Here is a 72,089-nt window from a genome sequence, read left to right as displayed (position 1 = left end):
CACTTATGAGCGTCACAAATTGAATGATAATCAAATTGCTTTGGATCGGTTACGAATGTCAGTAATTGGGGATTAGACAATTCGAACAATTATGAATTTAACTCAAATCAAAATAACCACGGATAAACCCCTTAATTCAATAACGATTACCAGTAGCTAAGATTGCCCAACGAGAAGCGTTGACTAACCTCCAGGAAAGAAAGAGTTGTAAGCTTCTTTGGTTTTGTCGACCGCCTAGCAAAATGAAGATTGTTATTTCCATCACTGAAGCCAAGAATAGGTTTCTTGGTCTAGTGGCTTCGTATTTAGACTTAGTTTTCCAAAAAAATCCTCTTTCCATGTTTTATGTAATCAGTTTTATAACATCATGCCAACCATACAAGAATGTGATTTCTATTTGTGATTGTGTCAACAGAACAAGCAGGGATATGTCGGCTACCTCATGCGGCTAGAGGAAGAGAGAGTGGAAGAGAAAAGAAGGGAGAGTGGAGGAGAGAGAAAAGGAGAAAGGGAGTAAGAAGTGGGTTCTTGTCGGGTTTATTTCTCTTGGATTTTCTCAGGTTCCTCTCAGGTCTTCTTCTTGGGCTTTTTTTATTTCTAACTTTTCAATTAATTTGTGCATGATAGGCTCGGATTTGTTTGACGGATTTTCTCAACAAGTGGTATTAGAGTTGTGGTTGGAGCGGTTGTTGTGGTCAGGTGGAGTGATCGTAGGTGTTGTGGTCGGATCGCTGCTAGAGTGATATTTGGGAGTAGAAAGATTGTCCAAAAAAGATTCTCGCTTGAGGTCGAGTGCTACACTGAGAACTGCAGAGTAACATGAGATGGCGATAAAATCAACCTTCATCATCGCCAAGTTTGACGGAAAGGACAATTTCACCCTATGGTAGATGAGGGTGAAGGACATCCTAGTGCAACAGGGATTGGCAAAGGCATTGAAGGGAAAGGATGGGAAGACAGAGAAGATGACGGATGGCGAGTGGGAAGACATTGAGTCGAAGGCGGTCAGCATAATTCGATTATGTCTAGTTGGTAACATTATGTTTAATGTCATGGAAGAAGAGGATGAAGTGCCTACACTATGGGATAAGTTAGAAAAGCTTTACATGGCCAATTGGTTGTATTTGCAGCGTCACTTGTACGGGTTGAAGATGCTGAAAGGTGGGAATCTTTTGGAACACATTACGGTATTCAACGGGCTTGTGGATCAACTATACAAAGTTTTTGAAAAGTTGAAGGAAGAAGACAAGGACCTTTTGCTTCTTACTTCGCTTCCTGATTCCTTTGACAAACTAGTGACAACTTTATTATATATGACAAGGATACAATGAAGTTAGAGTAAGTCACGGCGTCACTCTTATTAAATGAGATGCGGAAGAAATATGTTCTTGATGGGACTCAAGAGCATGCATTGGTTGTTCATGGTGGAAATTAAAGAGGAAGGTCGTTTGACAAGGGATTAGGAAAAGATAGTTCAGGATTCATGGTAAGGGGAAAGGGCGTACAATGTTACCGTTCGAAGGAATACGACCACATCAACCAGGATTGTACAAAGGAAACTGACCAGGCGGACAATGGCACTATGAATACTTTGGTGGCGTTAACGAATGAGCAGAGCAAAGAGCTTGGAAATGTTCTCACATTCTCCAAAAGTAATCACACTTCTCATGATGAGTGGGTTCTAGATTTAGGGTGCTCTGTTTATATATGCTCCAGAGAAAAATATTTTTATACATTCCAAGAGATAAGGGTAGGTGTTTTGTCCATGGGTGAGGAGTCTACATGTGTGTAGACACCCCATTTTGACCTGACCCAAATTTCCCAAAAATTGAATAAATCCCGAAGTTTGAGTCCCGAGACCAAATTCAAAGTCCTTCAGAATCAAGTTTCAAGTTTGCGAATCAATTCCGAAACAAATTTCCGAGATCGAATGAAGTTCTAAAAATCAAGCTCCAATTGCGAAAGAGCCTGAAAAATTCAAAATTATTGGAAATTATTTCTCAAAATATTCCGAAAGCCCGAGTGATCTCCAAATCCCATTGATATCATCCGTTCCATTGCCCCGACCTTCCCTTTTATTTTTCCGGAATTTACAAAAATTGCAAAATACCTTGAGTCCTGGGTATTGGCACCCCTCTGCACGAACCTCCCAAGTGCAGATGATGCTGGCACAATCTCGCTTTGATATTTTAACTAACTTACCTTGTCTTTTAGTGTTTAAATCACGATCAAATGATCATTACATTTTCATGAGTTTAAATAAGAAAAGACGGGCGAGTTGGTGTCGTTATCAAAATACGAATGTGTCAATATCATTTCCCCAAGAAAGGATACAAGAAAAAGAAGTAATTCACTCTTCCCCTTTTCCTGCTTAACCCCCCCCCCCCCCTATAGCTAGAAAATATGCTAAAGAGGGCTGTCCGAGGAAGAAAGGGGAGGCATATATATTTTTCCCCTTTTTAGAAGAGGGGAGTGAAACAATCAAGTGGGGGTGCCCATTGATAGGAAGAAAAGGCAAGTAGGGGCTAATGGTAGGAGGTTGTAAAATCACCTTGTCCTAGGGGTATTTTGATAAAATGGGTGTTGCTTCCTTTGCAAGCAATAAACATGGGCTGTAGGATCTAAAAAGTGAAGTGTAGGGCTTGGATTAGATTAGAGCCTTCTAGATTTTAGGGTTGCTAAGATTGCATTAGGGCAAAGACAAGGATCAAGGGCTAGGGGTAATCAAGAAGAATAAGATACCAAATGGAGGGTGGGGATTAGATTAAAAAAAAAAAAATTGAATATAAAACCAAGAGGAGAGCTCGTGAACGAGAGGGTTTTTTTCATTTTCTAGAGGAGGCTCGACCATTTTTGCATAAAAGGAGGAAAAAATACAGAGGGGAGAAGGAGAAAGAGAGAGAGGCAGAGAAAAAAAAAAGGGGAAAAAGGGAGGACTTCCGGTCATCTTCCCCGTCGACTCCACCGGAGTTCCGTCCCCTTCCTGTAGCAATTATCACCCCCTTCTCCTTCTTCCCCCATCTCTATCTACGAAACCCTTCTTCCACCGCAACCCTCACCTCTGCAATTTTAGCCGCCACTACCATCATCCACAAACCCCACTCCATTACCGCCGACCATTAAACCCAAACCCAAACCCACTTCCCCAAATCCCCCATTGATTCCGGCGAGAACCTTGCCGGAATCCGACCACGCTCATCATCTTCTCAATCAAAACCCTTCTTAAAACCCACCTCCATCTCCACCTTCATCTCTGCGAATCCGACCCTAACCCATTTCATTTCCATCCACTTCAAAACCCCATTCTCAAACCCTCCATTAAATCCGGCGAATCCTCCACCCACCTACTCCATCTTCTTCTCCTTCCTGCCACCATTTGCTCCGGCCGACCACCACATCATCTCCTCCTTCAAAACCCCATCCTCCACCTCAAAACCCCATTCTCAAACACTCCATTAAATCCGGCGAACCCATTTTCCCCACCATCTTAACCTCCACGCTACGTCACCGCCCGCAACCATCGATTATGGTATTCCCCTCTGCAATTCCACCTCCTTCTCCAACCTCACAACCATTGCTCAAACCCACCTCATTTTCTACATTTTTTCTGAGAAAACCCATCTCTGTAAACCACTCCCACCTTCTTCGAGCACTCCCTCACCTCTGCAATTCCATCAAAACCCCTTTTCAACCACCTCATCAGACCTTATTCCATTATCATTGCAAATTCCAGTCACAACTCCGGTGGCCCCGCCGGAATTTGTTTCCTCTGCAAATCGCCGTGATCCTTCACACCAAGTACATTTCAATTGCTACCAGTAGCCGCACCTCAGCGTCGCCTTCATCTTTGAACTTCTCCGGTTCCGATTGCCATCCTTTGCGACTCCGGCAACCATCGCAAGCCAATTTTAAACCATTTCGAGCAGAAGTCCAGGTAGCCCTCTATACTTCCTTTGTTTTGTTTGTGTCTGTTAATTAGGGTTATATCCAGCTATTGTGGCAATGGTTTGGCATTTTCTTTGATTTTTCAAGATTGGTTCGAGGTGGCTCGAGTCAAATTATCGAAATTATGGCAATTAGAGGTTGGGAACTTGCTTACAGCCATTCATATCTCAGGATTGGGGAGTGGTCATGTGATAAGCAAAGAACTTGGATCATGTCTATGATCCAATTTCCTGAGTTTTGTCAATTAATGAAGTTCCCCTTAGGTACTCATCTTCGGAAATCGCATTAATATAACCAGGTTTGTTGTAGATTCGGTTATGAATTGTCCTCATTTATCCATTTGGTGTATGCAATGATATCAGCCCAGTTTTACTTTAAAATGGTATGAACTTAACTGTCCTTTCTATTGTCTTGTGAGAGTGGTTTCCTTGGAATTGTAATAGCATTTTTTTTTGTCAACTCTTCAAACACTAAAGGATAAGATAGATTGTAACAACTACACAAGGTTGGTTGTATCAGTGTTATCCCTGAAAGCTTATCATGAGAATTAGATATTCTCATTTCTTTGCTTCGAAGTTGACATTGGGTTACTGTTTTGGGATATTGGCGTACGCGTTTGAAAAGAAAAGAACACAATTGATCCTCCAAGCTCATTGCCCTTGTCAGTTTATTATGCTTGTTGGGTGTATATGGGATTCGGGTCTGTGGGGTCTTAAACCTAAGCTCACTTTAATATGACTCACAGCCCCCCCTGTATCCTCGGCTCATTACCAAAACTTCCTGATTGTACTAAATCACCCTGGGCCTTGTGATTCTTTCAATGAATGTGTTCAATCTCAATCGTTAGATTGTCTCAGATGAATGTTAATTGTTGGGAATTTTACTTTTGAGTAGATACTCATTTGTAAATCATTGTGAATCTGTATTATTCATGGCATGGCATTCTTAAGTGCCCATTTACCCTTGCCCATGAATCGCGTCTCCCTCTCCTTGCCCTTAATGATGTGCTCCTACAGCTCTATCCTGTAACCGGATTGTAAGCCATTATCTACCATGGCCAAAACAAGATATCAAGTCTAGATGGTCAGTCCAAAATACCTCCTATGATGTTGGTCTTAGGCAACCTTTCCCCTCTTGTCTCCTCTTCCATCTTAGGGTTTCGTACAAGGTTAGGGGTTTATTCCGTTTTTTTTTTGCAGTTTTGGGTCTATTCTCCACACGTTCATTGGGATATTCTTTGCATTTCGGGATCCCATCGATTCTGGGAACATTTGTTTGGGTTTAAGCGATGACGGAATGTTTCTTGAGCCAACCCCTTGCCCTTCCTATCATTTTCTCCGTCTTAGAGTCTTCACAGGGCTCGAGGGGTTTCCTTTCTTATCTTCTTTCGGGATTATTCTTCATGTTCCTTGGGATCCTAGTCGAGTTTCGGGGTTCCCTTGATCATAGGAACACATCGTCGGGTTTAGGCTATGACGGACGGAAACCCCTGAGCCAAAACCCCTTTTCATCAAATGGATAAACAAAAACACATAAAAAATCAAATAGTAAAAATCCAAAAACAACAAAAATCGTCAAAAGCATCAAAAGCATTTTTCGAAAAAGCTGTTTCGAACTACGTTGGCTTGATCCCTTTTCATAGGGTACGTAGGTAGCTTGGGTCCACCCAAGTCCAGTCAAACCTTTTTTTTAATAAATACTTTCAAACATTTCAAAACAAAAAACAAAAATGGGCAAGGATGATGATCGCCAGGTCACTCGGAGTCCCCTTTTCATTCCATTTCCGATTTCGATCGTGGTTTTACGGTTTTCATCGGTTTTCCGATGTTTTATCGGGTTTTGGGACGGGCGATGACGTAGAGTGGACCCTTCACAGGGATTGTCCTCGCTGAGCCCAACGATAGGTCATGACGATCGCGAGACTTGTCCGATCTTCAGCAGATTAGGATCGCTGGGCTTGATTCTTTTTTGAATCGCCCTCTGAGCTTATCGTGTGTTCCATCTTCTTTCCCTTGGCATTTTTGGTTCTCGCATGCCGTTGATTTTCTGATTTCTTTCTTTTCTTGCACCTTTTAGCTTGCTGTGCGTTTATCTTGGATTTCTCATGCACTCTAGTTTGTTTGTTCTTCTAGCGTGAGATTGATTGTTATTTTCTTAACCTTATCTCTCGCGTAGGTTCGCATGTTAGTGTGATTACTTTACTGCTTTGGTTGCTTAGCTATAGCGTTTATTCATTTGTCTTATCTTGATTATCTGTCTAGATATAGATCTTTACTGCTTTCCTTATCTCATTATATCTACCATTGTCTGTTTAGTTATAGCTCTGCATGTGGTTGTTTACGGCTTTATTAGATGCGATGAGTTAGGATTTGGATGTTCATTTTCTTTGCTCATCCCCGGTCATGCATGCTTAGATAGACGTTTTCTCGGGGATGATTGTTCCTATTTCACATGATTTTTGCCCAAGAGTCTTCAAAGTTAATTAAAAAATGGCATAAGAGACCAAGTGCTTGTACTTGGGCGAATTGGGGGTGCTCTTCAGATGTTCCTCATTCGTCACCAGGCACGGACCTTTGCATCTCTGGTTATCCGTTGCAACAGAGTATTTCATGGGGTTCCAGGGCCAGCTCCCCTGGATGGCGACTCTGAGTTATTTTTGGTGCGTCTTGGTTTCGAGGCTTTTTGCCTCCGGATCAAGAGGTATCTCATACACATGTATCGCCACCCATGCTGTGAGTGGCATCATTTTGAGAGTTCCTTGGCAGAGCTCTCCTTCACATTTATGGAGGTCTCAGAGGATTGAGAGGGGGATCTCGCGTCCCTCGCTCACTGTCCTCTCGAGATCGGGGTCCACAATGTGACGTCACGAGAGTTAGGACAGTGAAAATCAAGATGTTCAATGGAGTAGTTCATACTTTGAGTGGTGAGGTGTATGCCCTAAAGATATGGAAGAATCTAGTGTCTCTTGGTCGATTGGATCCCAGGTGTTGTGGGTATTCGGCTGCAGGTGAAGCCAATGAAATCACAAACGGTTGTATGGTTCTAATAAAAGAAGAGAAGTATGGAAGATTTTATTGTCTAGTCGGGGATGCGGTGACTAATGTTCCTAAGATCTCGATGGCTAGTTCAAACCAGGGTAATGGTGTGCGCACACATATAGTCTCTTTCGCAGTTGGTGCAGAGACAAGTTTTCAGCTTGCAGACAATGGTGAGAGGTTGTCAGTACTGTGTTGAGGAGGATGAATCGAGATCCCTCTCTAAGGTTGACTAGGTGAGTCAATGGGTTGGCAACTACACACATGCATTGGTTGAATTGGAATGAGTTAGAACTAAGATGATTAGAGGGTGTTTGCAATGACAACAGATCGGTGGCGACATTAGTCTAATTATAAAATCAAATTTTTATGTTGTTAACTAGTTTTGATTTATATGGGCATCAGCAACCGTGCCTGTCTCCCAGAGGGTGTGAGAGAGAGAAGGCGAGAGAGAATCTCAGTCCCATATGTGACTAGCCCGTCATGAAAGATGCATCATGTATTCAATGTGATTGCTAATTACTGAGATGTGCAATGGAGCTTCTTAAAAGCACTCCCTATCACGAAATCAACAGTGCATTAATGAACTTTTTTTTTACATAAACACCCCCGCACTGTTTAAGGAGTGCTGTTAGGAAAACAGAAGGGGTTCCATTTTGTAAATAAAGACAAACCTTGTCTTGTGACCATGGTTTCAAATTTCAGTTTCATAATGCGTTTCGGTCCTCACCGAAACTGACATTTCGGCCAAAATCCAACGAAATCAAATAAAAGAATATTGGGCAAATGATTAAAAAAATGCGAAGTTTATGCTAAATTGTGAATAAAAGGTAGATATTTAAATTTTGTAAAAAAAGGGCTGTCAGGTGAGAGAGAATGAGTTTTAGGACAAATATACCCCCACTTTCATTTTCCCACCATTTTTTATGCTCTAATCCCTATGTTCACGTTTTTCTTTCTTCTTCCTCACCCATCCAACGTGAAAAACACCCAGTGCAGCCATTGGCATCATTTGGAAGCTCCAATCCCATTGTATTTTGTTAAAAAAAATTTGAACTTCGGTGATAAACATAGCTCCAAGTAGGTCTATGCTCCTCTACTTGAATAGGGTTTAACAGTTTATGAAGGTTTTCATATTTTGTTGGGTTTTAACATTTTATGAAGGTTTTCTGTTTTGTTGGGTTTTAACATTTTATCAAGATTTTCATTATTTTGTGTTGAAAAAAATAGAGAAATTACCCAAGTTGTTCTATGTTTGTTGTATAATTGTCGCTCCGTACTAGTTCCGGCGTATAAAATGTGGTTCCCCAGTGGTTCCGAGGTATAAAATTTGGTTCCGTACTAGGTTCAAGGGTATAAAATGTGGTTCCCTAGTGGTTCTGGGGTATGAAATGTGGTTCCCTAGTGGTTCTGGCATATAAAATGTGGTTCCCAAGTGGTTCCGGGGTTGAAAATGTGGTTCCCTAGTGGTTCCAGGGTATAAAATGTGGTTCCCTAGTGGTTCCAGGGTATAAAATGTGGTTCCCTAGTGGTTACGAGGTATAAAATGTGGTTCCGCAATGGTTGCGGAGTATAAAATGTGGTTCCCTAGTCGTTCCAGGGTATAAAATGTGGTTCCCTAGTGGTTACGAGGTATAAAATGTGGTTCCGTAGTGGTTGCGGGGTATAAAATGTGGTTCCCTAGTGGTTCCGGGGTATAAAATGTGGTTCCCTAGTGGTTTCGAGGTATAAAATGTGGTTCCGTAGTGGTTCAAAGGTATAAAATATGGTTTCCTAGTGGTTCCGGGGTATGAAATGTGGTTCCCTAGTGGTTTCGGCGTATAAAATGTGGTTCCCAAGTGGTTCCGAAGTATAAAATGTTGTTCTATACTGGTTCAGGGGTATAAAATGTGGTTCCCTAGTGGTTCTAGGGTATGAAATGTGGTTCCCTAGTGGGTCCGGCGTATAAAATGTGGTTCCCATGTGGTTCCCAAGTGGTTCTGGGGTAGAAAATATTGTTCCCTAGTGGTTTCGGGGTATAAAATGTGGTTCCCTAGTGGTTACGAGGTATAAAATGTGGTTCCATAGTGGTTGTGAGGTATAAAATGTGGTTCCCTAGTGGTTCCGGGGTAGAAAATGTGGTTCCCTAGTGGTTCCGGAGTATAAAATGTGGTTCCCTAGTGGTTCCGGGGTATAAAATGTGGTTCCCTAATGGTTCCGGAGTAGAAAATGTGGTTCCCTAGTGGTTTCGAGGTATAAAATGTGGTTTCGTAGTGGTTCCGGGGTATAAAATGTGGTTCCCTAGTGGTTCCGGGGTAGAAAATGTGGTTCCCTAGTGTTTCCGGCGTATAAAATGTGGTTCTGTAATGGTTCCGGGGTATAAAATATGGTTCCCTAGTAGTTCTGGGGTATAAAATGTAGTTCCCTAGTGGTTCTAGGGTATAAAATGTGGTTCCGTAGTGGTTCCGGAGTATAAAATGTGGTTCCGTAGTGGTTCCGAGGTATAAAATGTGGTTCCCTAGTGGTTCCAAGGTAGAAAATGTGGTTCCCTAGTGGTCTTGGAGTAGAAAATGTGGTTCCCTAGTGGTTCCGGAGTAGAAAATGTGGTTCCTTAGTGGTTCCGAGGTATAAAATGTGTTTCCCTAGTGGTTCCGGGGTAGAAAATGTGGTTCCCTAATGGTTCCGAGGCATAAAATGTGGTTCCCTAGTGGTTCCGAGGTATAAAATGTGGTTCCATAGTGGTTCCGAGGTATAAAATATGGTTCCGTAATGGTTGTGGGGTATAAAATGTGGTTCCCTAGTGGTTCCGGCGTATAAAATGTGGTTCTCTAGTGGTCCCGGGATAGAAAATGTGGTTCCCTAGTGGTTCCGGGGTATAAAATGTGGTTTCCTAGTGGTTCCGAGGTATAAAATTTGGTTTCCTAGTGGTTCCGGGTTAGAAAATGTGGTTCTCACACCGGGCCCGTACGGGCCGGGTCGACCCGCGTGTCACCCGAATTTTTGCCGTATTTTTTAAGATGTTTTTGGGAAATGTTATCCGCACTACCGTATTTTGATGAGGACACTCCTCACTTTATTAAAAGTACGGTATGGCCCGCACCATAGGATGATCCAAACCGTCCATTAGATGGGCCACAGCCTAAATAGGTTGTGCCCCAAAAAGCATTTCCGTAGGTTTATCCTAATCCTATGATTAGAATGTTAGAGGGTTGGTCCTAACCCTCTATAGATCGGAGGGTTAGGATCAACCTATGAAAATTATTTTTGGGACACATCCAATTTAGGCTGTGGCCCATCTAATTGACGTTTTGGATCATCCTATGGGGGACCATACCGTACTTTTAATTAAATGAGGAGTGCCCTCATCAAAATACAGTAGTGTGGATAACATTTCCCTTTTTTGTATGGGAATTTGCTAGCCACCTTTGCTGAGGCAACTTCTTGGCTTGTGGCCCATCCTTTGATGCAAAGATTGGCAGAAGTAATATGGGTGCAAAGGTGGCTAGCAAAAGCATAATTGCAAAAAATAATGATCATTACGGATTTGTGGCTGAAGTGCTAAGTTTTAAATGAAAAATTATGAAAAAATGGAAGCAAAGTATTAAAATTACGAAAAAAATACCAATAGGATGCACTAACATATGACAATTACCGAACTACAAGTTTGATTGTCTTCCGTCGGAAGTCCGAACGTTTGTTCGAAAGTCCGAACAAACCTTCGGACTTCCGAATGGAACCAATATTTTGGTTATGTATACTGGCTTCCATTCGGAAGTCCGAAGTTTTGTTCGGACTTCCGGCGGAAGCCAGTAGAATAGGGATAGTTCCAAAGACTTTTATTTTCAAATTGAGTAAAAATTCGAAGGATAATAAGGATATACATTGTGATCTTAGTGTCATGCAGGCAACCATAAATTGAAGCTTGATTTTGATGTTTTAGAATTAAAAAATGCAAAGAAAATTGATTTATCTTGAAAATGGGGAAAACAACAAAATTCAGTTTTAAGCTCAAAATTCATTTTCTTTGCATTTTGTAACACTCGTTCGATCAGTTTGTCATGAATAAACCCTCATGATTATCAAACCCTGTTGTAAATGGCAACTTTTAAAACCCTTCCATGGAGTTTTCCACGTTAGAAAAGTCTTGAGAAAGAAGAAGGTGGAAGGTGAGAAGGTAATAAGTGCATAGGGATAAGTGCAAAAAGGTGGAGAGAAAAAAGAGGTAAGAGGGGTATATTTGTCCTAAAAGCCTTCTTCTCTCACTTGACAACACCTTTTTTATAAATTTCAAATCACTACCCTTTATTCACAATTTCGCATAAACTTTGCATTTTTTTAATGATTGCCGAAGAATATTCTATCTATCGCAAAATTTTGGCAGAAATTTAGGGAAATATTAAATAATTAATAAAAATCGAGATTTTTGGGTGAAATCCTTTAAATTTCAGACGAAATTTCCACCAAATTTTCTGTTGAAATATTGTACCGTTTCAGGTATATCCGATTTCAGTTTCGGTCTCGATCGAAATCCAAATTTTGGGACCGAAATTTGAAACCATGGTTGTGATACATGCACAAGAAGACAAGGAAGTAGCCCATTAAAAAAAAACAGACACGGCAGTGATCCCGAATCCGCACGAAATGCGAAAAGCACCGTGGAAATGATCAGATTGTTGTTGAGAAAATCCTCCGGCCATCTCTAATCCAATTGTGCACGGATAAACGAAAAGATAAAATAAACACAAGGCACAAGATGAAATGTGTTTTTAATTTTTGTTCTTCGTGTGATGCCTTCCAAGCGAAATGCAATGGGGCTGAAAAGGGGTGAAGAGGGGCCAGGAAGGGATAAAGGGGAAACGGGCCGGAAGGGAGAAGGAGAAAGGTGGAAATGAAATAAGGTTTCGTCGGGTAGGACTCAATTTTTTATTAGTATAAACTTTTGACCGACGGTCACTTTTAACCGCCGGCGTGTCGATTAATACCTGCGAACATATACTGGGTATTGCTAAAATATATTGTTTGATCCATTTGAATTTCCCCTCTCATTAACTACAGCAAACCCAACCCACTGAGTACATCAAGCATAGGAAAATCATATCGTGGCCGAGAGTATGAATTTCCCCTCATTAAGGGCTCCTTTCTGTTACTTGTGATGTTATGGCAAGAAAATATTTGTTTGATCCCCTGCTAGGTATGACTCTAGGTCTCACTAGCATTACTCTGTTTTATAAGACAAAGGTCTAAAAACAAATATATTAACTGTCTATTTTAAATACCCAGCTACACTAATTATACAAAAAGTTTGTATTCCACTTAGAGGGAATCAACGGCCCCCAAGGAGCAGTGACTCCCCAATCGACGACGAGTATCCACCTGACTTGTTCAAAGAAGAAGGAAATGACACGACGAAAGCATCAAAACCTTCATCATGCCCCATTTCTAGAAAACTAAGTCTGAAACTATTTGAACATAGATCAGGTAGAGGAACATCCCTATCTAGAAACTGCATGACTTGCCTCATGCTTGGCCTAGTAGCCGGAACAGGCTGCGAACAGAGCAATCCAAGTTTCAGCACCAACTCCATTTCCTCCACTACATAACAACTTCCCAAATTCGGATCACTAGTCTCTAAAATGGTGCCTCTCTTCCAACTTTCTAACACCCAGTCAACAAGTACCATATCTGCTCCAGACGCCCGTATGTCTATTGGTCTCCTCCCACAAGCAACCTCTAGAAGAAAAGCCCCAAAGGAAAACACATCGGTGCTTGTCGTTGCCTTGCCAGTTCTGCTCAATTCTGGTGCCATATAACCTAGAGTTCCGACGACATGAGTTGTACGAGGATCAGTTCCATGATCATATAATCTAGAAAGACCAAAATCGCCTAATCTTCCATTGAAGTCATCATCTAGTAAAACATTGCTCGCTTTGACGTCTCTGTGGATGACAATTTGTTCCCATTCTTCGTGCAAGTAATAGAGCCCTGAAGCTACTCCTTTGATGATTCGAAATCTTTGATCCCATGTTAGAACTGACAAGGGCTGATCAAATAGTAATTTTTCGAGACTTCCATTTGGCATGAAATCATAGACCAGGAGGAGCTCTCCTTTACGCCGGCAATAGCCAAGTAGCCGTACCAAGTTCCGATGCCGGAGCCTTCCAATGCTGATGATCTCTGCTACAAACTCCCTCATGCCTTGCCTTGATTCATGAGAGACTCTCTTCACTGCAATTTCAACTTTTGAGGAAGGTAACACACCTTTGTACACCCTACCGAAACCTCCGGTGCCCAAAAGCTCTGTGTCTCTGAAGCCCTTGGTTGCTATGAATAGATCCTTGTATAAGAATCTTTGAGGACCATACTCACGCTCCCAATCCTCGATTGTCTCTGCGAATTTAATCTTCCTTCTCACAAAAAGAAGAACAATTGTGACAGTCACCAATGTGGAAATTGAAGTAATTATGGGAAGCCCAACTGTCAATAGTTTTGATTTCTTCTTGGGACCTATACGAGGAAGCTTAGGAAGGCGTGAAAGATTGAGGGCTTGAGCTTTCCCATTCATCTGAAAGCTCCATCCGAGGACATAATTAGAAGTTACAACCGTTCCCGTCGATGACGAAAAACCCACGTACATATTTTCTAACAAAACCGATGAAAGACTAATTATCGAAGACAAGAGAGGGCGATTAGGCTTTGGTGTCTTAACTGGAGATATTGTGACATCAAGTTTCTCATCACTACCATTGTACTCTACCCAAACCTGCATTGGTTCTCCACTTAGAAGGCTTAAGTTCATAATCCCACCATTTTCATTAGTATAATGAGCTGCATGGGCCGAATTGGTAGAATTTAAGCTGTTGATATTGATTCCGACATGGTCATTGTCAATATCCCCAAATTGTAGGTCCTGAACGGTATCGAACTCAATGGCAAGAACATGATTAGAAGAATTTCCATTGTTGCTTGAATTGAAGAGACCTATATATGTGCTAGCTAGAGCTCCGGGGAGCCCTCTCGAGGGGGCCATGACGAAGGCCATCCCATTACCAAAATCAGTATATTGGGAGCGAATTGCGAAGACGAAAGTAGTAGAAAAGGAGTAAACAGTACCATTGGTAGAATCCTTAAATTGAAGAGGAATGGAGTGAAAGGCATGACCCTTGCGTTGTTTTGTACTGTTGGTTAGCTGCAAGATGCCATTGGGGGTGATTCCTGCTATGCCGTCGAAGCTTAGATCGGTGCTAAGGAATCCATTGTAGATGAAACCATCATTGTTAGAAGCTGAAACTTTGATGAAGATGAGAAACAGTAAGATCTTGGTAAACATGGCTGAAATCCTGCAAGTGATTCAAAAAGTCGTTCAAATATTTTTCACTTGTATTCAATAAGTGAATCAAAATATCTTCTTCTACAGCTATACGTCAGCATCAAAACGTGGGAAGAGTAAATATTTGCCATATTTTTATGATAACACTACTCTTCATTTTACACTATTTTAACCACGAATAAAAATGTTTTCGAACGTGCCTGATGAGCTAAGAACTTGTTGAATCTATAATTAGGAGCTCGTTTGCGAATTTGGATTTGCTGTAATAGAGGAAGGTCATTTTGTTTTTAGGAGGAACAAAAGAATTACCTTTTTTTTTTATTTGTGACTAATCAACACGACCAGCAAACACCCTTCAAATAAAAATTTCCATCTTAGGTCTAATAAGTTACCAGTCCAAATGAGCTACCAATAAGTGATAAGAACTAAAAAATTAAAATAAAGACTTAGCCAATATACCTTCACACTTCCAAATACGAATCCTTTGAAGGGCCTGTTGATTTAACTATCATTCTGTGGGTCTTCTAAAGGCCTGTTTATTTAACTATCATACTATGGGTCTTCTAAAGCTTCATTGGGAATGACTTCATGGAATCTTTCCACAGTGAAGAATGCTTTGAGATGTTTATATACACAAAAGGTGAGAAGTTTCTTCGAAAAAAGAATAGGAGAAGTCTTTTCCTTTTCAGGAAGAACATAAGAATGCTTCTTCTTCTTCTTTTTTTGACTACTCAACACCCTTTAAATAAAATTATGCGTCTCCTCTTGTGAGGTGCCGGTCCAAATGAGCTACCTTTTTTCTCTGTTTTGAATGACAAAGAATTAAATTAATAGGAAAAAAAGGATACGGGTGGACCCTCACGATGGAGATGTTCAATACAATATAAAGAAAAACAACAAATAAAAGCTCACACTCATTCACTCAAGGAGTCGTCGTCAAGTGGGAGAAAGTCCGAGGTTTCCCACAATTACTTCAACCTAATAGGAAAGATTCCAAAAAGCTTTAAATATGTCCATAGAAGATAGAAGTTTATGGAGACTGGTATCTCTTGGCTTTTTCAACCAATAGAAGAGAAGTCTCTATTGGAAATGAGAGACTTTAGGAGAAAATTCGTTTTCCTCCTACGCGTTTTTGTTAGCCAAAATTGGTTTCGAGATATTTGTAACGGGAAATGGTATCAGCACTACTGTATTTTGATGATGGCACTCCTCACTTTATTAAAAGTATGGTATGGCACCACGATAGGATGATCCAAACCGTCCATTAGATGGGCCACAGCCCAAATAGGATGTGCCCCAAAAATCATTTCCATAGGTTGATCCTAACCCTCCGATCTGAATGTTAGAGGGTTGATCATAACCCTTTATAGATCAGAGGGTTAGGATCAACCGATGGAAATGATTTTTGGGGCACATCCTATTTAAGCTGTGGCCCATCTAATGGACGGCTTGGATCATCCTATGGTGCGGGCCATACTGTATTTTTAATAAAGTGAGGAGTGCCATCATCAAAATACAGTAGTGCTGATAACATTTCCCTTAACAAATATCTCGAAACCAATTTTGGCTAACAAAAAGGGGTAGGAGGAAAACGAATTTTCTCCTAAAGTCTCTCATTTCCAATAGAGACTTCTCTTCTATTGGTTGAAGAAGCCAACAGATACCAGTCTCCATAAACTTCTCTCTTCTATGGAGATATTTAAAGCCTTTTGGAATCTTTCCTAAGACCTCTCCCACTAGTTAACACAAATGCACAATCTAGAAGACAAGGATATGAGCTCCTAAAAGCTCTCCCCCCATACTGTATTTTTAATAAAATGAGGAGTGTTATCATCAAAATACAGTGGTGCTGATAAATTTTCCTTAGTTAATTGTAAATTGCTTTTCCTTTTGGAGAAATTAACGGAATTAGGGAGAATTAATAGGTAAGGATATTACAGAGATTTTTGCTTCCCTTTGAAATTCGTTTAAAGAGAGACATTTTAGAGAGATTTTAGGGTTAGAACGATTTCTATAATAAAATCATAGCTAGAAATACTCCATATTTTGTCTATAGAGCGAGAAAGTAAGAGAGAAATAAAGAAAGAAAAAGAGAAAGAAAGAGAGAAGAGGAACAAGAGATGAAAATAAGGGAGTCAAGGGAGACTTGACCGTTAGACAGTTTTGGACACCGAAGAGTTTGATTTGAGGTTAGAAATATGTTTAGATAATAATTTTCGGACTAATCACCTAACATACTTCGAGTTTGTATGGATTAGGGATATTGAAAGGTGATTTTTCTTTTATTTCCATTCTCCATTAAGATTCCGGCAAGTTCGTTGGACTCTTTGGAAACCTCCGGTCTCGAGCTTTCCAATGAGTCCAACCTTGTGAAATTCCGACATGAATCGACGAACATAAAATCAATTGAAAAATCAAAAGAAAATTGCCTTGCGACAAAACTCATGATATCATGCTCGGTATATCACCAGGTCCATGGTCGACTGTGGCGATGGATAGGGTTTTTTTTAATAAAAAACTAGATATTTTGTGATCGGTCAACCGCCCAGGACTGGGTCGACCGCTGCGAGGTTTCTAGATTTTTCGGACATGAGTTTAGGGGCTCTATTGACTGTGGTAGGGTCGGTCGCTTCGTTCCAAAAATTTAATTAGCCATCTTGGGCATCTTTGGCAGATTTCTTCCAATTGATTACAATTTTAGGACTTATTGGGATACACATCTGAATCGTATTGTAGGCAATCGAGGTTTGAATTGTGAAAGACATCGGGATTCCCAATCAAGGTAAGTCATATTAGACTGCTTTAGTATTTTGACACCTATATTCTCTGTGAAATCCCTTGAACATATAGTATTGTTTGGTAACCCTGTTCTTTGAAATTTGAATTGCAATCCTAACTCTCTTTGATGAGCTCTAGGTCTAGCATTCTCCTGTGTTTTGGTAACTCTGCCCTTCAAGTTCATTGACTTGCTTCTATTGCTGCTCTATCAATGGTTATTTTGTCGACTAGCTGTTAGCCTAAAGGTTCCCCATGGGTTTAACTAATCACCTTATTTTGATGACTAACAAACCAAAATTGATTAGTCCTTTATGGATTGATGAGTTGCACTGAGTGGTTTCCTATAGACAGGTTTCGCACGCTGACAAATGCTAGCACACCACCATAGATGGCCTATACTTGAGAATGAACCATTCAACTGTCAAAGGAGTTGGAAGAAACTTGGATCATAATTCCTTGAAGGTACAATCAAGGTGGAGCTCAAATTCAAGCATCCCAAGCAAGTGAACATTCAAAGGAAAATTATTGAAGGCCAAAGCTTGAGGATCAACATGCACAAAGGTCAAACGAGCTTGAACACATTGGCGGCATTATCCTTAGAAGATGTCAAATCAAGAAGCTCGAGTTAAAGATCCCACAAGCAAGCCATGAATATAAAGGAAGATCAATGAAGGCTAGATGAAGAAGTGTTCAAGAGGGTGCATAGAATGGTAGATTGTACACTCCATCTCTTGTGATTTCTTCTAAGGTCATGGCACTCATAAAATGACCTACCCCAAAATATTTTCAAAAGTGACCCAAAACCAAGTGGCCCCAAAGCCCAAGTGAAGTTAAGTTTCAAAATGGAAAGACAAGAAATTAGCACTTGAAAAATGGAACCAACACATAAATCCTATCAAAACTGGTCCAAAACATTTTCAAATATTTTTAAAAATATTTTTAACAGAAATTTCTCATCGTTTCCATTCAAATTGAGTATAAGAACTTCGAAATCCAATAAGAAACGAATGAGATATGAATTTTACAAGTGAGAAGCTGAATTCTAGAATCCATGTCACGGAATTCCGTGAAACCCCACGGAGTTTCATGAAGCGCGCTGGAACTTAAAAAATATAGCCGTTAGAGCTCTAAAAGTTGCACAGAATTACCAGTTTGCCCTTGTAACGGCTAGTTTTGATTTTTCGTTATATATTTGGGTTTAAACTGGCATTTTAACTTAAGAAAAAAGTTTTCAAACATATCTAAGGCCTATACAAACACTTTCAAACCCTCTTTGCCTTGAATCTCTCTCTCCATCTCATTTGTGCATTGATCTTGATTAAACCCTTTTGAGAGTGGATTAAGCTTTACTTGTAATATTCTTTGAGAGAATTTTTGTGTGAGTTTCAACTTGTAATCAAGCCTTCATAGAGGCTATATATTTTTCTTATTTCTTCAAGACTGTAAAGAGGGTCTTCGATTCGGCTCGCTAAGAAAGGTGAATCAAGCTTGTAAGAGGGTTTTACACTTCAGCCATTCAGAAAGGAGAAGCTTGCTTGTAAGAGGGTCTTACGCTTCGGCCCAAAAAAGGTGAAGCTTGTTGATTGCAATTGGCTCATTGATCCGGTCATTTGAAGGAGGATCGAGATAGTGGATACCCTTGAGTACGACCTCAAGAAGAGTAGATATAGGCCTTGGGTTTGAAGGCCGAACCACTTTAAATCTTGTGTGAAATCTTCTTCTCCTTCTTGGTGCACTCTCTCTATCCCTACTCTTTTACTTGTGTTTTATTTCTATAGGATTAGCTCTTGCTTGATTGATGTGAATACCTTTGATTTGTGTTTAATGAAGATATCTCTTGGATTTGATCAATCCATTAACTAGTGCTTATTTGGGTAATCAAATTACATTGATTAAGTTAACACACTTAAAACTAGTGTTGAATGCTTATTGAGTGTTAAGTGTTGCTAATCAATCTTCCATTATTTAAGCTATTAAAACAACACTAGAAATCTAAATAGCAAAAGTTTTTTAAAGGTAAAATTTTATAAGACAGCCAATTCATCCTCCTCTTGGTTGCCTAACTGGGATTTCACTAGCCGTTATATTGATTTATGCATGCCTCCATACTTTGGTAGCTTTGTATCTCACATGTAACTCAGTTGTCTCACCATTGTTCTGCTTATGGATATGCTTTTGAATAATTTTCATATTGATTCATGTTATCTACAATATATGCTTTTGTTAAATCTGTGAATAAATACACCTTCATGTTTTATTGTGCTATTGCTTGAATGACACTTCTCATGAGGCTTAGGTTAAATTCAATGCCCCACCCACGGGGATTAATATGTTGGCAATTCTGTGTTCCGCCAATGGAGATTAATATGTTGGCAATTCTGTGTCCTTCCAATGGGGATTAATATGATGGCCCTATCAATAGGAATTTCTGTAGGAATGAGTTCCGAAGCCGTGGGCTGTCGGTGACAAAATAACGAGCTTTCTGTTTCTAGACTAAGCCTATGACTTTGAGGTGTTATTATTTCTGTTTCTATTATGTTTTGTTTCAATTTCAGTTTCAGCTGCAGATCCTGTTTTACTATATGATTTATGCATGACTTCTTTTGGATTATATCGAGTTTGGATTCTAATTATTTATACCCTTTTGTTGTTTAGTTATCTCCAATTTCCTTTTTATTCTATTTTGATCTTTGTTCCTTTGGCATGCTTAGACCCTACTAGAGTAGTTACATATCAGTTTAATGGGCGTTTGCTTATCTGTGCTTTATATTTTTTAGATCTTAAATCCTATTTCGGCGTGGGATTTAGGAGTGCATTCCCTAGTGTAGTTTTGAAGATATACTGCTCATTTATTTATTTGTGAGTATTATTCGTATGTTTATCTTGAAGGACTGTAATGGTTAAATGGTTTACTGCTCATTTATTTATAGTGTACGGTTGAGTTATTTATTTATGGCATGTTAATTGCTCCGATAAATGTCTACACTTATTGATATTGAATGCCTTGGAAACTTGTAAGGTTCACCTCGCAAGTGTGTAGCACTATTGCGTGCTGGGTTGGGGTCTCGGTTCGGGGCATGATATAAAAGTGGTAGCAAAGCTTGGGATTGAGATCCTAAGGATTAGTAATCTGAGAAGTGAGAACTAGGTGGAAATTGTGAGGACAATGCAAAGTTCCTTGTAGGCCTATGAGAGCACGATTTGTGATCTTGTGGAACTTAGAATGTAATCGATGACTTTGAAAACTAAGGTAATCTTAGGCATGATCTTGTGCACTGTGAGAACCTAAATTGATGATCTCATGAATTTTTTAGAAGGTTGAAGAAACTGGAACCGATGAAACACTAGACTCGATTATGCACGCCATGAGAGCTTAGGACTATGTAGACTATTGAAAGCTAATCTTTAGACTTGGAGATTTTGAAGAACCTATTTAATGACATTGAGTCCCTGGTTGCAATATCTTGGAGGGGAGCGGGAATAAGATGAAGAGGAATGCTATCCCCTTTACAAGAACGGTCATATTTGGATAGGTAATTGGATGCCGAATTGGCTTATCTCCATACATTATCCATCTTTTGAAAGAAAGAAGAGAGTTCATTATGTTGTTTAATGTACCAAGTTTCCACCACGGGCATTTGATCTCTCCTTACATGATTCCAACTGCCATAGAGGAGTCAGATTCTAACCATATGTGATGGCATTTTTTCTTGACAGCAAGATGGATGCCGCGATGTATGGCCTCAAGTTATAGATTTGAGATGACTTCTTCTTTGTATTCAGAGAATAACTTCCAATAATTGTGTTTCTTGAATCCCTTAAGATTCCTCCTATGCTGGCCTTGTCACCTTGAGCATCTGCGTTGATTTTAACGGTCTCCTCTTTTGGTTTTTCCTAAGTGCAATTTTTCTGATCTTTTGATATAAGGAATAGAGGGAAAGCTCAGGGATATGCTATTAGGCACTTTATTGGGGAGATTTCATCATTTAATTTCAAGTGTTTGAGGCGGTTTTGAACTACATGAATGATGGTATGGAGAACTGCTTTCTTGTGTTTTGTAGCTTTTTTGTTAACCCTTGAATTTCATTTCTCCTAGATATAGTAGATTGAAGCTGCTAAGGCAAGTTTAGAAGCTATTGTTATGTGAACTCTACTCTTGAATCTCTGCGAGATCCAAGCTTCCTCCTCTTTAATAAACTTCTTAGGTTTCCTTCGGATGTTGAAACTCCAAAGAATGGAATGCTGGATCCATGAAGTATATGGGCAGTTAAAATACAGATGGTCTATGGTTTCCCTACTGCTGTTGAATTATTTTTCTTTATAATTGGCAAGGGAGATGCAAACAATTTGTGTATCCTATCTCCTCATTACAAGAAACAAGCTCTTTAGTAGCGAAAATAGTCGTCACTAAATATCTTAAAGTCGCCACTAAATATTTTTAGTGACGACAAATTCGTTGCCACTATTTTTAACAAACATTGACAAGCATTTTAAACACCTTAACATGATTTTACAAAGGTCAGTGATAAATTCACCCCCTTCTATGATGAATTCACCCTGTATTTTCAAAATGGGCTGTACAGCCCGTACTATAGGATGATACGGTCTACAGAAGTTTCCATAAAGTGAGTCACTCTTTAGTCTTTAGATCGGAGGGTTAGAATCATCCTATGGTAATGATTTTTGGGGCACAACCTATTTACGTTGTGGCCCATCAAATGGAAGGTTTGGATCATCCTATGGTGTGGGCAAAAAGTCCAAACCAAGGTTTAAAATTTCGGTTTCGGACCCTGGAATTTCAAAATTTCGGTCGAAATCTGGTACATAACCCGAAACCAATATTTTATTTAATATTAAATTTTGGCCGAAATTACCGAAATTTCGGTAAAATATTAAATTAATATAAAAAAACAGTTTTTTTGGGTCAAATTTATGAAAAACTGAAATTTCGGCCGAAATAAATGACTGTTTCGGTTTTGGTTGATTTCGGTGTCGGTCTCCACTGAAATCCAAAATTTCGGTCAGAAATTTCGGATTTCGGTCGAAATTTAAAACCATGGTCCAAACAGCCCGTACGGGTGGGGTCCAGGTTCACCAAATTGTGACCCCTAAAATTCCGGGTCATTTTTTACCCGGACCCCGTACGGGTTGAGTGAAATTTGGCCTGGCCCACCTGTTTGCCAAGTCTATCTAAGATCTACTTAGTCTACTAATCTACAAATATACTCTAAGTTTGCAAATGAAGACTGGTCTCTCCTAATAAATCTTGTACCTTTGCTTTCTTTTTTTCTTTATAGGGTGTCCATTTGGAATGGAATCAAGACCATATGTGTCACCTAGCGAGGGACTACAAGACCAGCGTTCTTGTTTGTACATACGTGCCCTGGTCTGAGGCGTTAAAGTCAGTCATTCTCTTGTAATTGAACACACTATCCCAGTGACATTATGAAATGTAATCAATTGGTGATTCTTGTCTTAACCGTCCATTCATAGGCAATTTGATGATGGCTTGAATTTTACAACTTATGAGATTTTGGGATTGTGAGATACCCACGGTGGGGTCTATCATATTATTTAATCAAAATTGTGAGCCATTGCATAGGATTAGTGACGCTAATTAAATAAAGTGGCCACTAAATTATATCTTTAGTGGGTCAACTAAAACGTCTTGTCACTAAAATCTAATTATTAGTGGCGACTTATATTTCGTCATTGAAGAAAGACCATTATAGTGGCGACTTCTTTCGTCACTGAAGAAAGACCATTATAGTGTCACTAAAGTCGCCACTGATATTATTTCCACAAACATTTCCCGCGAAAAAATTTCCCCACCAACGCATAAAGTGACGAGATGTTTAGTGACAAGACAAATGGTGTTGCTATACTTAGGCAATTACGTTGGATTAGTGACTAGACATATAGTCACCACTAACTTATAAGCTTTTGTGGCAAAAACTTTTTAATTAGCGACAAGATATGAAGTCGCCACTAATGTTTTAATTTTAGTGGCGACTTTTATTTGTCATCACTAAAAACTTGTTATTAGTGGCGAAATGCAGGTCGCCACTAAAAATATCGCCACTAAGTGCCCAATTTCTTGTAGTGCCTCTCATTGCTAGTTTTGTATTCTTGTTCTAGTCCCGAATCCTCTCTAGCTCATATCCTCTCAAAGAGAGGGATATTGCCTGTCTTACTTTATAGTTGATATTGCTAAAGTCATATCTTACACAATTGCATTCATAAATGTTTTCCAATGCATTAACTATCTCGACGCCATCATTTTAAAAATGTTGACGATTTTCAATTTTCCATTTTAATCTCAATTTCAATTTTCAAGGATTCTTGTTGTGAGCATGATCCCACCTCACTTACTTAACCATCTCTCTCTCTCACACGCACACACACACACAAAACAAACAAATAGAGAGAAACACAAATGCATAGATATACATAAAACCCATCTATATCTTTTGAGTATGAATCAAATAGCTATATCGGTTACAAATTGATATCTTGAACTATAAATTAGATTGTATTGCTAAAACATCTGTTTTGATCCATTTGAATTTTGTTTCTCATTACAACAAGCCCACTACTGATGTGGGTTATGATTCAGATAAGATTTAGATCTATTAGAATAAGTTTTAGGATGAGTGGGAAACTAGATTTTGTTTTGGTTGGATAAGGAGGGAGAATGGTCTTTAAATAACGGTCGTAGGATGTATGTAATTTAGTTCTCTCATGAAAAAAAATCTAAGTTTTCTTTATCTTCCTAGTGAGATGGTGATCTTAGCTTTGCTCATTTCTACTACGCCAGTTAGTATCATAAGATGTGCATCGACAAAAGGTCCATCAACAAAATCACGGTGAAGTATTGATTTCCAATACCTAGACTAGATGACATGCTGGAGGGTTCACAAATATTCTCCAAAATTGACTTGAGAAGCGGGTACCACCAGCTTCATTTTAGGCCTGGAGATGAATAGAAGACTGCCTTCAAGACCAAATAGCGATTATACGAGTGGCTGGTAATGCCATTCGGGCTTTCCAATGCCCAAGTACTTTTACGCGGCTCAGGTATGCAATCCCTTTATTGGTCGATTTGTGGTAGTTTACTTTGATGGCATATTGATTTATAGCCATCATGATGAGGAGCACATGGAGCATCTAAAAGCTGTACTTACTATCCTACAGCAGAACAAGCTATATGTGAACCTGAAGAAGTGTCATTTTATGATGGACCGGCTCGTCTTCTTAGCATTTGTTTTTAGTTTGTATAGCATTCAAGTAAACTAAGAGAAGGTAAAAGCTATTACAAAGTGGCCAACACCAAAGACAGTTACCGAGGTATGAAGCTTTCATGGAGTTGCTACCTTTTATCAGAGATTTGTCAGGGACTTCAGTAGTATAGTCGGCCCAATTACTGAATGCATGAAGAAGAAATTTTTTTGTTGGATAGAAGAGGATGAGAGAATCTTTATTTTAATCAAGGATAAGTAGTCTCCTACCTGTATTCTAGACCTACCAAATTTTGAGAAACTATTCGAGGTAGAGTACGACGCCTCGTACATTGGCATTGAAGGTGTCCTTTCATAAGAGGGTACACCTGTTGCCTTCTTTTGTGAGATGCTAAAGGAAACAAGGAAGAATTGGTCAACCTATGAAATGGAGTTTTATGTAGTAGACTTCGAGCATTGCAGCACTGGAGATACTACCTTATTCTATACATTGATCATCATGCTCTGAAATATATTAACACAAGTAATGTTAGCAGGATGCATGTAAGATAGGTATCTGGAACTTACCAAGATCAGATGCCAAGTTTACTCCAGTGAAAAAGATGCCAAGTTTACTCCGGTGAAAAAGCTTCCGGTTTTCTCTGAGGGCCCAAGCCCTTCTCGTCCCGATTCTTTAGGGCCCAAGCCCTACTCGACCCGATTTTCAGGGCCAAAGCCCTTCTCCACCCCTTGTTTTGTGTCTGAGGGCCCTTCTTGCTCCTTGGATTATCGACCGGAAAAAGCCCTGGCCGGAGATCAGGTTTCTACTTGGGGACTGGAATTGCCCCAAATGTAACTACCATAACTTCAAAAGATGGGAATCATGCTGGAAATGCAACAAAGATCGGAAGGCGACCCAAATCTTGCAAAAGAGGTTACATGAAAATGGTGGCAAACGCCAAAGCCCATGGCCGGAGAACGGAAACGCGAATATTGTGGAAGATGGCGATGTTAAAATAGTGGAAGTTTCAGGAACGTAGGTTAAAATCCGAACCAGTCTTCTCAAAACTTTCCTCATTGGGCGTGTGATGAAGAGCTAGTGTCCAATGGGGATCAAGCAGAGCATCTAGAGGGCGATTACTTACATGAGCAGACTCAACCAAAACAGTTAAGGAGGTTTGAGAGGATTAAAGCCCATAACTGTAATTCTGGGCTACCTGGCAATTAAGGCAATCCCAAGGTGTTTGGGATAGTGAACTCTGCCATAAAATGTAAGTAGAATAGTATAGTAGGGCTATCTGTCATTTGACAAAAGAGAAGGCTAAATTCATAATTTTAGGTGCAGCTTGGTGGAATAAGAACGGAAGAGAAGGAAATGAAGGGGATTTTTTTTTCGAATGGGAGAAGAAAAGGGGATCGGAGATCTGGTTTTTGGGACGCTCCATCGATCAGCTGAGAAAAGGGAGCCTCCAACACAGGAATTGCAGAATAGGAAAGGGTATTCAGAGAAATCATTTCCTATCTGACCATTTTCTGTAGACCTTGTTGCAAGCAAGGGAAGAAGCCTAGAAAATTCAGTAAGCATCCATTTGTCCCCACGATTGGTTCTCCATTACTGATTTTCCTCTTATCTCAATAGCCTGTAATTAGAATCAGAGTTACATTCCTACGAAAATTTCAATTCCAGTTGAGTCATTACTTGTAGCTTGAATTTTTTTTTATATTTGCAGTTGCTATATAGAAACGAATTAAAGAAGATATTTTTATTGTAATCTCTACTACCTGAACTCATCATTCATGTGGGAATTGGAATGAGCATTGGTCAATTTGAATAGACCAGTTTTGGTGAGAAAATTAGAACAATGTTTCTACATTTGCCTCTCTGGCATAATTCGAATTGATCCAAGTCTGTGTCTTACGTTTGATGGTTTGCCAATGAACAATTCGATGGGGAAGCTTTAATTAGCTGATTGTTCTCTACATATCAAACTGGTTCTGAGATCATTTACTTAGAGCTTGTTAAATTCTTAATGTCTATGGAGTTGAAATTCAGCCTACATGTTGTTTGATTAAATGTCTCTACAAGGAGTCTTTATACTTAGTCTGTCAAAGAACGAATTTCAGTGATAATTGGGCAAACTCTCGCTTCCTCTTATCGTGCTCTACATCAGCGTGTGAAGAAGACGACTTGGGAATTGAAGGAGATTTGGGAGTGCGCGAAATGGTTTTGGGGAATCCCTGAGCTTCCAGATTCCAGAACCGTTTGTCGTAAGCAAGAATGAGATTCTCTTCGGATTTCAAGATGAAGACCGGGCCAATAGAATCTTCGCTAGAGGGGCCAATGCTTTTGGAGAATACCTATTATCCTTGTATCCATGTCATCCGGCCTTCAAAACGGGGGCTAAATCCATCTGGATCCGCTTTTTCGGTATACCAATGCATGCATGGGCAACCTCTACTGTCGAAGCCCTCATAAGTTTGTTTGGTACTGTGATGGAGGTGCGAATGGACACTGATAGCCCGCAATTCATACAATACGCAAAAGCTAAGGTATTCACCAATGAATGGGCGTCCTTGAGATCGATGGTCCGGCTGAAAGTTGAAGATAGATTTTACTCAGCTGGGGAGTTCAGAATTGATCTCAAGATTGCACCAAATGAAATGTTGGGCGACCATGATTCCTACCCTTTTGCTACTGAGGAAGGGGTGGGGGAAAAAGATGGCCGGAAAAGCGAGGAAAACCCGTCAAAACCCAAACGGAATACCCAGACGGATGCGAGGGAGAAGACGATGAACGATCGGTCTGAAAAGTGATTCTGAACGATTCAATATCCAACGATCAGCATTGGATCGCGGAAAGACTCAGAAATGGAGAAGCCCTGATGTGTGGTTCGATGGACTGTACGTATGAAGAAATCAGAACCTTTAATTCAAATTGGTTGGACGGGTGGGAAAACATCTCTGGCCGGAATTGAAGAATACCTGCGATCAAATCGGGGGTCCATGGATAATCGGGGGTGACTTCAAAACAATCCGATACCCTGAGGAGAAGAATCCGATCGGAAGAATCAACACAAGCATGCGCAAATTATCGGATTTTATCTTAGACAATGAGCTATTAGATCTCCCCCTGGAAGGAGCTAAATACACATGGACCAACAGTTAGGACCGTTTGGTACTTGGTAGACTTGATAGGATACTATTGTCTACGGAATGGGAGGAATTATTTCCCTGGATAAGCCAAAGGGTACTACCGATGCCGATTTCAGATCATAACCCCATAATGCTCGAATTATCGGACTTCTCTAGCGGTCCGAGACCTTTCAGAGTCGATAGGATCTGTGTGAATTGCCGGAGTTTGGGGGTCTTATTGAGGAGTGGTGGAATGAACCGAGTGTCACCGGATGGTGTGGTTTTGTATTTGGCATCAAACTAAAACATCTCAAACTCAGAATTCGGGAATGGGCAAAGGTTGCACGTGAATCTCAAGAGCGTGTCAAAGCCGAAACCCTGGCTGAACTGGGCGAATTGGAAAAATCTGAAGAATCTCAGACACTTGGGGATTGTGATCGCCAACGTCGGATGGAGTTGAAGAATCCTACGAAGAGATCATAAGGGGGGAAGGGATCAATTGGCGCCAAAAATCCTGCGTTACGTGGCTGAAGGAGGGAGACAACAATTAAAGATTCCTCCACAAAATGGCCAACTTCAGGAGGAGAATCTATCATATTAACTCTCTGATGATTAATAATGTCCTAATTGAGGAACCGGGAAGGATCAAGGAATCTGTGGTGAATTATTATCAGAATCTGTACTCTCAAAATAAAAATTGGCGACTGAAGGCGGATGGGCTTGCATTCAAAAGAATTTCGGAGGCAAGATGGTATGGCTTGAGAGAGAATTTTCTATGGAGGATCATAGAAGCCTCTCTGCACTCTATGATCAAGGATGATGTTTTAAAATGTATGATGGAGTTTCATCAGAGGGACATTATAAACTCGGGCGGGAATGCCACATTCATCACCCTCATTCCCAAGAAAAGAGGGGGGGGGGGGGGGGGGCACAGGGGAACTCAAAGGCTACAGACCAATCAGCCTTGTCAATAGCTTATACAAGATTCTGTCCAAAATCCTTGCCACCCGATTGTCTACTGTAATGGGGGACATGAACCGGATCTTTTTTACCCGAGCCGGAAGAGTTGGTTTTTCATTTTGAATGTTGGTTATCTACTCCGGCTTATTCCCGACCAGAAGTGCACTTCCGGTCTCACTGGGAATGGCCGAAGTGAACTAGATCATCTCAACCCGAGCTGAAAGACTTGGGTTTTCGTTTAGAATGTTGGTTTTCTACTCCGGCTTATTCCCGGCGAGAAGTGTACTTCCGGTCTCATTGGGAACGACCGAAGTGAACAAGATCATTTCAACCCGAGCTGGAAGACTTGGGTTTTCATTTAGAATGTTGGTTTTCTACTCCGGCTTATTCCTGGCCAGAATTGTACTTCTGGTCTCATTGGCAACAGCCGAAGTGAACCAGATCATTTCAACCTGAGCTGGAAGACTTGGGTTTTCATTTAGAATGTTGGTTTTTACAACGGCTTATTCTCGACCAGAAGTGTACTTCCGGTCTCATTGGGAAGTGCCGAAGTGAACCAGATCATTTCAACCCGAGCTGGAAGACTTGGGTTTTCGTTTGGAATGTTGGTTTTCTACTCCGGCTTATTCCCGGCCAGAAGTGTACTTCCGGTCTCATTGGGAACGACCACAGTGAACCATATCATTTCAACCTAAGCTGGAAGACTTGGTTTTTCATTTAGAATGTTGGTTTCTACAACGGCTTATTCTCGGCCAGAAGTGTACTTCTGGTCTCATTGGGAACGGCCGAAGCTAACCAGATCATCTAAACCCGACCTGGAAGACTTGGGTTTTCGTTTAGAATGTTGGTTTTCTACTCCGGCTTATTCCCGGCCAGAAGTGTACTTCTGGTCTCATTGGGAACGGCCGAAGTGAACCAGATCATTTCAACCCGAGCTGGAAGACGGTTTTCGTTTAGAATGTTGGTTTTCTACTCCGTCTTATTCCCGGCGAGAAGTGTACTTCCGGTCTCATTGGGAAAGGCTGAAGTGAACCAGATCACTTCAACCCGAGTTGGAAGACTTAGGTTTATTTGAACAGTGAGATTGAAAATCTTTGTGACCTTTCTTATTAGTCATGAAGCCTTGGGGGATTACACTGTTGCTAATTCTTCCTTCTTACTGTGGTTTCAGATACAACCCTTTTTTTATTTACAGAGTTTTGTAGAGGAGTAGCAGGCTACTGGTAGTATATCTTTAAATTCTTCGAATTCCACGCATGGGGGAGCTGGGGTTCGTCGATGGTCTCCAACTTGTAGCTGCCTGGTCGTATGATTTCTTTTACTCAGTATGGCCCTTCCCAAGTTGGAGAGAGTTTGCCTACCTTTCTTAATTGAGAAACAACCGCCTTCCTCAAGACCAGATCACCCACATGGTGTTCTCTTGGGCGGATCTTAGTATCATGATAGTTGGTTATCCGAGGAGAAGGGACGCCGATGTCTACAGGGATCACTGCTTCTGTTCCAAATGTTAAGTTGAAGGGAGATTCCCCAGTTGTGGTACGTGGGGTGGTGTCGTAAGCCCATAGGACGTGGTACAATTCATCGGCCCATCGTCCCCCTTCTCATCCAGTCTCTTTTTGATCCCCTGGAGGAGGATCATATTTGTAACTTCTGTTTGCCCATTCGTCGGAGGGTGAGCTACAGAGGTGAACCGCTGTTCAATCTTGAGATCTGAACAAAATTTTCGGAAGCTCTTACTGTCAAATTGCTTCCCATTGTCGGTTATCAAAACGCGGGGGATCCCAAATCGGCAAATCACTGATTTCCAGAAGAACGTTTGTATGTTCTGCTTTGTGATCTTGGCGAGGGGTTCAGCTTCCACCCATTTCGTGAAGTAGTCTATGGAGACGACGACAAACTCACGCCCTCCGGGGGCCTGGGGGAAGGGCCCCAAGATGTCCATTCCCCACACTGCAAACGCAAGTGAACTGATGATGGATGTCATTGGTACAGCTGGTTGATGATTGGCGGGAGAGAATCTTTGACATTTTTCGCATCTTCTCTCAAGATCTAGGGCTTCTTGTCTCAAGGTTTTCCAATATAAACCTCTCAGCAATATTTTTATGGCCAGGGCCTTGCCACCCAGGTGCTCACCGCAAATTCCTTCATGTGTCTCTTGTAGTTTGTATGCAGCATCAGTCGGTCGAAGGCATTTCAAATACATTTCAAATACGGGAGGGTGTATGACCTCTTATACAGGCTCTCACCATCGAGGGAAAACCTAGTTGATCTATGAATTACCTTTCGGCCTTCTCTCTTCACTTCAAGGAGCCTTCCATTACACAGGTAATCGATGATTTCGTCCATCCAGCACGGTTCGCGATCGATTTGCATTACCTCTACGGTCTCGTTTTCTATGCTGGATTTTTTTAAAAATTCCATATATATGCTCCCCAGGCCGGTGTATCCGGAAGCTGCTAGTCTGGACAGTACGTCTGCCTTTTCGTTCTTTGTTCTAGGGATTCGGACCATCGCGAAACTTCTGAACTTGCCAGTGAGACAGCGAACTTTGGTCAGGTACTTGCTCATCCGCTCATGGCGCGCTTCATATGTCCCTTGTACCTGGTTGACGACCAGTTGGGGATCGCTGTAAGCCTTCAGTCTCTGGGCACGAGTTTGGATCACCAAATTCATTCCGGTTATGAGGGCCTCGTACTCATCTTCGTTATTAGAGGCATGGAAGCCAAACCTCACTGCGTAATCCATGACGAAGTTCTCAGTTCCCATGAGAATCAGGCCTGCCCCGCTTCCTTGTGAGCTCAAGGATCCGTCTACATATAATTCCCAGAGCCGTTCCTTATCCCACGGATCTGTAGACACCCCCATTTTGCTCCACTTTGGTCAACAAAAGGATTCATTAGTTTTCATCATATTAGGACCATTTTCCCACTTACCGAGTCTTTCCCTCCAGGTAATTTTTTCTATAGCATTGCATTTAGATTTCATTTTCGATTCCACAATTTCCTCAACTTTCCATCTATTTTCTGTTCCATTTCCATCCGTTTTCTCTGAGGATTTTATTTTTCATGAAAATTGAGAGGGATGAATTCGGCCGAAGAGTGGGATTATCATTTTTGGGTTTTCAAATTGCTAACACAAGTGGTACCTACTATGGTCGAAAGCTATGATGCAAGATGAGAATTCGGAAAAACATGGATGAGGCCCATTAAATTCTTATTCGAATTTAATGGGGATACATGTACGGTCAACTATTAAATGGGACCCACTATGAATACACAAGGATTTTTAGGGGATGCATAATCGGTTAACATTGATGGGGCGCCACCATTTTTTATGAGGAGTGAGAGTTCGGTCAACATGAAGAGGAACACAAATTTGGGTAACATGATCTTATCACAAACTCATAGAGTTGTATTAAAATAAGAATTTGCCCATCCCATTTGGAACCTACTTAAAAGTCATCTTAGTTTAAGAGTAAATGGAACTCTGTGGGAATTGTTTTCTAAATTAAATTCTAGCTTATGGAAGGGAGTTGAAAGGAAATAGAATACATGCATGTAATTCTAGATAATACATTCTTTCCTTAGCTGATGCAACTCTCTTTCTCTCTCCATTCTTAGAGCTAGTACACATTGGGTGGGACCCACTTGAACTCTATCATGTTTTAATAATTAAACAAGACCTTTAGTTCTTTTCTCAGCAAACTATGTGAGAAGTTGAATGGAATAATAACACTTCTAAAATTATATAAGAAGGAGAATTCGGCAGCATTCGTCCATCTCACGCTAACACAAAAAAAAAAAAAAAAAACTAAAAATTTGATTACTACTTGGTGGGACCTAGGACGGAGAGTCGGCATTAGAGTTGAGTCGGTTCACAATCTTTGAGTTGTGTTGTTTTATCTAAAGTTATTTCCTAGGAATTTATGTGGGATCTATTTAGAATCATGAGGTGTTGTGGTTGAAGGGAATTTGAATACATATGGGTTTCTAAGTAGATAGTCGGTTGAGGCAAATATATGTGTGTGCTGTTGACGTTGTAGGGCGTGAGAGGCAACAACAGCAACATTATCTTCTTTAAAGAAAGAGCTCTCTCTCTCTCATATTACATAATAGCAGTAGTCAGGTCATCTCTTTGAGACTTTTTGGGCTATTGAAAACCATTGAATCTGGCGTTGAGAAAAGCGGTCATCTCTCCATCATCTTCTCTCCACGTTGGTGGATAAAAAAGAGGGGAAAAAGTATTGGACAACGCTTAGATTCTATACCGGTGAATGCTCTCGGATTCTCAGGCTCGGTTTCGGATCGGATCGTCACTGAAGGTAGGTGCTCACTTCTCAGATTTTTCTGGAATTTTTCTGGAATTTTTCTGTATTTTTTCCATATTTTTTAGCATAATTTTAGTATTTAATAGAAATATGCGTATTTAATTCAATATTGCATTGGTTGGCTTATAATTATGTTTTACATGGGTGTTTTACGTCCGTTTCATCTCAAAATTTAATAGGAGGTTCTATTTAGTTAGCCTAAAAGAACTATCGGATCGGATCAGACGTTAGATTTAAGGGTTCGGGAAATTTCGATGAAGTTTGAGATTTAATTAAAATTAATGGGCTAGATATTCGGAAATTACGAAAAATAGCTATCTTAGGATGATATTTTTCTCATAATATTATATTTTTTCCGTGTTCATCACATCGGAACAATGTTGGAAAACATATTTCAAAGTCATAATTTTTCCAAAACTCAGGTTTAAAAAATAGAAAACCCCTAAAAGACACATTTTTCAAGAGAAAAATTGGAAAATAGATCGAATAAATTTGAAAATTAACTAGACTTGGTTTCCAGTAGTTAATCGATGTTTCAATGCTGGAAAAAATTTCTCCAGTGACTACTTAGTATTTTGGTATTTTTTGTTCATTTATTAGAAAAAGGTATTTTATTTACAAAATCAATAAAAAATAATAAAACGCCACAAAATTCGTTCTTTTTCTCATAACCAAATCTCTCATTATCATTATTTCCAGAAGAAATATGCAAAGAAAATTCATATTTTGGAAAAAACCTATTTTATAGGAATTTGTTAATGTAAAAAATCAATATATTCAATTTCCATGTGTGCATATGTTCTGTGATCAAATGATTGTTTCTAAAATTCATCTTCTGGAATGTCATACTTTCATCTATGATATGCATATTTGAATTTTTCGGAATTATTGGACATGTTATACTATTTTTAGTAATTTCTGTTTAAATTGGCATGAATCTTAAGAAAATTAATAAAAATAGAAAATTCGAGTAAAAAATTATGAAATTTTTCGTGTTAAACTTTAATGATATAAACATGTAATTCTACTGATTTGAACCAATTTGGATGAGATTTAATAAATAAGACAAGGAACATTGTTAAATTGGTTAAATTGGTTAAAATACTAAAAATCATTAAAAATTCAAAAAAATTCAAAAAAATTTAGAAAATTCTAGAATATCAAAACATATCAGAATATGCATAATGTGTAAAGGTTTAAAGTTAAAATCATCGAAAATGAGTTAAAAATTATCTTATCCCTAAAATGGTCATAATCCTTAGCTTGGTTAAGGACTCTTAGAGCTCTAGATTATCATGGACCTTTAGATATTAGGGGATCTCAAAAGAACTGAAATAACTTAATTCTCTATTTTGGGTTGGTCAAACCCAAGGTCAGATCAATTCTGGAACCGTTGGATCACGATCCCACCCCGTAGGAAACTTTAGAGCCCCCTTTAGGAGCACTTAAGTCACGTCGAGTTTTAGGTCTTAGGGAGTCTTAGAGTTAAGAGTCCGATAAGCCTCAATCACAGCCGGTTGCTCATGATTAGCAACTGAGCCTTAGACTAAGTTTCACATAGTTAACCCTCTTTCGCTATAGGACATGCCTATTAACCTAAGATGTAGGGCCTACCTGCATTAGTTTAGAAAAATCTTTGTATTTAGTTAGGATTATAAAGGAATAGCATCCTAGATGGAGTCATAAGATAAGAAAACGTAATCAACTTGAATTAATTAATCTCTCATACATTGTTGAAACAGTTGAGTCCAGTCTAAATCGGTGTCCTAAATGAGTTAGGCATATGCAGTTTAGTTTAGGTCACCGAACTACGTCGACCTTGATCCCAGTGAAGCGTGGGTACGTTGGCAACTAGGATGACACTCCTAGCTCAGGTCGACCTTACACACTATAGTAGGGTTTTAGGGTTGTGTTTTATTTATTTCCTGATAATTTTCAAACCCCAAATTAAACAGTACATAAATCGATTAAATCACTTAGGATTTCCACCAAATTAGATTTTAGGAGAACTTTCACATATATTGAATCAAACCAAATTAAGAGAATCAAAAGATGTATCTAGGAACCACATCGAGATTAGATTTTTAGGGTGCATGTCCAGTAGACCGCATTAAGAGAGTTTAAATGAGCCTTTTTAAAAGATATTTAAGTGATTTAATCTTTGAAATTGAAGACCGGTTTACCGGGCGACAATGGTGCCTAACTCCTTCCATTTTGGTAATCAGGTAACGGATCTAGACTCTGGGATCATAGATAATTCCAGTGTCACTTATGGGTCCTAGGTCCCTTACCTAGGTGGCGACTCTGGTCATTCTCTTTTGCGTAAAATTCAAATTTCTTTAGGGATCCCAAGTTCACGGAAAAGATGATTCATATCAATAATAAAAAGCACACGCCGCTCGCGTGAGTATCGAGAGACAAGGAAAGGGGCGGGTCGCCCCCCTCTCGCGGGATCGAGTCCCACAGGCTCCTGCTTCTCAGCTTTCGTTAGTTCATCCACATTTGGGTGTGTCTCGCCTCCTTTATTGGCCTCGGGTGTAGTCCCAACTTCTCCACTCGGGGCTTGAGTTGTTCCTTCATGGCCATGCCCCCCGGGTGTATTTGCAACTTCTGCACCCTGAGGTTGATTCGTTTCTACTTGGATCTGCCCCCTGGTGTAGTTGTGTCCCCTCCACCCGGAGGTTGGATTGCTTCTTTTGCTTTGGAGGCAGCACTTTGCACGGGTACGGTGCATTCGACTATGAAGTCTGCTAGTGCTTGGGCTTTTATTGCTGGCCTTGGTAAGTACTGGATATTGAACTCACTGAGTTCTACCGCCCATCTCACGAGTCGTCCTGAGGTGTCCGGTTTGTGGATGACTTTGATTGTGTGCGCCTAGAAATATGGCCTCAGTTTTCTAGCAGCCATGACGAGAGCGTACGCCAACTTCTCCACTCTTTGAAACCTTGTTTCAACCTCGTATAGAACTTTCATGAAGTAATAGATGGGCTTCTGTTGGCTGTGCTCTTCCCGAATTAGTATCGCCTCTCCTCTAACGCTACCTAACTCACTGAGAGGTACAACACTAATTCCTCCCCGGGCTTGGGTTTGGTTAGCAACAGTGAGGAAGACAGGTGATGCTTTAGCTCTTCAAACGCTGTTTGACATTCCGGTGTCGAGGGGGCCGTTTTAATCCCCTTGATTGCATTAAAGAAGGGAAGGCATCTTTCCACAGATTTCGAGATGAAACATTCCAGTGCGGCCACCATGCCAGTCAGCCTTTGTATCTCTCTTATGGTGGTCGGCGGATTCAAATCCACCACTGCCTGAATCTTCTCCGGGTTTGCTTCTATCCCCCTTTGGCTAACCATAAACCCCAAGAATTTTCCTGTAGCGGCACCGAACGTGCATTTTGTAGGATTGAGTTTCATGCTATGCTTCCTCAAGATCTGAAATGTTTCCTCCAAGTCAGGTATGTGATTCGAGGCTTCCTTGCTCTTAACTAACATATCATCTACATAGACTTCCATATTGCGTCCAATCTGTTCTCTAAAAAGCTTGTTAACAAGTCTTTGGTATGTTGCCCCAGCATTTTTCAGACTGAAGGGCATCACGCTGTAACAGTACACTCCCTGGTCTGTTATGAAGGAGGTCTTCGGAATGTCTACAGCGTACATCCGGACTAGGTTTTATCCAGAAAAGGCATCCATAAAGCTTAATAGTTTATGGCCCGAGGTGGCATCTATCAGCTGGTTGATCTTTGGGAGTGGATAACTGTCCTTCGAGCAAGCTTTGTTCAGGTCAGTGAAGTCTATGCGGATCCTCCACTTCCCATTGGCCTTTTTCACCATAACGACATTTGCCAGCCAATCGGTGTACTTGATCTCCTGAATGAAATCAGCCTTCAACAGCTTTTCGACCTCTTCTTTGATTGCTTGTTGTCTCTCTGGGGAAAAATGTCTTCTCTTCTGCTTTATCAGTTTGCAAGTGGGATCAACATTGAGTTTGTGCACTCTAACCTCAGAATCTATCCCGGGCATATCAGCGGGTGTCCACGTGAAGACATCTGCATTTCTCCTTAAAAATTGAATGAGCTCTTCACGAACACTATCGCCTAGGGATGAACCAATTCTGACCAGCTTCTCTTCGTTGTCTTCGTACAGCAAGATTGAAATGAGGTCCTCGGTTGGTTCATTGACCGTGACCTGGGCTCATCCCTCAAATCGAGCAACTCGATTGGTAACGCTTCAGACGCGTTCTTTCCTTTGAGTGCGGTAGCATAGAATTCTCTTGATTGCGTTTGGTCTCCTTTAACTTCCCCTGATGAGGGGGTTCTCCTAGGACATGGAGTTCAATTTGTCCCCCGACCTTAACTATCTCTCCTAATAATTCGAACAGATCTGAGTTCGCGGGCTTTAAGCGGTCATTCCCTATCATCGTCTGCTTGAAGGCGTGATAGTAGAGAATGTCTGCGGAACTCCTGTTGTCCACTAAAATCTTCTTTAACTCCCAATTGGCGACAAGCATGGTGATGACTAAAGCATCATCGTGGGGCAGTATTAAGTTATCCAAATCTGCGTCTGGGAATGAGATCTCATTTTCTACTTTCATTTTCTAGTTGCAAGTGTGGATGGCGTTGACCTGTCGAACATAAGCTTTGCGGGCTACCGATGAAGTTCCACCCGCCGCCAGCTCACCGATGATTGTGTTTATAACCCCAGCAGGTTGGGATCCTTGCATTTCTGCGCCTAGGCTTAGAGGGGCAAGAGATTCATCACGCCCCTGGGGCGACGAAGGCCGCCAAGGACTTCTTCTGCTTTGGGGACTTCTCTCCCGGTGTTCTCTCCTGCCACCGTCCTCCTAAACGTATTTCTTGAGGTATCCCATCTTGATTAGCAGCTCAATTTCTTCTTTAAGAAATCTGCACTCATCTGTGCCATGCCCATGGTCTTTATGGAATCAGCAATACTTTGATTTGTCCCTCTTCGTTTCCCTCAGAAAATATTTTGGCCGGCCATCTGACAAAGTCTTCTTCTTTGATCGTTGCCAGTATGCGAATTTTAGATGTATTAAGAGGTGTGTAGTTCTCCTCCCTCCTCAGAGGGCTCCTTTCCTTTCTTGGAGGCTTGTCGTCCCTACGTTGCCTCGTAGGATTTTTGTCTTCTTCATAGGTTTTCCTTCGGTTTGAATCCAGGGCGGCCAGTGTCTCTTCTACATAGATATACTCCTCAGCACCAGCCATGAGATCTGCCAGGGAGTGCGGATTTCGCTGAGCTACCGGTTGCCGTAACTCGTTAGATTTGGCTCTAGCAAGGAGTGCGTTCAGGGCGGCTGAGGGATCTAGGTTCGGTACCTGGAGGGCCTCCCTATTAAATCGGCTCAAGAATGTTTTCAGGGACTCATCGTCTTCTTGTCTTAGAGCCATTAATGACGTCGCAGTCTTCCGTAGCCTCCTGTTAGGGTGGTTGGAAAAGCTCTGCAAAGGAAGCCATCCGAAGTGCCGTGAAGGAGCATCATGGTTCTGAACGTCTCCAAATAGTCTATTGGGTTTGTGATTCCGTTATATTACGGGATATGCGACATTTTGAACCCTCTGGGTGTTGGTGCATGCAATACTTTATCCGTGAAGGGAGGTCTGCTTGAGAACGGCCTTATAATTGGCCGACTATGATCTTTTGCCAGTTCTTCAATCCGGTGATCGATTTCTTCGAATTTCCGCAACATTGGATCAGCCATTTTCTCCATTCGGCTAACTGGTCTATTCTTTCTTTCCACAGTGGGACTGATTGCTGAACTCGAATGACATTCCAAACTCTTCCGATGGTGTCGAGATCTTGTTTGGTCAGCACGGTCATCCCTAGGTCGGTATCTGTGTACTGACTGAGACCGGGACCGGTGACGGTGACGAGGTTTTGTTCGCGCATGTCTTGTTCTAGAGTGATGGATCCGTCTTGATGAGGGGTGGTGGGTCTGATCACGACGGAGAGGTGCAGGCTCTTTCCCCAGGGGGCTCAACCTTTCTCGAGGAGGTCGAGAAACTTCTGGAGGATGTTGCTGAGGCACTTGTTGGATCAAGTTCATGTAGTGATACAAGTGTTGTCATCTGCTGGAAAATGGTTTGGATTAGCTCAGGTGTAGGAGCTGAAGCGGGAGTTGGGTGCTCTAAGCAAGCTGGACTTCGTTGTGCTGTTGTCGGGAGGACAACTACTTGTGAAGCGATTCGTCCACTTTGAGTTATGCGACGTCATTCTGGTTGAACTGCTTGACCTGAGGTTACTCGAGCACTCTTCCATCCTGCCATCTTTCTTGAGACTTAAAACGACTTTTAGTTCGAGTCCTACGGATGGCGCCAATCTCTTACGGTCAAAATTGGTAACAAATAAGGCAGTGACGAAAGAGCTGATCTGGCAAGTCCTAGTGGCTGGTTATGGGGCTACGTCCTGCATAGAGGAACAACCGGTCAGACGACCAATCTGGAGTGGTAGCTCCGAACTTAAGTCAGTAATGGGCACAAATATGGAAACCAAAGCTATGAATAGTAATTTTTTGGGATTCGGTCCCTTACCTTTCCCTTTATGAAGGCTATTTATAGTGAGGGCTTTGGGTATGGAATTACCCTACCCTTGAGGATAGGTGTCAGCTTATGGATGGATCAAATGTCACCTTTTCTTTCTGTAAGCCCAATGGTTCCCACCTTGGCAATTCCTATCTTATTTTGATGATTCCAATACACAAGTGATTTAAGATCACTAATGTGTTTGATTGTCTAAGTTGTAGATCATAATTGCTTAAAGACAAGATTGCTTGGATTGAGGCCAAAGAAGCTCGCGTAATACCGCTTATGAAGGCCAAAGACATCGTGATCCAAGACAAATGAAGACTTGAAGAATCCATTGAAGATCAAAGTCATATTAGAATGTATAAGACCCAATCTTAGTTTTAGATCTTAAGAGGCATAAATTAAGTTAATATCACACACCCCTAAAAATGTTTAAGAGATTGTCCTTGTGGTGTTCCAACAAAGTGGAACCCTCATAGCAATCCCAACTTGGTGTAAAGTTGGAAGCCCATAAACAGAATTGAAAATCTGCTGCTGTTAGGCTTCTCGGAACTCCGAGAGAATTCTCGGAGCTCCGAGCTCGGAACTCCGAGACATTCCTCGGAGCTCCGAGAAATGGTCGAGTAGAAATTTTCCAACTTCTGTTTGTATTCCCGGAACTCCGAGATATTTTCTCAGAACTCCGAGAATTTCTCGGAACTCCGAGAACACTATAATGGTCAAAATTATAGCCGTTGGGAATTTTCACAGAAATTACCACTATGCCATTGAACGGTCATATTTGGGTTTTTCTATAAATATGGGCATTCTAAACTTCAAGACTATCAATCCTAACACTCAAAAACTCTACTTGAACATCCTAAGAGTGAATCAAACTTGATTATGCCTCTCATCCTCTAAGATTAGGATTTGGATTATTAGGCTCAATTTGTACATCTTCTACAATCTTTGTAAACCCTTGTAAGGGATTTTTTGTTTTTCTTTGTTATTCAAGAACATTGTATTGGGCGAGTGTTCGGAGAAGCGTAGCCCACTCTCCGTGGTGAAGATTGCCACCAAGGTTAAAGGTAATCGGAATTTGTAATAGGCGCCGATCTTCGCCGGAGTTAAGAATATCACATAGTGAAGCCATCAACGGGTATGGTTGGTGGAGTGGAGTAGGCCTCGCGTTTTGAGGACCGAACCACTTTAAATCTCGGGTGCACTCTCTCTTGAACTCTAGCTCTTTATTTGCATTGCACCTTTAGATTTAACTTGTGTGCTTGAATTTCATCTTGATCTCTTAATTTCCAAATTTGGGTTAAAGTTTTTCAAAAGATTAAAACTTGCTAGCAACCTAATAATTCTCACTCCTCATTGTTGCCATTTCGGGACCACCCTTGGATTTTCACTTGGTATCAGAGCCTTGGCTCTTAAAAGATTTTCTTTTCTTTAAAATCTTTGGTAAATTTTTCTTTAAAATTTCAAACAAGGGAAAGATCATAAGATCTTTGGCAACTTTCTATTTTGTGAAATTGCAAATACAAATGGAACCGGACTTCCGAAGGGCCATTCCACAACTAGACCTCCCTTCTTTGATGGGTCAAACTATGGACATTGGAAGACAAGGATGCGCATCTATCTTCTTTCGATAGATGTGGAGCTTTGGCACATTGTTGAAAATGGATACTTGTTGCCTTCCAAACCATTTGAAGAATGGAATGTCGTAGAGAAAAGGCATGCAAATTTAAATTACAAAGCTATAAATTCTTTGTTTTGCGCCCTATCTACGGAATAGTTTAATCGAGTAGCTCTTTTTGATTCCGCCAAGGTTATTTGGGATACACTTGCCATTACCCACGAGGGAACATCACAAGTCAAGGATTCCAAAATAAACTTGTTAAAGAGCAAATATGAAATGTTTAGAATGAGTCAAAATGAAAGCATTTCCGAAATGTATACCCGATTTTCTAAAATTACTAATGAATTAGCTAATCTTGGTAAATCTTATCCTATTGATGAGCTTGTGATTAAGTTGCTTAGGTCACTTCCTCCACATTGGGATCCAAAGGTCACCGTCATACAAGAATCAAAAGATCTCAAGGCGCTAACTATAGAAGAACTCGTAGGATCTCTCATCACCCATGAGATGCTCCTCACTAGCCGACAAGAGGAGAAGAAGCCAAAAGAGAAAGAAAAAGAAAGTCAATCTCTAGCTCTAAAGGCCTCCAAGATGGACTCATCATCAAGTGAGGCGGGTAGTGATGAAGAAGAAGTGCTAAGAAAATTTAAAAGCTTATGGAGAAAGAAGCATAAAAAGGACAAAAAGAAGAAGAAAGAAGAAAGTGATGTTGAGGGAGTTATAAGGTGTTACAATTGCAAGAAGACGGGACACAAAAGACCGGAGTGTCCACTTCTCAAGTCATCTTTCTCAAAATACAAGGGAAAGAAGGATTGGAAGAAGAACAAGGCTCTTGTAGCCGGATGGGATGCTACTAGCACCTCGGGAAAGAGCTCAAGTGAAGGGGAAGAAAATAAAGATGATCTTTGCCTCATGGCATTCTCCCATGAATTTAAGGTAAATTCTAACCTCTCTTATAATTCATCAAGTAGTGATAGTGAAAAAATATCTTATGATGAATTATGCTCAACCTTGCATTCTCAAATTTCAAAAAATAAAGTTCTTAAAAAATCTATTTCTAAATTAGAAAATGAACTTGATGTTTTGAAAAATGAGTCATCTTCTTCCATATCAAAATCTCAAGCACGAATTGAAAATTTTAAACTTGAAATTAAAACCCTTAAGGGTATTTTGGATGAGAAAAATTGCCAAATTGCTAAACTCCAAGATGTGGCAAGCTCTTCCAAATCTTATGAAGATGAATTTAATGACTTTCTAAATCAAATAACGCATCTTCATAATGAAAATGAACGGTTAAGATTATGTCTCCATGGATTCTTAAATGGTGACAAAATTATTGACATAATTGAAATACACAAGAGGGAGGGTGAATTGGTTTTAACACTAAATTATGCCTTTTGAAAATTTAAGTATTAAACCTAATTTAATTTTTCTTCTTTTGATTAGAATTTTGGTTAGTGCAAATAAGATTAAAGACAAAATGAAATGCCAAACCAAAAACAAGAATGAAAGTGCAAGAACAAGAAAGAACACACCGATATATAGTGGTTCGTGCAAAGCCCTACTCCACTCTTCTTAAGATTGTCCTTAAGGTTTTTCACTATTGTGAGACCTCCACGATGCCCGGCTCCGAGGCGATTACACTTCCAAGGGATATTAAATAAGGATGCCCTTACACCTTTACACCGACTCTCCTTCTTCGCCGAGTTCTAAGCGATGCTCTCTAGGGTATTAAGGTAGGATGCCCTAGCCACCTTTACAAGAAATAGAAGTTGAATAGCTTGGCTTCTCTTGAAAGCTTGATGCACTTTGTAGTCCCTTGATTGCTCTTGAATAGTGGTTGCAAGTGAAAGCCCTAAATCCAAACTCAAAAGATTTGCAAGTTGCAAGGCAAGTTTGGGAAAAACAAATTCTTAAGCTCAAATGGGTTGCAAGTATGTTTGAAGGCTTAAGGAAGTTTTTCAAATGTTCAAGAGAGAGGAAATAATCCTCTTGATGTTGTATATATAGCCTCTTGTCAAAATATGAGCGTTTGGGGGTGTTAATATCAAAAACCACAAATTAATTCAAATCCCAACGGCTCTTTTCTCAGCTGTCGCGAAGTTCTCGGAGCTCCGAGAAAAAATTCTCAGAGTTCCGAGAGAACGGCCAGAAGAAGAAAAATTCTGCTGGACCATTTCTCAGAGTTCGAAGAAAATGACCAGAGTATGAAAAATACTACTGGACCATTTCTCGGAGTTCCGAGCTCGGAGCTCAGAGAAAAATCTCGGAGTTCCGAGAAGCCTAAAAATCAGCAGACTTTTTATTTTTATTGTTTGTTTGATTTTTAGGCTTTGGAACTCAATTCCTATGATAAATTTGGAATGTTTATGAGGGTCCCAACATGTTGGTCCACCACATAACCATTCACTAAACCATTTTAGTTCTTAAGTGTTTTTGAAAACTCTTTTGAAAAACCTTACCTTGCCTTGACTTATAAATCTAAAGAGAGAGGATGTACAATGAGTTATAGGTAAACCTCAACTTCTCTTTAGCCTTGGTCTTCACTTGGTCTTCCATCTTGTGTATGCTTGCTTGAGAGATGATGTGAGCTCCACTTAGCTCCTTTGACTCTTGTTGGGTACATCTTCAAGCATGACCATGTAGTGTGTTGGTTTCTTCAATGATCAATTCTATCTTAAACACAACACTTCAAGGCAAATTGATTAGTATTCAATAACACAATCAATTATGTTTAGAATCATCAAAATAAGATAGGAGAGTAGACCCTTGGGCTTACAATCTCCCCCCTTTTTTATGATGACAAACAAAATTGATTATGAGGTGTGTGTGGAGTAACATAGTAGGCAAGTGAATGTTGGAACTCCCCCTCAATATATGCACACAGATAAATGATAACAATTAAAAGCATATGGTGCATATAGTCAATTGAATAGATAATCAATTTCAAACTTCTCCCCCTTTTGTCATCGACAGAAAGGGTGAACTAAAAATGTACAGCAATTTAGGAGTAAATGAAGACTGAGTTAGGTACTCCCCCTAAATCAATCCTTATGGTATAAAAATATTTAGCCAAGTAATGCAAATATACCTGTTCATGATCAAGATGTTGACATATGTCAAATTGTTAGGTATTTTTAATTAAAGTAAAGGTACCTCTCCATCTTAGAGAACTAAGAAGGCTAAGAGTACCAATTGAGTGATTTTTAAGATTAATATTTGACATCTCATTCATGCAGATACTACCAAACAAGGATGATATATAAATACTATATAGATAAGCTAGTGAAAGGTACAAAGTATTTATTTGGCAATTTCTTTGACTTGATCCGCACTCCAAATATTTAAGGCACTTCGGATATAACATATTCTATCATCACTAAGGGGTTTTGTAAAGATATCAGCTAATTGTTCCTCAATGTTGATATATTTTAAGCAAATATTTCCTTTTTGTGAATGATCTCTAATGAAGTGATGCCTAATCTCAATATGTTTTGTTCTAGAGTGTTGTATGGGGTTCTTTGTCAAGCTTATAGCACTAGTATTGTCACATTGGATGAGAATATTTTCCATTTTAATTCCATAGTCCAGCAATGTGCTTTTCATCCATAGAACTTGTGCACAGCAAGCTCCAGCTGCCACATATTCTGCTTCTGTTGTGGACAGAGCTACTGAATTTTGTTTCTTGTTAAACCATGAAACAAGTGATTTTCCCAAGAATTGACAAGTCCCACTAGTGCTTTTCCTATCCACTCTACATCCAGCAAAGTCTGCATCTGAATATCCAATGAGAGTGAAGGCAGATGATCTTTCATACCATAGTCCTAGACTTTGGGTTCCTCTTAAGTACTTAAAGATCTTCTTTACTGCTAATAGGTGAGACTCTTTTGGATCCGATTGAAATCGAACACAGAGACAGACAGTAAACATAATGTCTGGTCTGCTGGCTGTCAAATAAAGCTACCTATCATACCCCTATACATCTTTTGGTCCACAGATTTGCCAAATTCATTCTTTTCTAGCTTAACAGTAGTACTCATGGGAATTCTTGATGTCTTACTACTATTCATGGCATACTTCTTTAATAACTCATTTGTATATTTTTCTTGATTTAAAAATATCCCATTTTGATATTGTTTAATTTGGAGTCCTAAGAAGTAGGTTAACTCACCCATCATGCTCATTTCAAATTCATTTTTCATTAGAGTTGCAAATTCATCACACAATTTTTGATTAGTTGAGCCACAGATGGTGTCATCCACATAGATTTGGACAAGGAGGATATCTTAATTTTCTCTTTTGATAAATAAGGTTTTATCCACCTTTCCCATTTCAAAACCTTTTTCCACTAGGAAAGTGCAAAGCCTCTCATACCAAGCTCTAGGAGCTTACTTCAATCCATACAAGGCTTTATCAAGCCTAAAGACATGATTTGGATGTTTGAAGTCTTCAAAACCTGGAGGTTGCTCAACATACACTTCCTCTTGGATATAGCCATTTAGGAAGGCACTTTTGACATCCATTTGATATAGTTTAAATCCTTTATGAGATGCATATGCCAAGAGTATCCTAATAGCTTTCATACGGGCAACAGGAGCAAATGTCTCATCATGGTCTATTCCCTCCTCCTGATTGTACCCTTGGGCTACAAGACTAGCTTTATTTCTAGTGATATTTTCATTTTTATCCAATTTGTTTCTATACACCCATCTCGTGCCAATGACTGGATGATCACTAGGTCTAGGCACTAGCCTCCACACCTTGTTCCTTTCGAATTGACTTAACTCTTCTTGCATGGCCATCAACCAATATTCATCCTTTTCGGCTTCCTTGATGGACTTAGGTTCTAATTCGGATAGGAACGCCAAGTTGTTACTCACACTATGATAGTATGATCTAGTTCTTACTGGCGATGTGGCACCACCTAAGATTTGGGATTCAGGATGATCTACCAATATTCTTCTATCCTTAGGTAATGAGTCATCAATGTCATTTTCAACTTCCTCACTAGGTAAAGTATTACTTGTAGATGCATGGGGGAGGAGCATTTGACTTAGGTAAGAGGTATTCAATAGGTTCATCCTCATTATGTGGCATTTCTTGAGGTGTTGGCTCTCTCTCATCAAATGTCACATGCATGGATTATTCTACAACTAGGGTTCTTCTATTAAATACTCTATATGCCTTGCTATGTAAAGAATACCCTAAGAATATGCCATCATCCGACTTCTTATCAAATTTGTGTAAATTATCTTTAATGTTTAAGATGAAGCATTTACAACCAAACACTCTAAAATAGCTTCTATTTGGTTTCAAGTTTTTTTCAAAGCTCATAAGGTGTTTTCTTAGAAATTGGCCTTATATATACCCTATTTATGATATAGCAAGCGGTGCTAACCGCCTCCGTCCAAAAGTATCTAGGGAGATCATTTTCATGCAACATAATTCTAGCCATTTCTTGGAGGGTTCGGTTATTTCTTTCTACAACCCCATTTTGTTGAGGTGTCCTAGGTGCCGAATAATTGTGTTTGATGCCATGTTCATTACAGTAAGTGTCAAAATTTACATTTTCAAATTCCGTTCCATGGTCACTCCTAATGTAAGATATGGCAATACCTTCTTCATTTTGTATTTGATTACACAATTTAAGGAAATTTTCATAGGTTTCATCTTTATGTGCTAAAAATATGACCCATGTAAATCGTGAGTAGTCATCCACAACTACAAACACGTACCTCTTTCCACCTAGGCTACTTGTCTTCATTGGTCCAAAAATATCCATATGAAGTAGTTGCAAGGGGTAGATGGTTGAAATCATATTTTTAGGGGTAAATGAGATTTTTAATTGTTTTCCTAATTGACAAGTTCTACAAATGTGATCTTTGGTGTATTTGAACTTAGGCAATCCTCTAACAATTTCTTTTGAGGAGAGGGTCGAAATGAGATCCATTCCGGCATGACCCAACCTTCTATGCCACAACCAAGAATCTTCACTAATGGCATTAAGACAAGTCACATTTTGGAGTCTAAGATCATCTAGTCCAATAGTGTAAATGTTATTGTCTCTAGAACCTATGAATTTCACTTTTCCATCTATCTTATTTTTAACAATGCATTTGTCGGGGTTGAAGACTACTTCAAAACCATTATCACATTATTGACTAATGCTAATAAGATTATGGGATAAGCCATCAACATAAAGTACATCATGTATGGGAGAGGTAGAGTTACCTATGGTGCCTTCTCCTTTGACTTTTCCTTTCTTATCATCTCCAAAGGTAACGTCTCCACCATCCTTGAGTGATAGGGATGCGAATTGAGTGGGGTCTCCTGTCATGTGTCTAGAGCATCCACTATCAAGGTACCATGTGTTCTTCTTGTTATGGCTTTTAAGGCATACCTACATATGAATAGGCAAGTGAGATCCCTTAGGTACCCAAATCTTCCTAATCTTGCTATGTTCATTTATTTTCACTTTGGAGTTTAATTTGATTTTATCTTGTTTAGCATGCATGCAAGCAACTTTATAATGACTTTCTAAACCATAATAAAAACAAGTTTTGGTACTACTAGAAGAAACCTTTACAAGTTTGTTTTTATAGTTGGATATTGTAGTATTCCATTTATGTCCAAGTCCACTTTTATCATGTGACAATCTTTGAATATTAACAAGCCTATCCAATTTTAGGGAGCTATGTTCAAATTTTTCAAAGAGTTTCTTTAGTTCATCAAATTCAAAAGATAGTTTACTATTTTCATGCTTTAGCTTGTTGTTTTCAATAAAAATCTCTTGTCGATTTTCATTTAAGATTTTGATGGTAGCATTTAAATCATGAATTTCAACTTTATATTTTTCATTTTCATCATCTAAAAATTCATGGTCTTTCTTTAACCAACCAAATTCTTTTGTTATGTTAGCAAGAGAATTTTCAAGTGATGCATTTTTATCAAATTCAATCTCAAGTTCATCATGTGCATTTTGTAAGGAATCTAGAACTTCTTTTAAAACAATGACATCGTTCAAAGTATTTACCTCTTTATTGTCGTTTGTTGAGGCCATGAAGCAAATATTTTTTGCTAACAAGCAATCTTCTCCATCATTTTGTTCGCCTTCACTTTCAATTTCCTCATCCCATGTGGCGGTCATTCCTTTCTTGCCTTCTCTTCTCTTGAAGCGATTATTTGAGGTAGGCTCATTGTTGAGTGGACAATCCGGGCGAATGTGTCCAAGCTTCTTGCAACCGTAGCATCGGGGTTGAGAAGATCTATCACCGAGTTCTTCTTTCTTCTTGAATGGAGGATTGGTTCTTCTATTTTTCATGCCTCCCATATTTCTTTGCAAGAACTTGATTCTTCTTGTTAGGAGGGCAACTTCATCTTCCATGTCTTCCTTTGCATCTTCATTTTCACCTACATTACAAGCAAAAGCAACACCTTTTCCTTTTTCAATTTTATTTTCAATTTCGGGTGCTTTTGTTTTGAAAATCATTTCATGGGTTATTAAGGACCCTATTAGTTCATCTAGGTTCAATGTATTCATGTCCTTGGCTTCGGTGATTGCAGAGGTTTTGGATTCCCATGATAGAGGTAGGGATCTAAGGATTTTGGTTACTAAATCTCTATTTGAAAATTGTTTTCCACGTCCTCTTAGTCCATGTACAAGGTTAGTGAATCTAGTGTACATGTCGGCAATTGTTTCATCGGGTGTCATTTGAAAGAGTTCATATTGCCTAAATAGATGATTCATTTTAGATTCTTTGACCTGGTTGGTTCCCTCATGGGTGACTTCTAAGGTGTCCCAAATTTCCTTAGCCGAATTCAAATTTGCCACTCTATTGAATTCACCGGGTGACAAAGCACAAATTAGAGAATTCATGGCTTTGGCATTGTAGTTTGAAGCTTGTTGTTCGGCTTCGGTCCAATCGTTTAGATTTCTAGTGGGTAATATATATTCATTATTAATGGCTCTCCACATTTGGTAATCTTGGGTTAAAAAGATTTTTATTTTGGTTTTCCAAAATCCATAATTGGTTCCGTCAAAATAGGGTGGCCTAGTGTTTGAGTAACCTTCATGGTGTTGAGGATAGTTTGCCATTTTTAGAATATTTTCTCTAGACCGGTTAGGGTTTTTTTAAATAAAGTAGAGACGAGGCTCTGATACCAATTGAAATACACAAGAGGGGGGTGAATTGGTTTTAACACTAAATTATGCCTTTTGAAAATTTAAGAATTAAACCTAATTTAATTTTTCTTCTCTTGATTAGAATTTTGGTTAGTGCAAATAAGATTAAAGACAAAATGAAATGCCAAACCAAAAACAAGAATGAAAGTGCAAGAACAAGAAAGAACACACCGATATATAGTGGTTCGGGCAAAGCCCTACTCCACTCTTCTTAAGATCGTCCTTAAGGTTTTCCACTATTGTGAGACCTCCACGATGCCCGGCTCCGAGGCGATTACACTTCCAAGGGATATTAAATAAGGATGCCCTTACACCTTTACACCGACTCTCCTTCGCCGAGTTCTAAGCGATGCTCTTTAGGGTATTAAGGTAGGATGCTCTAGCCACCTTTACAAGAAATAGAAGTTGAATAGCTTGGCTTCTCTTGAAAGCTTGATGCACTTTGTAGTCCCTTGATTGCTCTTGAATAGTGGTTGCAAGTGAAAGCCCTAAATCCAAACTCAAAAAATTTGCAAGTTGCAAGGCAAGTTTGAGAAAAACAAATTCTTAAGCTCAAATGGGTTGCAAGTATGTTTGAAGGCTTAAGGAAGTTTTTCAAATGTTCAAGAGAGAGGAAATAATCCTCTTGATGTTGTATATATAGCCTCTTGTCAAAATATGACCGTTTGGGGGTGTTGATATCAAAACCCACAAATTAATTCAAATCCCAACGGCTCTTTTCTCAGCTGTCGCGAAGTTCTCGGAGTTCCGAGCACCATTCTCGCAAATGAAGTCGTGGATTCAACCAAAAGGGCGGCAACAGTGGGATTGTGGTGAAGATGGATTTGGAGAAAGCCTATGACCACGTTGACTGGCAATTCGTTGATTATGTTCTATGAAAAATGGGATTTGGTGAAACTTGGAGAAGGTGGATGTAGTCTTATCTTTCATCTGCAACTTTCTATATACTAATTAACGGTTCGTCGACTGGATACTCTCGGAGCTCTCGCAGACTGAGACAAGGAGATCTGCTTTCGCCGTATCTCTTTATCATTGTTGCTGAAACCTTGAGTTTACTTATTTTAAAGGCAGAACATTTGGGTATGATCTCGAGTTTAAAACCTAGGCCAAACTCTCCCCCCATCTCTCATTTACAGTTCGTGGATGACACTCTACTGCTACTGGAAGATGGTATGGCACGACTGAGAAACCTTCGTAGAATTTTCTGGTGGTTTGAAATCCTTTCGGGGCTCAAAATTAATTTCTCTAAAAGCGTTGGGGATAAATATGGGCGCGCGTTCTGTCATTGACCATGCCGATGTTATGGGATGTGTACAATCCTCTTTGCCAATTCAGTATCTGGGTTTTCCCCTTGGATTCGGCATACCAAAGACTGCACAATGGGACATGGTTGTCGAATGCATTGAACAAAAATTGGCCACATGGAAGAAACAATACTTATCTTTCGGGGGGCGCATCACTCTGATAAAAGCCGCCTTATCGAATATCCCGGTATACTTCTTGTCCCTATTTAAAATCCCTACTTCTATTGCTATGCGAATCGAAAGACTCCAAAGGAACTTCATGTGGGAAAGACGAGAGGAATTTAAAAGAAGCAAACATCTTCTAAAGTGGGAAAAGGTATGCAATGCTAAAAGAAAAAGGGGCTAGGTATCGGAAATGTCAAGCTACAAAATAAGGCACTCTTGGGGAAATGGATCTGGAAATTTGGGGTTGAGAAGAAAGCTCTTTGGCATAATCTGATTCGCAACAAATACGGCTGTAGTTGGGGTGAATGGGAATGTAATCTCCCTCAGGCTGGGAGAGGATCCGGCATGTGGCGATCAATCACTAGTACCCATTCCCTTATTACCTCGAACATACGATTTAAAGTGGGGAAGGGCGAGAGCGTTAGATTCTGGATGGATTTATGGTCAGGTGATACTCGTCTGATGGATGCATTTCCAGCAATATTCCGGTTGGCTACTGAACCTAATGCGAGTATTGCAAATTATATGGTTCGTGGCGCTGGCCACGGAAATATTTTTTGGGACATCCGTCTTCGTCGGGACCTAAAGGACTCTGAAATAGGCCAATTTGAATCGTTGCTGAGTCTGCTATCATCTTACTACTTGTCCCCAAATGTTGACGACTGTTGGATTTGGATCCCTGATTCCCAAGGCGGATTCTCAGTACGCTCCTTCTTCCGCCTACTTACCGGAAACCACGGGCAGTTATCCGAGCATGCAAGAATATGAGGCTCCAATGCTCCCCCGAGAGTATCTGCGTTCGCATGGACTGTAGGGCACAGGTGTATTAATACTTGTGATAGATTGAAGCAAAGGGGCTTTCACTTGCGCAATTGGTGTGTGTTATGCCACGAAGAAGAGGAGACTTTGGATCATCTGTTTGTACTCTATCGTTATCCACATAGGGTATGGATGGCCATTATCAAATCATTTGGAACCTCATGGGTGCTACCAAATTGCATTTCTAGCATTATTCTCAATCGGGCTGGTGCTTTCTCTGGATGCATCGGGCAAGCTATGTGGAAAGCTTTTCCCTTGGCGGTTATTTGGCATATATGGTGCAAGCGTAATAGACGCTTTTTTAAGAGCAAGTCAAGGTCGTGGCAGCACACTGTCCTGGGGATCCGCATATCCCTCATTTCTTAGACCAACTACAGAAATGGGATCCTGTATTCTATAGGGACTGCTTTCCGTAACTGGAACACCGTCGTCTCGGAAAAACAGCATGCTTGTATCCCAACCCCCCGATGGATCCCTCCTCCGAATGGTTGGCGTAAGTTAAACTTCGATGGAAGCTCACTTGGGAACCCTGGAAGAGCCGGGATTGGGGGGTTTATTAGAGACTCGGACTGTCGGATCATCATGTCTTTCTTGGGCGCCATTGGTGTATGCGATGCTAACGAAGCCGTGGCAAAAGCACTCCTTTTTGGCCTTCGATGGTATGATGCTAACAATCTTGGCCTCTTAATGGTTGAAGGGGACTCAGCCAATGCGATAGCCTGGGCTTTAAATCGATCTCCTGGCCCGTGGAAACTCTATCACACGTTGGAAGCTATTCGCGACCTCGTTCAGGTCATCAAGCCTCATATTGAGCATAGGCGAAGATCAGCGAATTCACGTGCTGATACCCTTGCTAAGGAAGGGGTAGACATCGTGTAATTGGGCCATCGTGCCCTATATTTTCTCTTGTACTCGCTGTGGGACATCGTGTCCCCTGTTCTATCAAGGAATAAAATTACCGTTACCTTTCAAAAAAAAAAATGTAAGATGGGTATCTTTTATGCAGGAATTCACCTGTGTGATGAAGCACAAGTCTGGCCAACAAAATAAGGTAGGAGATGCCTTGAGCAGGAGAGCATCTTTGTTAGTCATTATGGCTAATGAAGTGTAGGGTTTTGAGTGTCTCAAGGAATTATATGTTGCAGATGATGATTTTCAGGATATTTGGGATCCATGCCGAAAAGGGATGCCTTCTGAGTTCCATGTTCATGATGGGTTCCTTTTTAAGGGAAATCAATTTTGCATTTCTATATGTTCATTGCAATAGAAAATTATCCAAGATTTGCGTGGAGGTGGTTGAGGAGGACATCTTGGACAAGATATGAGATATCGATGGTGGAAGGAAGCTATTATTCTCCATAACTCAAGAAGGATGTGGGCAGACTTGTCCAGCAATGCCTAACTTGCCAAGTTTGAAAAGGACAATCTTAGAACACAAGCCTTTAATTACCCTTGCCAGTACCAATATCTCCATGGGAAGATTTGTCTATGGATTTCATATTGGGTCTTCCACGGCCTCAACAGGGTGCAGATTATGTATTTGTGGTTGTCGATAGGTTTTCCAAGATGGTGCACTTCATTTCTTGTAAGAAGATCCTGCCGATGCAACTAATGTTGCCCATTTGTTCTTTCGTGATGTTGTCTGTCTACATGGTGTTCCTAAGATCATCACCTCTCATCTTGGCACCAAATTCCTTAGTCATTTCTACAAAACCCTATGGAGGAAGTTCAATACATCTCTAGAGTACAACAACACCTTTCACCCACAAATTGATCGTCAAACAAAGGTTGTGAACTGGACTCTGGGAAATCTTATTCGGTTTATCTCTAGAACCAAGCCTAGGTAGTGGGAATCATCTCTTCCTCAAGATGAAATTGCTTACAACAGTACAATGAACAGGTCCACAGGAAAGCTACCTTTCGAGATTGTATATGAAAGGATGCCAAGGCACCCATTAGATTTGGCTAATGTAGTGAAGTCTCTTGGTGCTAATAAGCTTGCAGAAAACTTGGTTGATGCAATAAAAGGAATTCATGAATATGTTAAGTAGCAACTTGAAGACTCTGACACCAAGTACAACGAAGCCGCAAATAAGCACATACAACTTAGTGCGTGTTTGGCGTACCGTTTAAAACACCGTTTGGCGTTTGAAACACCGTTTTGGGGCGAAACGGCCGTTTGGGAGTGTTTGGGTGCGCAACCATCGTTTGAAACGCCGTTTGAAACACCGTTTTGAACCCTCAAAACGGCGTTTTGCAAACGGAGGGGGGGAGGTTTGTTTGCAAAACGCCGTCTTGAACGGAGTTTTTGGGTTGTAGGTTTTTACGTGTTTGCCCTCACCAAAACCCATTTTTACATATCTGCGTGCGATTTTATGCGTTACGTCAAATACCAAAAAAGTGGGCGTGTTAATATCATTCTTGAGGACACAAATTTGTTAAATTTTAATATTTAATTCAAAACAAGGGGCTGCTGATATCATTATATGATCTCTTAATTTTGATTTTTTAAAGACAAAAGAATTTAAAAAAACCCTAGTTTCTTACTTTCTTCATCTACTTTCCAAAGTTGCAAACCCTCTCATGCCTTACTGCCTCAGCGCTTCCACTCGTCCGTCAAATCCAACAAATCCAGCCGTTAAGAAGAAGAAGGAGATGAACCCCAAAGGTATAGCCATTTTTTTTGGCAATGATGTTTAATTTTAATAGTGTTTGAATGAGATCCTAATGACATTTTAATAATGGGCCTAATGAGAGAGTAGTTGAGTTACATTGAGGCCCACCAAACAATGCCCTTTTTGGTCATTTTACCACTAAAACTCCGTTTTGGGGCATTTGCAACCAAACGCACAATACCTCTGTTTGCCGTTTAAAATGCCGTTTTGATCTGGCCAACTGTAGACACCCCATTTTGACCGGACCCAAGTTCGCTATGCTTGGGAGAAACCCCATCCGATCATTTCCGCCATGTTTCGCATTTTTCCGTGAGAGGTTGAGAGAGATTATTCATAAGAATCCAAGCGAGGGAGAATTTGGACCCGTTTGGTGGGCCCGCATTGAACATTTGTTTAAAATTCGAATCAACCGAGGGCCCACATTGTGGGGCCCACGTTGTGGGGCCCACATTGTGGGGCCTCAGTAGGGCCTCTTGTGAGGCCTCTTATGAAGAACAATAATGATGGATTCTCCACTAAAGAAACATGATGGGCCCTCCACTAAGAACAATAATGATGGATTCTCCACTAAGAAACATGATGGGCCCTCCACTAAGAAGAATGATGATGGATTCTCCACTAAGAAACATGATGGGCCCTCCACTAAGAAGAATGATGATGGATTCTCCACTAAGAAACATGATGGGCCCTCCACTAAGAAGAATGATGATGGATTCTCCACTAAGAAACATGATGGGCCCTCCACTAAGAAGAATGATGATGGATTCTCCACTAAGAGGGACAACATGATGAGCTCTCCACCAACACATCTCTCTCTCTCTCTTTCTCTCCCTATATATATCTTCCTTCCCATCCATAAAAAAAAGAGGAGAAAAGGAGAGATTTATCTTCCATTATCTTTTTCTCTTCCATTATCTCTTCCAATCACTCCCTCCAATCCCTTTCCCTATATTCTTCTTCCATTATCTCTCCCAATCACCTCCCAATCCTTCCCTCTAAGAGAAAGTGAAGACGGCGGAACGGATCGGCGGCAACATTTTTTTTGGGGGTTTTCTTTGCTAATTGAAAGGGTAAGACAAAGCGTATATCCGAGGATTACTTACCCTAGAGACAAGGAGAGCTAGCAAGGTTGGTATTCCAAAACCCTCTTTCATATATCTTAAACTAGAAGCATGCTAGGATTGAATTTGTGATTTATTTTTATTTTTTCTTATTGTTATTCAAAATATGTTTTTTTCAATCTCTGAGTGTTTTGAACATTAAGAAGTGTAGAAATCTGGAATTTCGAAGAATTTTGACTTCGTTTTGACCGTAATTTGACCTTTTGAACTTTACCCTCAAAGGGGTAAAATTCTAAAGATTGAATTTAAGAAGATGTCAACATAGATCCAAAATCAATGAAAATTTAAACATAACATAATTGTAAGATTTTGAATTAGTACGAATTTCTTTATGAATTCTTGATTTGATTTAAAGGGTTTAAAAATTCATTTAACTCTAGGGGTATTTTTGGAAAAAACCAATTTTCAACAACTCTATAATGTTTTCAAAAGTGAAATTTGGATGAGATGCAAATTAAATCTAATCTAATCTCCCGTGAATTTTTCAAGATTTTTGGTTGCTGTTGGATATTTGTTTATGATTTTTTACGTAAAATCATGCATGCTGTATTAAATCTGATAAAAATAGTAAATTGCAATGAAAACTTCTGAAAATATTTGTTTGATAATTACTACTGGAATTACATGTTTTCATAAAGTTTAAACTGATTTGGATTTGATTTACTATGTGTTTCTTTGTTAATTCATAATCTGGATGGATATTTGTAAAATCGTAAATTAATAGTAAATCATTTGTAAAATTTATGAAACTTTTACAGTAATCCTTTCTTATTGTAATACACATACTATAGAAATTTCATATTGTTTTGAATTGATTTGCTATACGTTACTGTGTTAATTCACAATCTGGACAGAAACTTTCAACATTGAAAAACTAATAGCAAACCACATTTAAAATCTATGAAATTTTTATTATAATCTTATATAATTAAGGAGAAGTTACTGTAAAAATTTCATCTTGTTCTGAAAAGATTTGTTATATGTTGATGTGTAAATCTACAATCTGAATTGAAACCTTTTAAAATCCTTGAGTAAATTGAATTAAAATCAAATTGTTTTAAAAATTTCCAGATCATAATATTCCATCACATATTCAATCATTAAATTATCAAAATAGAAACCTTAGGAATCACTGATTTCCTTTGTAAAATCCTGATGCTGTGATTAGTTTGTATGTTTTATTTTCTCATCACATTTACTCAAACTTAATCTAACAAAACCTGAAGGCATCATAGATTGCGCGAACTTATTGCACACACTTACATCACTTGCATCTAAACCCCTGCATCTCACATGCACACATGTCCTATTTTAGGAACCCGGAGTGTTATCTAGCATGGTTGACTGGGATTTCATCACCTGGTGCCTCTGTGCTAGAGAAGCATTCCACCCTTAGCCTAGTACCTTTATGGTACGTAAACGGATCTCTTGTTCACGTACTGATACGCCGGACACTGGTACAGTATATCGAACATGGATTCGCGCTAAGGGAACTCTTGGCCTTACCCCTAGATTAACCCACACATGCATGTAGTATACGAACACATGTGCATCACGTGTGTGAGCCTAGTTTAGGATATCCTACCCATTTGTGTCTAGATTAGGCCGTAGTCCATCTTCCAATGGCTACGATCGGTCCTAGGTACACAAACAAAGTCATGAGTCGAGATCCTCTCTCCACTCCGCTAGATTATGGTTAGGGTTGATGCCTTCAGGTAACACTGATAAAATGTGCGAAGATTAAAAAACTTTTCCTTTGGGGTTAGGATGTAAATCCCATTCATTTCCAAAGATCTTATAGGATTAGTCATTCATGATCCATCCGTTGAAAGCAATCTTATGCTATCTCATTTCATCTTGATCACAGATTTTCAATCTTATATTATCTGATTTGACTCGTGTTTTCATTTCCTTTAGAGAGTCTTTGACTCATTTATCCTTTAGTTGGTGTTAGTGGAGTCTTTGACTCGTGTTTCTTTTCCTTTAGAGAGTCTTTGACTCATATATCCTTTAGTTGGTGTTAGTAGAGTCTTTGACTCGTGTTTTCATCTCTTTTAGAGAGTCTTTGACTCATTTATCCTTTAGTTGGTGTTAGTAGAGTCTTTGACTCATGTTTCTTTTCCTTTAGAGAGTCTTTGACTCATTTAGCCTTTAGTTGGTGTTAGTAGAGTCTTTGACTCGTGTTTCTTTTCCTTTAGAGAGTCTTTGACTCATATATCCTTTAGTTGGTGTTAGTGGAGTCTTTGACTCGTATTTTCATCTCTTTTAGAGAGTCTTTGACTCATTTATCCTTTAGTTGGTGTTAGTGGAGTCTTTGACTCGTATTTCTTTTCCTTTAGAGAGTCTTTGACTCATATATCCTTTAGTTGGTGTTAGTGGAGTCTTTGACTCGTATTTTCATCTCTTTTAGAGAGTCTTTGACTCATTTATCCTTTAGTTGGTGTTAGTGGAGTCTTTGACTCGTATTTCTTTTCCTTTAGAGAGTATTTGACTCATATATCCTTTAGTTGGTGTTAGTGGAGTCTTTGACTCGTGTTTTTCATCTCTTTTAGAGAGTCTTTACTCATTAATCCTTTAGTTAATGTTAGTGGAGTCTTTGACTCGTGTTTCTTTTCCTTTAGAGAGTCTTTGACTCATTTATCTTTTAGTTGGTGTCATTGGAGTCTTTGACTCGTGTTTCCGTTTTTAGAGAGTCTTTGACTCATCTGTTTTATTTGCAGTATTATTAGAGAATCTTTGACTTCGTTATCTCATTTCAGTGTTATCAGTTGCTCTTATTAGAGAGTCTTTGACTCGTTTATCCTTTAGTCGCTTTTATTAGAGAGTCTTTGACTCATTTATTCTCCAGTTACTGTCATTAGAGAGTCTTTGACTCATTTGCTCTTATAATAGTATTATTAGAGCATAGTTGATTTGCCGTAAGTGTTTGATAGGTAGAGAGTTCGTTTCGAACTACGTTGGCTTGATCCTCTTCACGAGGTACGTAGTGCAGCTTGGGATCCACATCCCAAGTCCAGCCAAACCTTTAAAAATAAAAATTTTAAATCTTTCAAAGTTACAAAAATATTCAAACCATTTTCAAAAAGATCTTCCTCTAGAGTTAGGAGTATGTCCTAGCTGTTTAGGTTGTGTTCTAGAGTTAGGAGTTTGTCTTGATTTGTATGGTATGTCCTGTCGTGTGAGTGTCCCTAGAGTTAGGAGGCCTCGAGTCGATCGGTTAGACATTTAGTCGAACCGATGGCTAGACTAGGCATATAGTCAGCCCGTGGTTTTCATTAGGTTGCACAGCCTAGTTACACATAGGATTGTAGGAACCACCTGCATTAGCCTAAGGCTAATCAACTTGCATTAGTTAGGGCATATAGGGTGTCCTAAAATCCACAATTCACTGGAATTTTAATAATCATACAAGAAGCTTTAATAACTGGTTCGGTCTTTTAGATCGAGTCTAGGATAGAGGGCTAGATGTCTTAGGCATCATAATTTAGAATAGGGCATCGAACTACGTGGGCTCCGATTCTTCCCGAGGCCGGGATACGTAGCGCAGCTAGGATGGATGGCCATTCTGGTCCGAGTCCAGTCCTGCATTAGAGTTAGGACTTGTCTTGTCCCGTCATACATAGCATAGATTTGTGTCTCATGTTTTGATATGTTTTCTTACTTTCTTGTACTGATACTATACCTTTGGTTGTAGCTTGCATGTGCGTGTCCACCAGAAACTTAGACACCCATTAGGCATGTCACTCATAACCTAGCTTTGCTTAGGTGACACATTTTTCATTTCATTTTACGTGTTTATTTCTCCATTCTCAGGAAATGCATGCTTAGGTAGACGATTCCTGAGGATTGTTCCCATTTCACATGATTTTTACTCAAACTTCTTTGGAATTAATGAAAATGGCATAAGAGACCAAGTGCTTGCACTCGGGCGAATTGGGGGTGCTCTCAGACCTTCCCCATTCGTAACCAGGCACGAACCCATATATATTTCTGGTTATCCATTGCACAGAGGATTTGATTTTAGGGTTCCATGGCCTATCCATGGATGGCGACTCTGAGTTTATTTTGGGTATGTCTCGGTTTCGAACCTCGGTTCCGAATCAAGACATATCCCTTTCTTTTTATATCGCCACTCGTGCTATGCAATGAGGGTGGCATCCGTTTTGAGAGTTCCTTGGCAGAGCTCTCCTTCACATTGTGGAGATCTTAGAGGATTGCTGTGGGGACCTCGCGTCCCTCGCCGCACTCGTCCTCTCCGGATCGGGGTCCACACCAACCAAACACGAAAATGCCGTTTGGCAAAACGGTGTTTTGAACCAAAACGCCATTTTGCAAAACGGCGTTTTAAATGCTATTTCAAACGGTACGCCAAACACACCCTTAAGGTGTTTCAATAGGGCGACATGGTGATGATCTACCTTAAGAAGGAGCATTTTCCGACCGGAACTTTAGCTGGAAAAATCGAGAGAGAACCTAGGATCAAAACTAGAAGTTCCGACCTTTTTCTGATTAGATTCTTAGACATACTGAGATGGTGAGCAGGAAACCCACGGAAGCACGAAGACCAACGACCGACAGGTGTCCTCTCTTTTACTTTGTTCAAATTCTGTTAATTTTTGCTTAAATAACTAGTAAGTAGAGGAAGAAGCTATGAAAATCAGCGTCTTGCAAACACTAAATCTCATGGCCCACCGTGACTTAATTTAATTAGAATTAATGTTAGGGATAGCTAAATTGGTATGAATTTCATAATATCCATATTCTACCCATCTTCTCCTTCAATTCTCTTTTTCTTTCAGTAATTCTCTCTGCAATTATAATTGATATCATGAGAGTTAGGGGTAGATTATCTCCAATTTCTAAGATTTCTCAAAGAAATAGAGAATTGCATTTTTTTTATGTCGCTTGCCAAATTCTATGATTTTTAATTTCATTTTTTTGAGGGATAACTACAGGAAAGTATCTACAAGAGTCCCCTTAAAATTTTATTAATTACCAATAGTAATGTCTTGTGCCATAAATAGCTTTAATTTTTTCTTTTACCAATTTTACCCTTTCTAATGTTACCTTAGTAGAGTTGAGTTAATGTTACCATAGTTATAGATACCTAAAATCTCTCTTCATCCATAAAAACAACATTAATGAAACTGACTCTCTCTATCCTATTCGATTCTAATCTTTTTTTTGGCATCTCTAACTCACTCTCTCTTTTAATTGAAAATCATTTCCATAGGATGATCCTCGCCCTCCGATCTATAGAGGAACTGCATATTATGGAAATCTCTATAGATCGGTGTGTTGGCATCATCCTATGGAAGTGTTGTTTGAGACACATCATCCTATGGAAGTGTTGTTTGAGACACAGCGTATTTATGTTGTGGTCCATCAAATAGACGGTTTGGATCTACGCCTTACAATATTTTTTTTTGAAAAATAATGGACAAAAGAGCTTACAACGTATAAAATCTCCCATTTAATTGAGAGAGAGATACCAAATAAGAGGATATTCATATGGTGAGAGAGAGAGAGAGAGTTACCAAAAAATGAGGATTCGTACGATTAAGAGAGAGTTCAAACGATTAATGTTACTTTATTAATGGATTAATGTTACTTTATTAATGGAGGGAGAGATTTTGGGGGGAGAGAGAGAGAGAGAGAGAGAGAGAGATTTTAGGGATTTGTAAAGATAATATAATAGAGGGCAAAATGGATAAAATACAAAATTAAAAGCGGTTTATGGCCCTATTGGTAATTAAGAAAATTTTGAGGGGATTCTAGTAGATAGGTTAGATAGGTTTTTACTTAGTGAGTTTCTAGTAGCTTTCCCTTATTTTAATGTGTGTTTGCCAAATTTGAGGGAGTAAGTGGCACAATGTAAATAGGTTGTGCCCCCAAAATCATTTCCATAGAATGATGGCAACCCTTCAATCAATAGAGGTTTCCATAATATGCCATTTCTCTTTAGATCATAGGGCTATGATCATCTACGGAAATGATTTTTTGGGACACAACCTATTTACGATGTGACCCATCAAATGGACAGTTTAGATCGTCCTATGGTGTAGGCCGTACAGTTCATTTTGAAAAACATTGTGGGGCCTACCTTGCTCAAAGATCTATACAAATTAATTGTTGGGACCACCAACCGTGGTTTGTAGTAGGGGTGCAACTTGGGTCTGGTTTTACCCTACCCACATCGAACCGACCTAAAAATAACATGGGTCGGGTTTAGATATCATGGGTCTTGGGTAGGGTCAGGTTTTAAATTGGAAAACCCGACTCAATCTTGGGTAGGGCTGGGTTTAAAGAAAAAAACCTGAAACTCGAAACCCGACCCGATCATATGGGTGTAATGTGACTTTCTTAAATATCTCTTGGAAAACATAGAAAAATATTTTCTAATATATTGAGACAATTGTTTTCATTGAGGTGGTCATGTATGCTATGTGAAAATATAGTGTCCATCCAATATTTATTCACTTGATGACATAAATTTAGAGATTTTTGATGTGAAGATTTGTTTTTTTTTTTTCTACAATCTTTAAAATTAGTCACTATCCAATGCTAAAAAATGAAAACCCGACCTGACCGGACCTAAGAAACTATCTTGGGTAGGGTCGGGTTTACGAATCTCGGGTTTTCCGGTAAAAAATTAGACCTGAGATAATTCTCGGGTGGGTAGGGTTTTGGAAAACCCGACACGCCCGACCCGAGTTGCACCCCTAGTTTGTTGTAGTGTTGTACCGGTAGAAGGGGGATTTATTCTATTAAGGGTGGGGAGGGGGGTGAATTTATCACTGCCCTAAAAGTTTAATTTGGTCTCCAAAACGTCCTTAGATGCTGGCATGAATGGTCTCCAAAACGGCCTTAGAAGCTAGCATGAATGGTGGACCAAGCCGTCTACAAGGAGAAAACGGAATGCTACAAAATCTAGAAAATCCGATTTCTATTACGAAAAAGGAATTGGCTTTGATTGCATCTATAAATGCTGAATCCAACGTCTTGCAATGAGGAAAAGGAAAGTACCATAGGTTGGAAAAGCAATTTTCAAGATTCAAAAGTCGGGATGGTAAGCGTTTTGCAAGGAAATTAAAGGGGGAAGACTTGAAGGCACAAAGAAGAAGATCATTTGGAAATTTACTCAAACACGAGGTGGGAAATCCTGCAGTAAAATAAAGTTACATTGACTATATAAAAGCTTGCATTGCACCTAAAGGGACTCAAAAGTTACATTGACTCTATAAAAGTTTGTATTGCACCTAGAGGGATTCAACGGCCCCCAAAGAGGATTGACTCACCAATTGACGATGAGTATCCACCTGACCTTGTCCAAAGAAGAAGGATTGGACACGATGGAATCATCCACACCTTCATTGTGCCCAAAGAAGAAGGAACTATCAATGAAGGGTCTTCTTGTTTGTCTTCGAATTGAAGAAAAAAACCGTAACCAAGATAAGAAAGAAGTGAATATGGAAAATGTAACTAATGACATTTTTGTTGTTAAGAATCAAAACCAGAAACCACAAGTGAATCTGAAGCCCGAAAAGAAGTTGAAGAAAAAGCAACAAAACCATAATCGAGGTACCTTTAAATGTCAGAACCAAAACAAAACTTCTCAAAAGAATGACTATTCCAAAGTTGTGTGTTATATATGTGGTTTCAAAGGTCATATAGCACAGATCTGTCCACGAAAGAAGAATGCACCTATCCCTCAAGCCAATGTATCCGAAGAGCCACTTGTGGCTATGATTACTGAAGTGAATGCAGTTAGTGGATCTGAAGTTGACACTGGTACGTCCTGTCATGTATGTTTTGACAGAAAGTTATTCAAGACGTATGCACCTACAGACAATGAGAATAATGTTCTATTGGGGGACTCTCACACTACAAAGGTACTCGGTGTTGGGGGCGTTGAACTTTGCTTCACTTCTAGGCGGAATGTGATGCTGAAGGATGTTCTTCACACTTCATACATGAGGAAGAACTTAGTTTCTAGTTTTCTTCTTAACAATGCTAGTTTTAAACAAACCATAGAGTCTGAGCAATATGTTGTAACCAAATTTGGATCCGTTGTTGGAAAAGGATATGCATGTAATGGAATGTTCAAACTGAATGTTGAAATAATAAAGGAAAGTGATTCTTCTGTCTACATGTTTTTTTGTGTTAATTCATGGCGTGCTAAGTTGTGTCATATAAATAGAAAATATATGCATAACATGAGTGTATTAGGTATGATTTCTAAAGTAGTCTTAGAAGACTTTAAAAAATATGAAATATGTAGTAGGGCTAAAATTTCTAAAAAACCTTTCAAAAGCATTAAAAGGAATTTAGAACTTTATAGTTAGTTCATAGTGACATTTGTGAGTTAGATGGTAGCTTAACCCGTAGTGGTAAAAGATACATTATAACTTTTATAGATGATTTATCTAAGTATACAATTATCTATTTAATTAAACAAAATAGTGAAGCATTGAAGATATTTAAGGAATACTTATTAGAGGTTGATAACCAATTCAACAGTAAGATTGAGAGACTTAGAAGTGATAGATGAGGTGAATACGAGTCAACAGAATTCACTAAATTTTTTAAGTCTTTAGGAATTATACATGAAACAACTGCTCCTTACTCCCCCGGCTCAAACGAGGTTGCAGAAAGGAAAAATAGAATGTTAGTGGAACTTACGAATGCTATACTCCTAAGTTCAGGAGCCCCCTCTAACTTATGGGGAGAAGCAATTCTAACTTCCTACTATGTTCTTAATAGAATTCCTAATTATAAAACTAAAGTCTCACCTTTTGAACTATGGAAAAGTAGGAAACCCAATGTGAGTTACTTTAGGATTTGGAGATGTATAGCTTATGTAAGACTTCCTGATATTAAGAGACCCAAACTAGGAATTAGAGCCCTAGAGTGTGCCTTTATGGAGTACTCACTCACAAGTAAGACTTACATAGATTTTTAGACCTTAATAACAATGTAATAGTAGAATCAGTAGATGTTGAATTTTTTGAAGACAAGTTTCCAATTAAGTCTAGACATAGTGTGGGTACCGAATCTATTTAAAATAGTGGGGGTACCAAGCCTAGATTAGAGACCAACACAGAAGTTGAATTTGAACCTAGGCAACCTAGAATAACAAAAGATTTTGGGTCGGATTTCTATGACTTTAGCCTAGAGGGAGGTCCTTCTTCCTTAGAGGAACTTACTTTTGCTGAGAAGCCACCAATGACGAGATTGACTCTTTGATGTCAAACCAAACTTGGAAATGAGTTGATTTACCTCAAAATTTTAAGATCATAGGATATAAATGGGTTATTAGAAGAAAATTGAAATCAAATGGAACTATCGACAAGTCTAAAGCTAGGCTTGTTGCTAAAGGTCTTGGACAGAAAGAAAATATATACTTCTTTGATACACACCCACTAGTCACCAGGATTACATCCATTAGAGTTTTGATTGCAGTAGCGGCAATCCATAACTTAATAATTCATCAAATGGATATAAAAACTGCATTTTTAAATGGTAGTCTAGAAGAAGAGATATATATGGACCAACCGAGTGATTTCATAACTATAGGTAAAAAAAATAAAGTATGTAAGTTGATAAAGTCACTGTATGATCTAAAATAAGCACCTAAACAGTGCCATGAGAAATTTGATAATGTCATTATATTAAATGGTTTTAGAATTAATGAAAGTGACAAATGAATATATTATCAGTATGATAATTCCTATTGTATTATTATTTGCTTATATGTGGATGATCTTTTAGTTTTTTGTTCAAACTTAAAAGTAATTAAAGAAACCAAAAGTTTATTAATGCAAAATTTTGATATGAAAATCTAGGAGAAGCAAATGTAATTTTAGGAATTGAAATTAAAAGAACAAAATCTGGTATATCTTTAGACCAATCCCATTATATAGAAAAGATACTTAAAAAATATAAGTACTTTGATTGTAATCATGTATGTACTCCTTTTGATCCTAGTATTAGACTATATTCTAATGAAGGTGATAGTGTTAATAAAAATGACTATGCTAGTACTATTGGTAGTTTAGGGTATGCTACAGATTATACTAGACCTGATATACCATACGCTATAGGTATATTATGTAGATATACTAGTAATCCTAATATAGAATATTGGAATGCTATATCATGAGTCATGAGATACTATAAACGAACTATTAATAATGGGATACACTACCAAAGATTTTTCGTTGTCTTAGAGGGTTTCAGTGATGCCAATTGAAATACTTTGTTAGAAGATTTCAAGGCTACCACTGGTTATGTATTTACGATTGATAGTGGTGCATTTTCTTAGAGATCCAAGAAATAGACTATAATTGCACAATCAATCATGGAATCTGAGCTGATTGCACTAACATGAAGCTAGTTGGTTAAGAAACTTTTTATTAGGTATACCCATCTGGGAAAGACCTGTTCCTGTTGTTTTGATTCACTGTGACAGCACAACTGCTATTGGAAGAGTACATAACAAATACTATATGGAAAGTCACGACAGATACTACTGTGAGAGAGTTGATCTCTAATGGATCCATCACCATTGACTTTGTGAGATCTTGTGACAATTTGGCATATCCCTTAACTAAGGCTTTGTCAAAGGAGAAAATTTGCAATACATCGAGGGGTGTGGGATTAAAGCCCATTTATAAGTAGTTATCTATGATGGATACTCAACCTAGGGACTGGGGATCCCAAGAACTAGGTTTTCAATGGGAAAAATGAGTTATAGTGTAACTAGTGGATGATCATGTTGATTTCGAGTTTAACTCAATGTCCATCCCTATGGTGTAACTTAAGCATGATATTCTGAAGCATTTGTAAGGTTGAGTGATTACTCTTAATGAGATCTATAGTTCATATGAGTGGGATGCCTAAGCTACAGGAGCATCCTTGATAGACTCACATACATGTCAGCGCGGAACTTGGCCGCTTCTAAAGAGAATGAGGGCTTATTCTCTTATGCTTAAATGGATACTAGAATGTAGCACATGGCCGTAATGTGGGAGCTTTTTGGAACCAATTGAATACTTTAGTATCATGTGTGTAGTGTACGTTTTTCTGTACCCAAGGGTTGTAGTTCATGACATAGTCACTATCAATTCCTTACAGTTAGAATGCATTAGCACTAAGTAAAGGTTCAAGACATAGTCACCTTTATTATACGTGGTAATTTGCTGATTGCCTAGCATCAAGTTTTATTATTTCCTTTTTTTTAAATGAAGTTTTATTATTCCTTTTTCTATTAAAATAAGTGGGGGTTTGTTAGTATTTTAATAATAAAAATAAGTCCCTTCTTGCCTTTTAAGAAGATTCCTTCTGCTTTTGAAATTTCCACCCAAATTTCAAATTTTCAAATAGATTTTCTCTTGTGTACTTTTCCCACCAAAAGTTTGAACCTTCTGAAATGTGCTCTCTTTTTACTTGTGAAACATAGTCCTACATTGGAAAGTGGGAGAAATCTCTACATCCATATAAGAGGGAATGTTGAGACAAAGGCTTGGGCCTCTCAAGGGCATTCAACTTTGTTTGGGTTGTGTGGACCCCGATCCTGAGGATTCGAGTGCGGCGAGGGACGCGAGGTCCCCACAGCAATCCTCTAAGATCTCCACAATGTGAAGGAGAGCTCTGCCAAGGAACTCTCGAAACGGATGCCACCCTCACAGCATAGCACGAGTGGCGATACAAAACGAATGAGATACATCCTGATCAGGAGCCAGGGCTCGAAACCGAGATGTACCTAAAAAGAACTCAGAGTCGCCATCCATGGATAGGCCATGGAACCCTAAAATCAAATCCTCTGTGCAATGGATAACCAGAAATATATATGGGTTCGTGCCTGGTTACGAATGGGGAAGGTCTGAGAGCACCCCCAATTCGCCCGAGTGCAAGCACTTGGTCTCTTATGCCATTTTCATTAACTCCAAAGAAGTTTGGGTAAAAATCATATGAAATGGGAACAATCCTCAGGAATCGTCTACCTAAGCATGCATTTCCTGAGAATGAAGAAATAAACACATAAAATGAAAATGTGTCACCTAAGCAAAGCTAGGTTATGGGTGACATGTCTAACTCTAATGCAAGACTGGACTCGGACCAGAATGGCCATCCATCCTAGCTGCACTACGTATCCCGGCCTCGGGAAGAATCGGAGCCCACGTAGTTCGATGCCCTATTCAAAATTATGATGCCTAAGACACCTAGACCTCTATCCTAGACTCGATCTAAAAGACCGGACTAGTTATTAAAGCTTCTTGAACTATTATTTAAATTCCAATGAATGGTGGATTTTAGGACATCCTATATGCCCTAACTAAATGCAGATTGATTAGCCTTAAGCTAATGCAGGTGGTTCCTACAATCCTATGTGTAACTAGGCCGTGCAACCTAATGAAAACCACGGGATGACTATATGCCTAGTCTAGCCATCGGTTCGACTAAATGTCTAACCGATCGACTCGAGGCCTCCTAACTCTAGGGACACTCACACGACAGGACATACCATATCAATACAAATCAAGACAAACTCCTAACTCTAGAACACAACCTAAACAGCTAGGACATACTCCTAACTCTAGAGGAAGATCTTTTTGAAAATGGTTTGAATATTTTTGTAACTTTGAAAGATTTAAAATTTTTATTTTTAAAGGTTTGAAATGTTTATTTTTAAAAGTTTGGCTGGACTTGGGATGTGGATCCCAAGCTGCACTACGTACCTCGTGGAAGAGGATCAAGCCAACGTAGTTCGGAACGAACTCTCTACCTATCAAACACTTACGGCAAATCAACTATGCTCTAATAATACTATTATAAGAGCAAATGAGTCAAAGACTCTCTAATGACAGTAACTGGAGAATAAATGAGTCAAAGACTCTCTAATAAAAGAGACTAAAGGATAAACGAGTCAAAGACTCTCTAATAAGAGCAACTGATAACACTGAAATGAGATAACGAAGTCAAAGACTCTCTAATAATACTGCAAATGAAACAGATGAGTCAAAGACTCTCTAAAAACGGAAACACGAGTCAAAGACTCCAATGACACCAACTAAAAGATAAATGAGTCAAAGACTCTCTAAAGGAAAAGAAACACGAGTCAAAGACTCCACTAACATTAACTAAAGGATTAATGAGTAAAGACTCTCTAAAAGAGATGAAAAACACGAGTCAAAGACTCACTAACACCAACTAAAGGATATATGAGTCAAAGACTCTCTAAAGGAAAAGAAATACGAGTCAAAGACTCCACTAACACCAACTAAAGGATAAATGAGTCAAAGACTCTCTAAAAGAGATGAAAATACGAGTCAAAGACTCCACTAACACCAACTAAAGGATATATGAGTCAAAGACTCTCTAAAGGAAAAGAAATACGAGTCAAAGACTCCACTAACACCAACTAAAGGATAAATGAGTCAAAGACTCTCTAAAAGAGATGAAAATACGAGTCAAAGACTCCACTAACACCAACTAAAGGATATATGAGTCAAAGACTCTCTAAAGGAAAAGAAACACGAGTCAAAGACTCCACTAACACCAACTAAAGGATAAATGAGTCAAAGACTCTCTAAAAGAGATGAAAATACGAGTCAAAGACTCCACTAACACCAACTAAAGGATATATGAGTCAAAGACTCTCTAAAGGAAAAGAAACACAGTCAAAGACTCTACTAACACCAACTAAAGGCTAAATGAGTCAAAGACTCTCTAAAGGAAAAGAAACATGAGTCAAAGACTCTACTAACACCAACTAAAGGATAAATGAGTCAAAGACTCTCTAAAAGAGATGAAAACACGAGTCAAAGACTCTACTAACACCAACTAAAGGATATATGAGTCAAAGACTCTCTAAAGGAAAAGAAACACGAGTCAAAGACTCCACTAACACCAACTAAAGGATAAATGAGTCAAAGACTCTCTAAAAGAGATGAAAACACGAGTCAAATCAGATAATATAAGATTGAAAATCTGTGATCAAGATGAGATGAGATAGCATAAGATTGCTTTCAACGGATGGATCATGAATGACTAATCCTATGAGATCTTTGGAAATGAATGGGATTTACATCCTAACCCCAAAGGAAAAGGTTTTTAATCTTCGCACATTTTATCAGTGTTACCTGAAGGCATCAACCCTAACCATAATCTAGCGAGTGGAGAAAGGATCTCGACTCATGACTTTGTTTGTGTACCTAGGACCGATCGTAGCCATTGGAAGATGGACTACGGCCTAATCTAGACACAAATGGGTAGGATATCCTAAACTAGGCTCACACACGTGATGCACATGTGTTCGTATACTACATGCATGTGTGGGTTAATCTAGGGGTAAGGCCAAGAGTTCCCTTAGCGCGAATCCATGTTCGATATACTGTACCAGTGTCCGGCGTATCAGTACGTGAACAAGAGATCCGTTTACGTACCATAAAGGTACTAGGCTAAGGGTGGAATGCTTCTCTAGCACAGAGGCACCAGGTGATGAAATCCCAGTCAACCATGCTAGATAACACTCCGGGTTCCTAAAATAGGACGTGTGTGCATGTGAGATGCAGGGGTTTAGATGCAAGTGATGTAAGTGTGTGCAATAAGTTCGCGCAATCTATGATGCCTTCAGGTTTTGTTAGATTAAGTTTGAGTAAATGTGATTTTATCAATGGATTTTATCAATTTTAATTTCGAATTTCGAATGTTGAAAATCACTTGGTAGTAATTAATTTCGAATTTTCAATGGATTGTATCAATTTTAAGCATATGAATGATTTTACAAGTGAAATTATTGCAAACGAATTCGAAATGAGTTGAAATTTCTACAGCAGCAAGATGGGAATGTATGTAGCTTAATAGATGAGTTTTGCAGATTTTTACATTAAATTCATATTTAATCTTGATTTAACAATTAAATGACCAGATTGCCAAATTAACACAGAAACTACAAGAAATAGACATATAAATTCTATGAAATTTCTACAGAAATAAGATATCAATAAAATGAGCATGCGGTGAGAATTTCATAAATTATAAAGACTATTTACTACCGATTTCGGATTTTACAATTTTCAGACCAGATTAAGAATTAACACTACATCCCATATGAAAACAGATCCAAATCACTCGAAAAGTTTACAGTAACAAGAAATATGGAAGATAAGACTACTGTAAAAATTTTAAGAATTTTAAGGGTGATTTGATGTCAGTAACAAGTCTCACAAAATCTGATAATTTTCAAAGAAAGCATTAAATAATATACCAAATAAACTCCAAAAATCCTTAAAAATTCATGGTAAAATGAATCAGTACCATATTAATTTCCCACGAAATTGCATTAAATTTGGAATCTGTTTGGTATATAATTTAATTTTTCTTCGTCAAAAGATGTTTTTTTTTGAAGAGTTTTCTATTTTTAAAACACAATTTGCGGAAAAAATCAGAAAAATTCGGAAAAATACAGAAATATTTTGAGAAAAATGCACCTACCTGTGGTGAAGATCTTGCCGCCGCCGATCCGATCCGCCGTCTTTCGCTTTCTCTTAGAGGGAAGGATTGGGAGGTGATTGGGAGAGATAATGGAAGAAGAATATAGGGAAAGGGATTTGAGGGAGTGATTGGAAGAGATAATGGAAGAGAAAGAGATAATGGAAGGTAAATCTCCTTTTTTTCTCCTCTCTTTTATGGATGGGAAGGAAGATATATATAGGGAGAGAAAGAGAGAGAGAGAGATGTGTTGGTGGAGAGCTCATCATGTTGTCCCTCTTAGTGGAGAATCCATCATCATTCTTCTTAGTGGAGGGCCCATCATGTTTCTTAGTGGAGAATCCATCATCATTCTTCTTAGTGGAGGGCCCATCATGTTTCTTAGTGGAGAATCCATCATCATTCTTCTTAGTGGAGGGCCCATCATGTTTCTTTAGTGGAGAATCCATCATCATTCTTCTTAGTGGAGGGCCCATCATGTTTCTTAGTAGAGAATCCATCATTATTGTTCTTAGTGGAGGGCCCATCATGTTTCTTTAGTGGAGAATCCATCATTATTGTTCTTAGTGGAGGGCCCATCATGTTTCTTTAGTGGAGAATCCATCATTATTGTTCTTCATAAGAGGCCTCACAAGAGGCCCTACTGAGGCCCCACAATGTGGGCCCCACAACGCGGGCCCCACAACGTGGGCCCCACAATGTGGGCCCTCGGTTGATTCGAATTTTAAACAAATGTTCAATGCGGGCCCACCAAACGGGTCCAAATTCTCCCTCGCTTGGATTCTTATGAATAATCTCTCTCAACCTCTCACGGAAAAATGCGAAACATGGCGGAAATGATCGGATGGGGTTTCTCCCAAGCATAGCGAACTTGGGTCCGGTCAAAATGGGGTGTCTACAGATGCCCCTCTTTGGCAGAGCGTGTGTAACACGCGAATGGAAAAGCTGAACAGACGACACATTTTGACTGACCCGAATGCAAAGCAAATTTTTGGGTTTTCAGTTTTAAAACGATATTCACAAAGATAAAACTCTACCAACAATAGGGAGATAGCCTCTCACCGACTCTTAACTCGGCAACTAAGACATCTCAAAGAGATAGTCTCTCCCTAATACTCATGACTCAACTATCTAAACTAGATAACAAAAACGAACGAACAATTATAAAAACACAAACACACATACACTGTTTTTATTAGGCTAAACCAAAGTAGACATAACCTCTGCTCAAAGAGCAGAAACCAAACAGACAAACCAATTACTTCAGTCGCTCAAAGAGTTTTCATTTTTCATTTTTTTTTTTTTTTTTTTTTTTTAAAAAAATTTTTAGAAACCTGCAAAATAGGCCAAAGACCAATGTATTGAAACTTGTCCAAAACAAGTTCAAAACCAAACACTCAAAGAGTTTTTTTTTTTTTTTTTTTTTTTTTTTTATCAGGCTAAGTCAAAGTACACATAACAATTGCTCA

General features: G+C 39.4%; 2 protein-coding genes, 1 long non-coding RNA gene and 1 pseudogene across 3 annotated transcripts; 2 read left to right on the top strand and 2 right to left on the bottom strand.

The window, feature by feature from the left end:
• Positions 1 to 12,198: 12,198 nt before the first annotated feature.
• LOC143880070 (L-type lectin-domain containing receptor kinase IV.2 pseudogene) lies at positions 12,199 to 14,728 on the bottom strand (annotated as a pseudogene).
• A 9,442-nt stretch (positions 14,729 to 24,170) lies between these two features.
• On the top strand, positions 24,171 to 25,985 carry LOC143878484 (uncharacterized). Its single transcript, XR_013250983.1, has 2 exons — positions 24,171 to 25,552; positions 25,627 to 25,985. It is a non-coding gene; the product is annotated as an uncharacterized LOC143878484 (long non-coding RNA).
• Positions 25,986 to 36,368: 10,383 nt separating this feature from the next.
• LOC143878818 (uncharacterized) lies at positions 36,369 to 37,290 on the bottom strand. Its single transcript, XM_077381051.1, has 2 exons — positions 37,048 to 37,290; positions 36,369 to 36,884 (listed from the first exon to the last, which is right to left on the bottom strand). Exons 1-2 carry the CDS (start codon positions 37,288 to 37,290, stop codon positions 36,369 to 36,371), a joined length of 759 nt encoding a protein of 252 aa, XP_077237166.1.
• A 13,017-nt stretch (positions 37,291 to 50,307) lies between these two features.
• Positions 50,308 to 51,278, top strand: LOC143878817 (uncharacterized). The gene is made up of 2 exons (XM_077381050.1): positions 50,308 to 50,532; positions 50,838 to 51,278. Exons 1-2 carry the CDS (start codon positions 50,308 to 50,310, stop codon positions 51,276 to 51,278), a joined length of 666 nt encoding a protein of 221 aa, XP_077237165.1.
• The last annotated feature ends 20,811 nt before the right edge of the window (positions 51,279 to 72,089 follow it).

This window comes from Tasmannia lanceolata, unplaced genomic scaffold (genome assembly GCF_043159265.1).
Source record: "Tasmannia lanceolata isolate RefF3 unplaced genomic scaffold, GAP_Taslan_0.1 ptg000006l, whole genome shotgun sequence".
Lineage (NCBI taxonomy): Eukaryota > Viridiplantae > Streptophyta > Magnoliopsida > Canellales > Winteraceae > Tasmannia > Tasmannia lanceolata.
This window is presented reverse-complemented; position numbering and strand designations above follow the sequence as displayed.

What these genes read in the sequence shown, in the direction of transcription:
- LOC143878818 (XM_077381051.1), bottom strand. Translation starts at nt 37,290, where the DNA reads ATGAAAGTAGAAAATGAGATCTCATTCCCAGACGCAGATTTGGATAAC. An exon ending in TATTAGGAGAGATAGTTAAG is followed by an intron (nt 36,885 to 37,047) that starts GTCGGGGGACAA and finishes GGATGAGCCCAG; the next exon opens with GTCACGGTCAATGAACCAAC.
- LOC143878817 (XM_077381050.1), top strand. Translation starts at nt 50,308, where the DNA reads ATGGGCGCGCGTTCTGTCATTGACCATGCCGATGTTATGGGATGTGTA. An exon ending in CCGCCTTATCGAATATCCCG is followed by an intron (nt 50,533 to 50,837) that starts GTATACTTCTTG and finishes AATCTCCCTCAG; the next exon opens with GCTGGGAGAGGATCCGGCAT.